Source organism: Neltuma alba, unplaced genomic scaffold (genome assembly GCF_004799145.2).
Source record: "Neltuma alba isolate B1F8T4 unplaced genomic scaffold, ASM479914v2 tig00004281_pilon, whole genome shotgun sequence".
NCBI lineage: Eukaryota > Viridiplantae > Streptophyta > Magnoliopsida > Fabales > Fabaceae > Neltuma > Neltuma alba.
In genome coordinates, this window is record NW_021633636.1 from 1 (window position 1) to 51,798 (window position 51,798).

Sequence of the window (51,798 nt, forward strand, 5' to 3'; positions counted from 1 at the left end):
CATTAGTTGTGATTCAATATGACCAACAATCTTCCAAGTCACCTATATTGGCATACAACTCTGCACATTTTAACTGAGTTGAGAATCGACGGTTCACCTTGCCACATTTGTTGTACATCCGAATCATCTTCTAGACTGCATGCTTGGTATTGTGGTGGATTTATGCACGTAGGATATCTGTACACTAGATTTGTCACAATTCCATTGGAGGAGAAGTTGTAGTTTTCGTCCAATAACTTCATTCAATCTATCCAATATATATTTTGGATCAACTTTCACTACTTTCGCTCTATCACACTCAAATGTTGCCACCGACCGGGCCATTAAAATTCATCCATTTGCAATATACACACAAACTCTTTGCCTGATGATCCATTCTGCTTCCTAAATAATACATTATAATTAGTAATTAAACAAAAATGAATTGTAAAACTAATTAACTCCATAATATCATTATTTTTTAATTCAATTATGTATTATATTTTTAAAAAAATAGTAGAATAATCATTTATTTACAATTACAAAATTAGGCTATTTATTAAGAAACTTATTTACATTTTTAAGTAAGATAGTAACCTGTAATATCTTTTAATGAACAACGACTGTGGAACATCAATCATAAAAAATATTTAGAATAATTAAAAAATAATTTCAAATAAAAATAAACGTTACATATTAAAATTTTATTATAAATTCTAAGATATCAATATAAAATTAATAATATAAATTACATATTTCAAATATATTAAATAAATAATTTCTATTCATTCCATTTTATTCAAAAATATATTATAATTAAATATATTAAAAAATTAGCTAAAATCATTACTTCTGTTTATTATCAAAAAGGATCTTAAAAACTATAAGTATTTAGAAGGATTAAATATATTTAAAAACATTAAATTCTCCCACAACTACATTCCTAAATTTTTCTAACTTATGTTCCATTATTGGATAATTTTTAATGACTAAATTAGATAAATATGATTAAATAAATTAATTTGAAAATATTCTTATTCAAAAAAATTGCCTCTGCTTCATTTTTCTCCTGGTCCCAACTTCATACTTCAAATGTTCAATTTTAATTTATCTATATTATTAAAGAATAATCATATTCCTTGCAGCCTCTAATTCTATATTGCGAATAATGCTTTTGATGAGATATATACTTTAGTTAACACATAAGGTAAATTACATTAAATAATAATAGAGCTTATAATAAATGTACGGTGTATTTTATATTAGGTACCGTTTAAGTGACCCCAAAAAAATCCTTATGATTGAAAACAAAAATAAATGTTAATAACTATTTCACACTAGTTATTAAAAATTATAATTACTTAATATGACGAAACAATTAGCTATACTGTTAAGTGATTTTTTTAAATTTATAATTTATTATTTGGTTTGTCTAAATAATTATAATTTTTAAGATCCTCTTTAATAAATATTGCTTTCTCTAGGGTCCTCCTCTCTAATTTTTCCAACAAAAAAAAAACTCCTTTCTTTCATTATTATTAACCCCACAATCAGTACTCTTTTTATTAGGGAAATTTTGACACCATTTAGCTAGCTTTCATTGGCTAGATACAAGACTAGACTAAGTTCACACCCGGGGTTGTCAAACTCACGAGTTTAAGTAAACTCGTGACAGGTATGTAAACTCGAATTTATGAAATTCATACATGAAGTCACTATGCATAATCAAATAATAAAATAATTATAAATTTAATAAAATTATAACTTGGACTACTGATTTGGATTTTCAATATTTAAAGGTTTTTATAGTTAAATAATTAACTGTCTTCTACGCATGCTTTGATATGAATTTTACGTAATTTTAACAAAAATAATTTTATCGTTGTATATTAAAATTTTATGAGTGGGGAATATTATTCCATCAATTTTTCTTTAAATATTTAAGTATTTTTCATGACGTATTGACTGGCATAGGAGAAGTTTGATTACCATGCTCACAACCAAATATTATCTAACTAAATACATATTTAATTTGACTACATATTTACTCAAACACTATCTACTAAAAAAAGATATATATTTAATCAGATTATAAAAAAAAACTGTAATTTATTTTATATGACAATTAATTATATGTCTACATTTTTTTAATTAAAACAAACTCAACATGTAAAATAAGACTAAATAAAATTCTTATCCATCATTAGCAAAATACATATCAAAATTTAAAAAAAAAATAATCAAGAGAATGTACTTTAATCAGAAGAAAATTAAGCCTCAAGTTGAGATAAAACGTATACAATATTTGCAAAGGCCACACACCACCAACTTCACGTGAAATTGTGGAAAGAGAAAGAAGAACTGAAGGACCTGCAGATAAAATTCAATTCTTCACGCGAATGCCCTTATATATAGAGAAAGAAGAATTGAATTGTATGAAGAATTGAAGTTGAGATAAAACGTATTTACCTACTTCACGGGAATGCCTTACACATAGAGAAAGAAGAATGTGAGAAGTGAAGAGAAGCCTTCTGATGATGTGGGAATGGCGAATATCTTATATAAATAGAATTCATACTATACACTCACATGCAAAAACAAAGTACTCACGTGTGAGAGACATTGAATGACTACCTCATTGATGGGATATTTGGGGAAGGAGGAACACTTTGGTGTGTGGCTGGAAAAGGCAGAAATAATCTGGTCAAAAAATAAAAAAGCTGAAAAACGCATGGAACCCATATGGAGTGTAAGACAAATGTCTATATAGGGGGTCCCACTGAAGTTGTTCAGACCAAGAACAACTTTTATTTGTGATGTGGGTCCACTTGTTGACCAAGAACAACTTTCATATTTGGATGTGGGTCCACTGAAGTCGTTTTTGGCTTGAACAACTTCTGTACATTTAAACTCGTTATTGTCTGAACGATTTCAAGTGTAGTATCTGAGTAAATATTTTTACTGTTTGTTGTGTCTGGATAAAAAAGCCCCTAATAAGCTAATGAAGGCAGATGGAGGAAACGCCCATTTCTCGACTTTTGTTCCGTAGCTCTGTATCTTATTATTCTCTGATGAAATTTTATTTTTCAGCATTGATTTATTGGATATCCTTCGTGGGAATTTTTATAATTAATAAAAATTTTGAAAAAATATTACTCCTCCGAATCCTTAATATAAGATCCATTTAACTAATTTGATTAGATTAAAGAAGTTAGGTAAGTTAGTTAATTATAAGAAAAGTGACACATTTTTCCTAAAACACATAATCATTTTTCTTAATACCCCTCTCTCTCTTCTACTTGATTATTGTTGAGAGAGTATCCATGGGGGTAACTTAAAAAAATTGATAAATATGAGAAATGGGCCTTATATTTAGGACCAAAACCAACTCAAGAATTAGATCTTATATTAAAGACCGAAGGAGTAAAAAAATAAGTTGAGATTTTATATTAGGATAAAATCCAAATTCCAAACCCACAATTGTCTCTTACAAGAGTACTATATAAAAAACCATAATATTGATATAAAGGCACTCTTCGATAATTATTCATTACTTGTTTAATTGCTGAAAACGAGCAGTACAAGCATCACGTGCAATGTGGGGAAAAAATGGTGAAAAAATGACAATGATCGATTGATCATGATTAGATCAATGGGAGTTCCCTTAAACTCGGAGGCACGAGAATAAAGAATTTGAACCAAGCAGCTTTCAATTTATCCAATTCCTGGGAGTTGAGCATGCCACTGGGAGAGAGAAGACGCCATAGAGCAAGGAAGAAACGAGCCTGAAAAGACCTACATATTTAGATAGGGTTCGGCCTAATTGTAAACCAAAAATAAAGTGTAAATATTGCAATCTTTACCATTGAAACCCCACAAGAACGCACACCAGCAGCCAGGCAAACCATATCCTTTAGTACTCACAGCCTGAAATATAAAAAAGAAAGGGCCATTTAAGTCTAGATACATCAGAATTGAACTCGGGACACGCTTTAAGACTTAAATATACACATACCAATAGTAAGAGGGCACCGAGACCGAAGCATCCACTCATTGTTAAGCTGATAATTGAAGGTCCCTCCCAGCCTGCGGATCCAAAAGAAAACATTATCCTAGAACAAAAACTTTCTGAACATGGTATATTTACACTTCTCTGTCTCAACTGCTTATCACGAAGATCAAGGAATATGGACAACTGAACAAAGCACAAATTGGTCTTGGGTCTGGAAATGGCCAGGATCACAACGAATCAGAACGTTCTTATGACTGGCCATGAAAAACCGTCTCCTTACCAATGAAGAACGAATCAGACGGAGTATAGCCACTGAAGGAACTTGCGCACTACGCCATGCAGAACTGGAAAACCTAGATCACATCTTTCGACGCTGTCCCACTGCCTACACCTGCTGGAGGAAATCCATTCCACAGTCGCGCGTTCAAGAATTTTTCAAAAGCCCATCCAAGACTGGTCTTTGGAACCTCAACCCAAGGTGCATGGGCACTCACTGGCGCCTCTTTTTTGGCACCCCTTGCTGGAAATTATGGGATAATAGAAACAATGTATTTTCATGAATGAATCCTCTAACCCTGAGGAAATTATTATCTCTGTTTGTACTCTTGTCAATCACACAACTAATGCTAGTGAACTCCCCAGTTTTATAGGGTCCGTAGCTTAGATGTTGTACCGTTGTAAGCTATTTGTACATTTTGTTAATATATTCATTTCGATTCCAAAAAAAAAAAAAAAAAACTTTCTGAAGGTTCGTTTACTTCTGAGCGTGGGATTTTTTTTTGCCATACACGAACGTGGAATTTAATTATGCATCATTTACTAAGAAAAATAGGCTAGATACGCATTAAGCACGACACTTGTGGCACATCGGGGAGGGATGAAATAGGAATGGCAGCAATAAGTAGACATTGTGCATAAAATTCCGTTTTGTCACATCTGTTATTTGACATTTTGATGTGGACGTGCATCATGACGTATGGATTGAACCCAAAAAAGAAAGGCTAGAGCCTACGGAAAAAAAATTCATTTTTTTCCCCTTAAACTCACAGAAGAGATGAAAAAAACATTCTTAGGATAAGATTATATCATTAGCAAAGGACATTCAAAAGGAAATAAGAAAATAGGTCTAACATACCAATATAGGGTACCTCAAGGCTGTGAGCACAGGGTGTCACCAATAATGCAACAAAGAACATCAACAACACACTGTGCATCTGCATTAATAGAAATTCAGTTTCAATTAAGACCAAATAAAGAAAATGGTCCTTTGATCTCATATTGAACTTAATTCTTTGCAGATATCAAATTTCATCACATCAATATTATCGCTACATTGCCTTATAAAATAATATCCTCATATCAGTCCTCTCTATGGAGTCTATAAAAAGAAATATCGAATATACCTCACTTCAGGACTGTGTATACCGTAAAGTTTTCAATCATTTATTGAAGTAACAAAAGTTGACTGATTATATCTAATTAAGTTGATTATAACAAAAGTTGATGGTGGGCTGAAATTTGAAATTAATTAACCTTGGAGGAACCTTATTTCAAAAATTGGTCTATCCATGTATATTTTAGCCATACTGTTAATATGAGAAATGCCATATTACTGTAAATGTGAAAAGCAGATGACAATAATTGTTCCACAAGTTCAGAATATCCTAACCTCTTCTATGACGTTAAGATCAGGTGTAAAAATATTCGGCAAAACAAGGAACAGACGTTCCAATTGTTCCTATTACCAATCCAAGTAAAGCTCCAATAATCAGCAGTGACTTCAGCAGATTTTGAGCCTGTTTGATGTTGCAAAACCTTTAGAGGACATAGACAAACAGAGCCCATTTAAGAGCCAGATGCTGCACACAAATCAAGTCATGGTTTTCATGGACAAAGACAACTACTTTCAGGAAAAAAATGTTCGATATGACAAGTGTCACTCACTAAGACATGCAGTGAGATATTATACATACATTTGAAGTTTCAAACCTCACTAACCTTTACCAAACTTCGGCTGAAACCATATAGTAACTCGGGCATAAAAGACTGTGCAGTTTGAGAGAGTGGCTCCCCCCATACCACACACATGCTGTACATTTGAATCATAACCTAATTGTTGGTAGATTGAGAGTTAATATTAATTGGATAGACCTGCACCAGAGAAAGTTATGGCAAAAAACGAAGTAGAGTAACCATAAGCACTTTTGTGAGTAAAGCTAACCTGATTAGCTGCAACCGTATTAGTACCCATTGCTGTAGCAAAATATGTTATGAGAGAGTAAAACGCCACCTAAAAACACTAAAAAGTTTTCAGATGCGTATATCTTCAACATGGAAACCAATAGAGACACAGATTCAAGCAGGATCAGGCTAACCTTTGAGAACATGGTCACAAATACAGGTGCAGCAATCCCAAATATTTGCACACATTCAGAGGGTGATGGTATTGAGATGGCAAAAGAATTATATCCTTTCTTGTTTAGCGCTGCAACCATCATATAGGCTGCTACAATCTGTAAGGAGTCCGACAAATGAGGTTATTGTAAGAATGAGAAAGTGAATAAAAATAAAGAAAACGTCAGGCCAGATCTTGTTAAAAATGTTTATTTGACGTACTTGGGAAGCCAGCGTTGCCCATGCTGCACCTGCAAGACCATAGTTAAAAAAACTGCATAGGCCTATATGACCAATGCCGTTAACAACACTGGCAATGACCAAAGCCTTCAGAGGTCCCCATGAATTTTCATGCCAAGGCTAATGATCAGAGACAAAATTTTCTCAGAATGCAGCATAACAATATAAGTTACAGCTTAAGGTTAAACTAAAACTTCATCTACTAAAGAACATCTTTGTAGATACCAGCAATTTACATTGAGGATTTTCACTACTAAAAAACTACAGTAAAATGCATTCTACCAAATGTCTATGCCGTTTATAGAACAGGATGGCTAGTCTCGTGGTTGCCTTTACCTTTCATTAGTAGATGTAACAATAATAAAGTCAAATTTCTTGAAGGCTACTTCATAACAAAAAGTTTCTCCTTTCAAGTGCATGGGAAAACTTGTTTTCAACGCTTGTCAGACTGCGGTTGAGAAGGGATTAGACATGAAAGAACACATTTTCAAAATCATATTCTAGTGATGAAGCGAAATTCTGCTAAAAAACATGCAATTCACTGGATAAACATTGATGCTAAAGAGAAAGATGCACCATGCAAAGGTAATGCTTCTCTGCCACTGCATATAAAAGAGCACCGAGATACATTATCTTACAAATAGTTGAAAATAATGTTCAAAGATCATTATAACACAACAATCTTTACATGTTTTCAGGGTTCCATGCGATGAATAAAATACATGAGAAGAGGCGCACCTTGCACTCTGAGCAACCAGTCCATAGAGAACAGCAGGCCATGCTAAACCTCGAATCTATCAACAGAAATGCTCTTTTTTAGTCAAATATCTGAAAATCAACCTCAGAATTAGGTGTGAATGCACTGTCAGGCCGTAAGTTTAGAGACATGAATAGGAAGTATATGTAGACAGGGAAGGGAATCAACAGTGAAGAAATAAACAGGATTTATGAAAAAGAAGAAATAAACCTGAACATATTTGCTTGCCGCAGGTACAATTTGAATATTTTTTGGCCCAATAAAAACTGTAAATAAAAAATTATTGACCTCCCCACCAGAAAACATTATTAACTTCTGAAAATAACTAATGTTCATAATATATCTGTGCGCATTTGGATAATACAACATCTGGATTACTTACCAGTTAATGCCCATCCACCAAGAAATTGAGTAAACAAAAGCATCAAGGTTCCACATATCAGGCCAACAAAAAGTAAAACCGATATTTGGTGCTGCACTTCGTCTTTGTCCTGCATATTTTAGTTCAACCATCTCAGGTGAAAGTACAGTACAGAATTTAACAGAAAATGTCCACGTCATGTAATTTCCACATATTTTAACTCTTGGAGTTTATTCACCACAGCAAAATATTGACAGGGTGGCAACGGCATAAGATAAGACATTATTGAAGATTATGACGCAGAATCATCTTGCATTGTATATTTAGGACCAAGACCCAAAAATGATCACCCTAGCCCCCGACGACCGATGCATAGTACAGGAAAAGGCACATGAATAGGAGTGAGAATGAGTTTTTGTTATTAGGACATTGGCTATAGCTTAATATCATCACATGGATTATCACGTATTGCATTATATCCATCGGAGGTCCAAGAACTAACCCCTTTGGCAAGTGAAGTAGCAACCATGTTTGAAGTTGCAATGGAAAGGAACATGAACAGTAGATTCATGTTATCGCAAAACACCGTTCCCGGCCCTGCTCACCATTAGTGAAAATATAGGATTTAAATTCCGATCTTTGCCTATACCATTGAGCATTTCGAATCACTAAAAAAATATAGAAAAGAAAAGGGAGTAAGTTCCAGGGGTTGCCATTTTGAAATGCTACCTAAAGCAGCAAGCTCAGTTGAGCTTCCTCGACCAACCACAGCGGTTGAGATGAGACTCATCAACGGCGCACAGATCCAGAGCCCAGTGGCTGGTCCAGAAAACATGATAATCTCCTTTACTTGCGACAATATGCTCTGATTAGTCGATGCCTGTCTCTTGCTTACATCAACCTCCACTGCCACCTCTTCATCTTCGGACCACGAAACTGACTCGGAACTACAATTACACTTACTCCGAGCTTCTGGATTGCTTCCAGAAACTCCATCTCCGTTTTTAATGAAAGACCTTGCTAACTTACAATTACGAGTTTCCAACGGCGCACTGCGAAAACTGAGAGGAAAACCGGAGGTTGGAGAGGGAGAGTCGGAGAAGTTGAAGTGGAGAGAGGATTGAGATAATTGTCGGAAATTAGGATTTGAATGGGGATTGGGGAAGGGAGTGAAAGGGATTTGAGCTGCATTATGTTATGGTTTAGTTGTAACGTGAGAGTGTGGAGGAGTGGGGTGGGTGGAGAAGAAAAAGAAAGAAAATGGAGTTCGGTGAAGGAAAGCAACTAAATGATGCGTTGGTTGGGGAACGATGTCGTTAACCAAGTTGCCGTTGAAGTTTCCATTGTCGTCCAACTAACCTGCGTTCTTCCCTCGCGCGGCCATCAAATTTAAAGCCACTTCGCAGGTATCACGCGCGTGGCTTACCGAACTCAGGCTTGTGATCTTAGGGGATGTTTTATGGTTTTAAAAATGATTTTAAGCCCCTTAGAGGAATTCATGGAAGTGTTTTAAAGCAAATACACTATTAATCTATATCCAGAGTGTGTTTGGGATCACGATGAAGGTCTTCAAACTAACTTCTCCACTGGTAAAAACTGAAAAAAGTAACTTCTTATTTAAAAGAGATGTTTAGATTCACGGTGAAAATAAATGGACTTATACGGGAAATGGACTTTTTTTTCATAAGCTGCTGCCTTCAGCTTTTCCGTCTTCCCGCTCGCAACTTCTCCACTACACCCTTCGTGGGGCCCATGAGTGAGGGAGGAGAGAGAATACATTATGTGAGTTCTTTTTTTTTTTTTTAATCCAGCCAATTAGTTTTCAATATTTAAACAATTATTTTTTGAATAATAAAATCATTTTTTAAAAATAAATTATTTATTCTTTAAAAAATAACTATTTTATTTTTATAATTAATTTTAATTTTTCTCTACAATTATCACATTATAAGTATATAAAATAAATATATATTGTTTAATAAAGTATATGTCCTTTTCAGTCATTTTATATTCAAATTTATTTTTACATTTATCATCCAAACAAGTTTCAGCTTCTCAGACTGACATTTTTTCAAAACTCAATCTAAACATAAATCACATTACTCTATCTGACTTTTATTCAATCTGACTTCTGTAAAAGTCAAATTGAAAAAAAAAACTACTTCTGCCACTGCTATCCCAAACACACCTCATATTTCTCACTTCTCAGACGTAACCTAACATTTCCGAATCAACATTTGGAATCAAACAAATGCAGGTACATTGGGATTTGGTGAGAATAAAAGTATTTCAATGCCATAATCATTGTATAATAATAAATTAATGAATTAATACTTTTTTAATTTTTTAATAATGCCTCCATTCGTGCCATATCATTGCCATCTTGGACTTTTAACTTTGTCCCAAAGCTTTTTTTTCCTCCATTCGTGCCAATCATTGCCATCTTGGACTTTTAACTTTGTCCCAAAGCTTTTTTTTCCCCAGTGAGAATAGGAGGTACTAATTGCCCGAATCCATATCATTTATAAAAAGCTTTCATGTCTTTTTTTTTTTTAACATAAAAAGCTTTCATATCACTGTCTTACAAAACTATTCATTAAGTTATTATTGTCATGAAAGTAAGGAAAAAAAAAACGTTTATTATTCTAAAAATGAAAAGCTTCGTTAATTTATCTTTTTCAGTTATACCATCAACTATGCACCCATTATTATTTGCAAAGTGTCAATCGTGTCCTCACATTTAAAATTGCTGGGACATATGATTCATGTGGAATCATCTGTGTGCATTTAATCACATAGGGTGGAAAATAAGTTCTGTTCTGTTACGTGAATGATGAACTTGGAAGCAGTTTTGGTCAAAAAAAACTTGGAAGCAGTATAATTATATGTTTATAAATATAATGGGTTATGATTTTGACACAGCATTGGATTGTGGGGCTCCATATTTCCGTCTTTGCCTCTTTAATTGAAAGGCCCATCTCTTCAAAGCGGTTCCCTTCCCCAAAAGAAACTAGGAATAACGCAAACACGTTGTTGGATTATTTAGGGGGAAAAAACCCATGACGTGTCTGGACGATTTTTTTTTTAAATAACGGTTTCTTTGAAAACGTACCAAAGTATTTGTTGTTCGGCCCAGAGGGAAAAAAAAAGGAGGAAAATTGATTCTAAGTTCCTCTTTGACAAATTAATCGGGGAATGAGAACCGCAACAAATAAAAAGGTATAGGCTCCTCAAATACTAATAAGTGTGGTAAGGAAAATATCATACTGCTCTAACATATATTAATTACATATAACAGATCCTCACTTGCATATCATAGATCCTGATTACAAATAGTGAATACCTAGCTGTATATAGGATCTTGTTGCATGTTATGGATTCTAACTGCATGTCATTGATCCAAACTTACATTTTGTTGATTTTAATTGCATGTTGTGAATACATAGTTACATATGGTCTGTTATTGCATATCACAGATCTTAAGTGCATATAAATGATCTGAAGATGCATATTGATGATCCTAACTGCATATCTATATGCCTAGTTGTATATGAGACTTGATTACATATCACAGATCATAATTGCATGTTGCCGATTAATAATTGCATATGCTTGACTCTAATTGTATATTGCAAATGCCTAGTTGCATATGAGACCCTATTGCATGCCATGAATCCTAATTGCATATCATTAATCCAAATTTACATATTGCTAATTCTAATTGCATATATATATATATATATATTGCTACTTACATGAACAAAAAAAATTTGTGCAGAGCTTATAAACAAATTCTTATCTACAAGTACTGATTGCATATGACGGATTCTGCCTCCGTCATGTTAGTTTGTACATAAGAATTTATTCATAAATATTGTATAAAGAAATTTGATGTGAACAAAGTAGCATATATGCAATCAAAATCAGCAATATGCAATTTTGAATATATGATATACAATAAGAATTAGTAATATGCAATAAGATCTCATATGTAACTACGTATCTGCGATATGCAATTAGAAGTAAGCATATGCAACTTTAGATCAGTAATATCACATATGCAATTAGGATTCATGATATGCAATAAGGTCTCATATATAACTAGACATCCATATATACAGTTAAAATAACCAATACGCAACTTGGGATCAATCGTATGCAATTAGAATCTATGATATGCAACAAGACACTATATGCAATTAGATATTTACAATATGTAATTAAAATCAGTAATATGCAAGTTTAGGTCAACTATATGTAATTAAGATATGTAATATGCAATAAGACCCCATATGCAACTAAGTATTCACCATATACAGTTAGGACCTGTGATATGCAAGTGAGGATCCATCATATGCAATTAGTATCTGTTAGGGCAATATAGTCTTTTCTTACCATACTTACTGACATTTGAGAGGCTCACACTTTTAAATTCATTGCAAATCACATTCCCTACTTAATTTGTAAAGGAGGAACTTTTAACCAATTTCCCCAAAAAAAAAAAAAAAGAGGTCTCGCTTCACTTTATTCATAAAAAATATATGATTATATACTCGAGTAAGACATTGGCAAAGATGTTATATCATTATTTCAATTTATCCATTAATAAGATGTTAAACCATTATTTCAATTTATCAATTAATACTTGGAAAAATTAGAAAAAAAAGCCTTCATAAGAAATTTTATTAATGAGATGAATCTAAATCAAAATACCGGTACTTTGCGTTAAACAGGATAAATTTTATTTTCTTTCATTTCATGTTATAAAAAGAATTATATTTGTTGTCCGAACTTTGTAATTCAAGAGGTTCTTGGGAACAATCAAAAACACTTGTATGCAAGTTAAAATAAAACTTCTCTGATATATTTATTTTATATATTTTAAAAACATGGTTTGATTTTTATTTAAATACTGACACCAAGTCTCTTCTTTTAATGTTTCTTAAACGTAAATTTAAAATAATGAGCGTGTAGATTATGATAAAACAATAAATAAATTATATCACCTACAGTCTTAATTATAAGAACTAGTTGACTAATTTGAGGAGATTAAAGAAATAAATTAAGTTAGTTATTTGTAATAAATATGTGTTGTCTTTCCTAAAATACCCTTGTTAATCAAGTGTGTTAGCTAGAACTATAATTATTAAACATACTATCTTGGAATAAAATCTATAAATATTAGAGACAAAGTAGATTAAGATCTTATATTTAAGATCAAAATAAAAATTAAATAAAATCTTTTATTAAAGACAGGTGCAGTATCTGTTATGGAGTTCTTGTGAGATTACCGGTCTTTTTATTGGAAAGATTTTTATTTTTTTATTTTTTCTGGCTTGAGAAAATGTATCACAGGCCCTTTTTGCCCCCTTTTGTTTTTTTGTTGTCCGTCCTTGCTGGAATTATAGAATATCCCTCTCACGCATACATAACACAGTCAAATCGAGAACCGAATCGTTACCAGAGAAATATGTGGTCCAATTGTTTTGGAACCACACGATTCACGCGGACATTTTATAACATTATTTCCCACTCAGCTATGCGAGAATCCCTCCTACGTTCAAGGTTCAGAAAATATGTGGGCGATTTTTTTTCCCGGAAAAAAAAAAAATCCATTTCGGTGTACCCACTCAATGACAGAATTTCGATCCTTCGCCCGTGAAAATAAAAACAATTTTCAAATGTACGTATTTCTTCCTAATTAAAAATAAGAATTAGACTTTTTTTATGGTCCTTTAATATAATTTTTATTTTGATTTTTATACTTCTTCATAAGTTAGTTATTTGAGAAAATTTGAGAAAATTAAAAAAATTAATTAATTTAGTTATTTGCTATAAATAGTTGTTGTCTTTCTTATAATAACTTTGTTAATCATACATATTAGTTAGAATTACCATTTGATAAAATATTTAACATGTGTAACTATTATAAAGACTACTTTAGAAAAAATATATAAATATAAAAAACAAATGGGATTAAGGTTTTATATTTAGAATCAGATTAAAAATTAAATAAACTCTTATAATAAGAAACGGAGGTATTAGTTTGTGTGCAGGTTTTTTACAATAATTTTTCCCGAAATTAACGTTTTTGAAAAAAAATTGCGAGGGCATTATGCCTTTGAATCTTTGATGCCCTTCCACGCGTTATCACTCTACCTCTGATCAGCGGGGGTACCACCAGATGTATAAGATGGTTTAGTTGTTTTTTTGGTCAACAACAATATTGCTTTATTCTACTTTCACATTACTTTTTATTCAAATACTACCTCCGGTCTTAATTATAAGAGCTAATTAACTAATTTGAAGAAATTAAGAAAAGAAGTTAAGTTAGTTATTTGTCATAAATAGGTGTTGTCTTTCCTGAAATATCCTTGTTAATTAAGTGTATTGGCTAAAACTATTATTATTGGAAGGACTATCTTGGAAAAAATGTATAAATATTAGAAACAAAGTGGATTGGGATTTTATATTTAGGACCAAAATAAAAGTCAAACAAGGTTATATATTATGTAAAAATATGAAAATTTTGTGTAAGACACAGTTAAAAACATGAACAAGATAATTAGAATGGGTATGTTGTGTAAAAATATACTACCTCTAGTCCTTAATATAAGACCCTATTTGGTTTTTATTTTAGTCCTAAATATAAGAACCCAATTCACTTTGTCTCTCATATTTATACATTTTTTTTAAAGTAGCCCTTCTAACAATGATAATTCTAGTCAATACATTTAATTAGCAAGGATATTTTAGGAAAGACAACACCCATTTAAGACAAATAACTGATTAAACTTACTTCCTTAATCTTCTTAAATTAGTCAATTGACTCTTATAATTAAGACCGAAGGTAGTAAGTTTTATAAAAATCATGAGAATAACACACATATATATGAACAAAATAAAGCTGAACATGTAATTTTGCTCTTGTTAAAGCATGCATGATAAATATACGTGCACGCGCGCGTGCGGACCTTGTGATCCAATAATGCTAAACTCTTCCCACAGTCTTGTAAGTGCCATTCTTTGCCATGTGGAATGGGTATGTGAGTTATCCCCCCCCCCCCCCCCCCAAAAAAAAAACACGTTATTTTTATCTTTCCAGTAATAGCTCTCCTTTGAAATATCGTGACATGAATACACACTAAAATGCATATATTTTGTCATTTTTCGTATAACTATGAAGGTTAATGACATTTTGAATAATAAAATTTTTAACAAAAATTTAAATAGTCTATAAATATTGATTAAGCAGTAAATTAATTAAGTTGATTCAGGCGGTAAGGATAAGGTAGATCATGTGCGTAGATCAAAATACATACGTATATATATATTCTTTCATGTCACATGAGAAGATTGGCAAAATATTCATGGGACTTTATGTCGCATTAGAGCCATAACTGATTAATCAAGGCTTTTTTATAGCCCATAGGGAGACATTATAAAGTAAGATTTTGCTGATCTCATCTAATCAATTATTAAACAGTACAGCTAATAAGTCGGTGTGTGCACAGACTTGTATATATTAACAACTTTAATGAACAGATCAAGATTCTATAGTTTCATATGACCAAGCATTACCTGTGATCTTGATATAAGACCCAGTTGATTTATTTGAGAAAATTAAAAAAAGTTAACAAATTATCTTAAAATACTTATATTTATCTTCTTTTTCAAACTAATACACGATCGCTTTTATAAGTTGATGTATATAATCTAATAATAAACGTAAATATTTTATAGAAATCATGTAGTATATATTATAATTAAATAATTTAGCAACTTTCTTAATATTTTTAAATTAATCAACTGAGTCTTATATCAGTTTAAGAAATAGTAGTGCTGCCGTTTATACAGAAATGATCGAACAAAAAGAAACACGGGCTTGAGTTGAAAAGACAGCACCGTGATCAACATATATAATACGACATTGGAATATACGATTGAAACTTATCTCCAGTTGTAGAATAAAGGGGAAATTAAAGAATGAAAGAAAACAGATCAACATAAATTAATGAACTTGGAAATGTATACATATATATCAAGGATATTAAGAAAATATGAAACCCTCTCAGAGAATATAGTTGACTCTCAAGTGTTGGAGAAATATTCAAGTGAACACGCGCATAACGCTTTGTCAGCTGGCAGCCATGCAAACAGCTAACTATAATGAAGTCATTTTTACCAATAAGACTCAGAGACCTGTTAGCAAGTTCTATATAATGCTCCCCCACTTTCTCTCCAAAACTCACGAATCAGCCAGGCGCATTAATTAATTTACATGTGGCATCATTACTACTTTTGAGTGTTGTGTTTGGCATTCACATAGATATCTCTTTTGATTAGGCTATATACGGTAGGTCTAAATTAAAGCAGAAGAGGAATTAGAAGTAATGGCGAGCTTATTGGGAACGATTCTGAAGCACCCAGAAGAAATATACCCAATGTTGAAGATGAAGATGGTGATAAGGAAAGCAGAGAAGGTCATTCCTGATCAGAAACCACATTGGGTTTTCTGCTACACCATTCTTCACAAGGTCGCTCGAAATTTTGCCCTCACCATTCAGCACCTTGATTCCCAGCTTCGTGATTCTGTGAGTTTCTTCTTATTTCTTCATGTTTTCTACTGCGCTAGCTTTTCATTATTCTCCTCTTTTCTGGGATATGGCTGTTCCAGATCCTTCAGCATAAAGCCATCAGGCACGTTCATACTCCTGTCTTTGAATTGGTGCTTGTGAGAAAGTCATCTATCTATCTTTAAGAACCAGAATATCTGTTGGTTCCATGGTTTCTAGCATTGCAAATTACAATTAATTAGGTCAAGCAAGCAGCTAAAACTACTAACTCTGGTCCTTAATATAAGACCTTATTTGACTTTTATTTTAGTCCTAAATATAATACTCCAATTCACTTTGTCTCTTATATTTATGTATTTTTTTTCCAAGATAATCCTTCTAATAATGGTGGTTTTAGCCAATACACTTAATTAGTAAAGATATTTGAGGAAAAATAATATTTATTTATGACAAATAATCAACTTAACTTATTTCCTTAATCTCCTCAAATTAGTCAACTAGCTTTTATATTAAGAACAGGAGCTAGTATTTTGTTTTCATTTATAAATGTTTTTTTTTTTGATGTGGCAGATACTCGTATTTTATTTGGTTCTAAGAGCCTTGGATACCGTCGGTACGTTGCTTTCATCATTTAATCCTTGTGATTGTAACCCTTTATGTATATCTTAAATATATAATTGGATGACTTTAAATGGAAATACTGCCCGCGCGCGCGCACACACACACATATATAAAATTAAGTACTACGTAAATAACCTCATGCAATGATATTATAATTTGGCATGCATGCAGAGGACGATACAAGTTTGCCTTCAAAAGTGAGAATACCTATTTTGGAAACATTCCATCTCCGCATAGCTGATCCCCGCTGGAGTTTTTCATGTAAGAGTTCTAAGACTCCTGTCTAGCTAGTAAATTACTGAAATCTAATATCTAATGCTCATTAATTATAAATTTCAAGATTTCGTACGTATTATAAAATATATTGTTTTTGCTAATGGAAAGGTGGAACCGGAGATTGTAAGATTCTTATGGAGCAATTTCATCATGTTAGAACGGCCTTCCTTGAGCTTAAAAGAAGGTACATTCATTATTCATTAATAATTATCCATGAAATATAATAGAGTCAAATGTTTTTTCCTCTGAAATATTTATTAATTATGTATTTATATATTCCTGTTGGAATAATGAGTAATTATTAATAAGCATGCAGTCATCAGGATGTGATTAGGGAAGTTACCAGACAGATGGGAGCTGGAATGGCAAAATTTATTTGCAAGGAGGTAATTACAGAACCTATCTCGCTCACTTTTGCATATTTATTTATATAGTAAATAATCTGGGAAAAATTGTTGCAGATAGAGACAATAGAAGATCTGAATGAGTACGCTCATTACGTAGCAGGGTTGGTAGGGTTAGGACTTTCTAAGCTCTTTTATGCTTCTGGGACAGAGGATTTAGCTCCTGAATCTCTTTCCAATTCAATGGGTTTACTCCTTCAGGTGTGTGTATATATATATGTATGTATATATAAATTATTAATTAATTATATTCCACATTTTGTAACCTCTCTTCCTTTGTTTATGTTTCCGCGAGAGAAGATTAATTCAAATTTCCTATTTCAATACTAAATTAATTCAATTGCAATGGAATTATTGTAGAATGCAAATATCATTCGTGATTATTTGGAAGATATTAATGAGATACCAATGCCACGCACGTTTTGGCCTCGTCAAGTTTGGAGTAAATATGTGCACAAACTCGAGGTATATGTATATATAATAATGGCTCTCCTAAAAATTAATTTATTTTTCCTGTATTTTTAAAAATGGATAAAATATATGAGTGTGTGTGTGTGTGTACGTAGGACCTGAAAGAGGAGAACAACTCGAAGAAGGCGTTGCAGTGTTTGAACGAAATGGTCACAAATGCTTTGGTTCACGTACCACATTGTCTCAAATACCTGTCTGCTTTGAGAGATCCTGCTATTTTCAGATTCTGTGCTGTTCCTCAGGTTTCATAAAATCTCTTCTTAATTTTCTCGAATATTCTTATAATTTTCTTACACATTTTTTGCTTTGTCTCTAATCATCTGGGAGCTTAATTGATCCACAAAATTATTCATTACTGTTTCGTGACGTTCTGATATATGTATATGCATCTCGTGAATGTTTCTTAGTAATTGTGTGAGTGAGAGAGATCAGCGTTGACTTTGACTTTGGCCCTCACTTGTGACAATATATGGACAGGTCGTGGCCATTGGAACCCTCGCTTTGTGCTACAACAACATTGATGTTTTCAGAGTTGCTTTGAAATTGAGACGCGGTGCGTACACACACAGATAATGCGAATTTCCCTATATTTTAATTTATTCTACCTTCTGTATTTAGTATAAGAGTTCGATAATTAATTTAAAATTATTAAAAAATTAGTTTGATTGGTTATTTATAACAATATATGTTTACTTTTTAAAATTATCTTATCATGTATATTGAAATTACTTGTTGTACTCATCAAAAAAAAGAAATTACTTGTTGGTGAGAATCCTTTACATATAATAGAAATATTTTGGAGAAAAAATATAAATATGAGAGATAGAGTTTATTGAGGTCTTGTATTTATAATTAGATTCAACCCCAACTAACTCTTATATTAAGAACAGGAGGTATGAAGTACTACCTTTGATCTTTAATATAAGAGTTAGTTGACTAATTTGAGTATATTAAAAAAATTGGTTACATTAGTTATTTGTAATAAATAAATGTTATTTTTTTTAAAATATCCTTGTTAATCAAGTGTATTAGCTAGAACTACTATTATTATAAGGATTATGTTAAAAAAATGAATAAGTATGAGAGATAAAAATGATTGAGGTCATATATCTAGGATCAAAATAAAAATCAAATGAACTCTTATATTAGGAAACAGAGCTAGTATTAAATATACGGATGTATAATGTACACACAATATGCTGGCTTTTTTTGTGTTTGGGGTATGAATAGATTATTCTGTGTGCGGTTAGGTCTGACGGCTAAACTCATCCACCAAACAAGAACAATGTCGGATGTCTATGATGCTTTTTCACAATTCACTTCCATTATGAAAGCTAAGGTATAATTCATCTTTATTTATTTAATTCAAGTTGATAGAATTGAATTGTTCAGTTCTGTCTTTTATGTTATATTGAACTCTTTACTGAAGTGTAAATGAATATAGGTTGAGCCGGACGATCCTAGTGCCTCAACTACGCTGAGCAGGATAGAAGCAATTCAGCAAATTTGCAAGCAACAGAATTCTAAAACTCCAAAACAACAAAGGTCTTAACTTAAATCCCTTTACTAGTTACTTACACTTTCATTATTATTAGCTAACTACTCCTCCGATCCTTAATATAAGACCCATTTAACTAATTTAATTAGATTAAGGAAGTTAGGTAAGTTAGTTAATTATAAGAAAAGTGACACATTTTTCCTAAAATACCATAATCATCTTTTTTAATACCCCCTCTCCCTCTTCTATTTGATTATGGTTGAGGGAGTATCTATAGGGGTAATTTAGAGAAAATTGATAAATATGAGAAATAGGTCTTATATTTAAGACCAAAACCAACTCAAGAATTGGGTCCTATATTAAGGACCGGAGGAGTATATACGTTTCTCTTACCTTCTCTATCTTTTTCATTTTAGGGAACATTGCAAGGTCAACAAAGAGTTAGGATATCATTCACCGCAGGCGAGAAGTTCATCATTATTTTTGGATTGGATTTCAAATTTTATATTATTTTATGAATTATGGTTATTAAAATTTAAGCAAACATTTGGTAACAAAATTGCATCCAAATCTGCAGGGGGTTGCAATATATGTTGCCATATGCTTGGCATTTGCATATTTATACTCCAGCGTGCTCAATATATACTGTAAGTTCATTCATTCTCATTGGAGTCTGATTTTAATATTCCTTTTTATATTATTAAAATTGATAATGACGTTGATATTCTGGTGATCCATCCTGATTGTACGTTATGATTAAATTGATATATTTTTTCCTGGTGGAATTTATAAATTGATTTAAACAATTGGATTTTGAATGCAGGACTTGTTGTCTTCTTAGGCCCATTTACAAAGCCCTGAAGAATCCTATCCATCATGGAGTTGTTGTCTTCTTAGGCATAGTTGTCAGAAGCCTATGTTATCCATTTTTTAAAAAAAAATCAATACTAAGTTATCTTACATGCAATTATGTTTTTGTATTTTTATATTGTTTCGGAAGATTAAATCCATGAATCTTTGTGTAATTTCATGAGCTAGATTCATAAATTATTATGTTGCAAAATCTATAAATTTATTGGCCCCTTCACCTTCTGTGACCAAACATTTGTATATTAAGTGTTCAATATCAAAATAAATAAATAAATAAAACCCTCATACTGTAAATTAAAAACCAATGAACTGTCAGTCTAGAAACAAACTATTAAATATAAATAATACAAAAGCTGCGACTTCATCTATAGAATGAGTGGATGACAAATCAATGCTCCATCGTAATAGCAAAGCAATGAAATTGCGTCTTTTTATGGAAAATTAACAAGTGCATTGTCATTAAAAAGTTAGGAAAATCGCAAAAAAAAAATCCTAAAAATTATATACAGGAACCAATTTATAAAATTTGTTATCATTTGTTTATATTATTTTCAAAACCAATACTGATGTTATAATAGGTTTTATTTGTAATATTTTTATTTCTAAGATTGTTTTTTTTTTTTGCAATTTTTTCTTGAAATTTTCTTGATATCTTAAAAAATTTGGCAAACAAACAAATATGATGATTAATTTGTACAATCAATGTTAAAAGACTAACAATTAAGGCCTTGTTTAGAATCATGATTATAAGAAGATTTTATGTATATTGAGATAAAATTTTTCTCACATAGTTATTTCAGACCTATTTGGCAGTGTTCAAAAACATTTATAAATATATTTCATATAAGTTGAAATAAGACATTTTTATATATTTATTTTGTATTCTGTATATTAACTGAAAAGCTATTTATGAATTATTTCAAAAAATCCTAAATTGGGGAGGAGATAGAAGGATCAGATAGTCAACTCTGATAATAAATTACGAGTAGTTTACTAGAATGCGTCTACTCGGCCACCTACTTAATTAAGATTTAACTTTCAAAGTGGGGGAGATGTCCTTATCCAAGCACTGATTATTGACGATGACATCATACATACTTACTCTAGTTGTCTATACTGGGCATCTATCGCAAGGGGTAAAGGAAAATCGTGGCCCTCAGTATACGCCAGTTCTCGTGGACGATCGTTTTGTGTAGTATTTAATGAGTTATTCCAAAACTACCCTTTCAACCATATTCTCCCGTAATATTATTTTCAGTTATAATTATAAGATTTTGTTTTTAAACTATAAGTGAGATCTTATAATTAGGATCAAAGGTAGTATGAAAATATTTGATCAATGGGGAAGTGATTCAATTTTAATATTATCTCTAATCCTAATTATAAAATATCATTTATAATTTACAAATGAGATCTTATAATTAAAATAAGAAATAGTGTATAACTTTAACTACCTTGTGTTAGTTATGATAAATTAGTTAAACGTGATTTATGTACAACTATAAATGAAAGGCGATTCACATGCATCCCTAATCACACACCCACTTCACTTTACTACCTTCTTCTTCTTTTTTTTTCACTAGCACTTCACTTTACTCCCTTCGACCATAGTATCCAAAGCTTTCTTTATAAGAATCATTTCTACACATGTTAATCTAAATAAATAAGCCTTCAGGTAACTGAAACGCAGCTTCATACATAAGACCTGTTTAGAATACTTTATAAGAAGTTTATAAACTGTTTTTTAATAGTAACTTATAGGATACGAGACAAATATATAAGAAAAATTTTATTTCAATTTATATAAAATATATTTATAGAAAATTTTCACCATTTTACCGAATAGGGCTATAATGGACCCCATCGTCTCCCTGCGAAGGAGTAGTGGCAGTTTAAACAATAATAATCAGTCACATCTCTCCAGCTGTCAGCATGTGAACACTTGCGCGACACACACGCACACACATATTCAACTTTACTTGCATTTTTCCCTAAATCACATCTATATTTATTTATGTACTAACTCCGGTATAGGGCCTTGTTCTTAGGACCGGAGGTAATAGTGATCCATAACAAATGACATGGTTCACACTTCACAGGCCACAACTTTATATATGTAAAACACAGATATATACGTAAAAATATAGAAATTAATTTTACTACAGTGGTTTAGGTTACCTGATCCTTGCTCGTGCTTCTACTGGACAAAATGATACTATATAATACTGTTCCGGTCTTATATATAAAACCCATTTTGTAGTGTAAATTGCACAACAAAACGAGTCTTGATTGGAGGGAGTATTATATAATGCGTACTCGTTTAATGAGGTACCTATATTTAATACTTAACAGTATCTTGAATATGATTGTTTTTATTTGGAAGATGTTTATATGTAATAAAAAAACAAAAAAAAATGATATTTGAGAAATAAAGCTGACATGAATAAAATAAATATATAAAGAAATACCATAATTTTTTTGGTTACATGAAGAGCGGGATCGAACCCGCATATTACCATAATTAGCATAACTTTCCGAGGACAAGGTCATTAGTGAGGGTGGGCCATGATCCATACAAAAGTCCAAAGTGGACCAAGCGGGTTGGTTAGGGATGATGTGAACTCGTGACAAGCGAGAGGGACCATTAATTACTGAACTGACTGTCATTTCTTGACAATGTGCAGGCCCGACCCACGACGTGATTGCGATATCACATAATATTCCCCTTCCGTTTGGGGAAAAAAAAAAAATCCACTTCCTCGTGCATCCTTCTATGCGTATTCCTCATCTCATCTAATTTATATTTTAAAAAAATATCAGAAAGAGGTTATATTCTTCATAATAGTGTAATTTCTGATAGATTTTATCATATTAATATTGATATTTAAATGTTTTTTATGTAACCATCTGATTAAGTCAGATTCAAATATTATTGAGCCAAACTGATGATATTTAAATATATTAATCAGCAGTGATGATTACTACTTCAAATAAATCAAAATCACTCTGGCAAAAAAAAAAATCAAAATTAACCTGGTACTCTTGCAATTTTAAATTCCCATTCAATTGTGTTGTTACGTTTGTTTTCTTCGCCAACAAAATATGTTCTTATGTACCAACAAATTATACCGCTTAAAGTCAATTTAATCAAGTAATTTCTCTATAAAAGGTGCTCCTTCTGAATTTCTTTTATAAGAAATAAATGAAAGCATATTTTTAGCTCTGAATATAAGAAAAAAGTAAAAAAAAAAAAAGACTGGACTCTTGTGAAAAAATATAAGAAACAAATTTATATGTATTCTTGAGGAATGTAAAAACATTTGTTATTTGATTGCCAACTCCTGTTCCTATACACTAATCCAATTTAGTTGGGAGAGGCGCGGGCCTTCATATTCTAAGGAAGACTGGCCGTTGCTGTTGGTGTACGATATTCTTTGCCATTAAAGAAACGAGAGTCTGATCAATTTTCATGATTTTTAAAAAATTATCAAAAGAATTTATAAATAATAGATGTTTCACTTAAAAATACTCTCTTCAGTCCTATATATAAGCTTCAAATAATCTAATCACGTTTAACATACTAATAGTTAAAATTAGTTTAAAATAATAAATAGATTGAATTTTTTTTTTTAAATTTGTTCTTATTTATTCAGAGAGTAAATGAGAGACAATAAATAAAAGGGAAAACCATATTGGAGGTACCTATACTTTCTCTCAATTTTTAATTTGGTACCTATGTGTTTTTTCCCTTTAATTAAACATTTAATTTTATTTTTTTAGCAACATTAGCTCTTATAATTTTGTTCTATTGATATTTGTAGTCTTTACATAAGGATTAATGATGTTAATAGAGGAAAAATAAAGATTTAGTTAAGAACAAAAAACACATAGGTACCAAATTGAAAATTGAAAAAAAGTATAGGTACCTCCAATATGGTTTTCCCTAAATAAAAAATGATGAAAGAAAATATATGTGTATAACATTAAGAAGAGAGAGTACTAAATACAATCAACTAAAGGCAAACTAGAAAAAAGAAAAAGTAATAAATACTTAGATAAACTCAAAAATAAAACTTATATTTTAAATCAGACTTATCTTTAAAAATGAAACTTATATATAAAACTGAAGGGAGTAATTTATTATAAATATATTTTTTTGAAAAAAGAAGGCATACGAAGTTTGTTTGGCTCTGCCCCTCTGGGTCCTTAGCGTGGCTTACACAAAACGATGCTGATTGGTTGGAACAGATTTGGGTGGCATTAATATTATCAATATATCAATATATCAATATAATTAATAATAAGAGTTCCATTTATTTTTAGGAAGATAAAGAAAAATAATAATAATAATTCAAAGCGCACGCGGACTGCATGCCCCTCGCATCTCGCGCTGCCCTCATAAACAAATCCGTTGCAGTTGAAAATAACCAGAAAATATTCCGAATTTCCAATTTCCAATCCTTCTTGTTGTGCTGCCAAATAGTACTGTACCCACTCGATCCCCTTCCAGGACATTACAACTCATGGTAAATTATTAACTAAGCATTTGGCTATTCGCAACATCGAATCAAATTTGTCCCTCGATTCTGTGCTTCAAGGTATTTCGTGCTTTAATTTCTCCGTTTCTCTATCACCAAGCTCACACGCCAAACTTCACTGTACTCCGTATCGGCCGATCATTGTCACCCACGAAGCTCCAGCAATAAGAAATCAAGATATTTCTCAGTCCCCTGTATTTTAAGTCAAATCCTGGGATTTGGATTTTGGATACTCTGCGAAAATGGGGAGTTTGGGCGCGATTTTGAGGCATCCCGATGACTTCTACCCGCTTGTGAAGCTCAAAATGGCGGCCAGGCACGCAGAGAAGCAGATCCCTCCCGAGCCACACTGGGCTTTCTGCTATAGCATGCTTCACAAGGTGTCTCGTAGTTTTGGTCTCGTCATTCAGCAGCTCGGAACCGACCTTCGCGACGCTGTAAGTTCCGTATCGCCTTTTATGGTGTGTTTTGAATTGTCTGAATGATTTTTTTTGTTTCTATGGTTCTGGCAAATCGTCAGTGAATGAAAAACAGAATGAGGATGGACTACTTCTTCTGTGAATCTTAATAGGTGAAGTTGAATTTGTTTTTTGGCTGCATATGTAGGCGCTGGATCCTTTTTCGGTCTCAGCGCATATGGTTAAGGCAGATTTGCAGCCTTTGGCATTGGCATTTATTAATACAAGTTTAGGTTGACTTGATGCTTGACCTAGAAAGGAATTCCTTGGATACTCCTCGAGTTCTTATTTTATATCATCAATTAACTCTACAATATTTCTTCTCTCTATATCACTAACGAATGGTTCTGAGTCTTGGTAGAAAACCTTCAACTGAAAACTACCAAATTCAGAAAGACCTGGCTAAGATTTGGGACTATTTGAAAAATGATCAACGACGGGACTGGATGAAAGTATTCTTGCTAGAGTTGACCCTTTTATAGCGTTTTTCATTTTACAAGTTGCTGATATTAGTGCTTTCCTTTGTTGAGAGGATTACTTTTGTTTTCTACCGAGCCCTTTCTCCTATTGATATTTTCCTGAAATGAATTGTTTATAACTCCAAAATCTCTGGCTTTGCAGGTTTGCATATTTTATTTGGTCCTTCGAGCCCTTGATACCGTTGGTTTGTTTCTACAGTCTTCAACCTTGAACTGTTCGTTATTGCTTCAACTTCTAATTTTGTCCTATATAATAAACTCGCATTATAGAAGCCAAAATTTGTTTATTGCTTGTCAAATATCCAGGTTTGTGGTTTCTAATGGTTCTACTAGATATCAGGATATGTTTACTTGACAAACTGGTTGGTCTACGATCTATTATTCCTTTTTTTGTCAACTATATTTTGGTTAATTAACTGAGGTAAATAGAGACTATCGTTAGATGCTTTGAAACTTTCTGGCTTATGGCATCACAAATTATCTTTTCGAGGGCAATAAAGAACTCAAATCATAAATATGCAAACAATTTTCAAATTACTCATGCACATTTTGATAAGATACCATATGAAATTATTATTATTTTTATTTTGCCTTGCATATAAGGAAAGTATGTCTATCCGAACATCTGAGGAAGTATAAATCTGCTACTAATTAGTGTTAGTCTATTTAGCATTTTGCTTATGGATGAATATACATGTGAATCACAATTTCTTTTTTTCCAATTTTGTTTGCCTAAGTAGAAAGCAGATGATTTGTTTGCCTAAGTAGGAATTAGATGAAGAAAATAAATGGTTTTCATTGCAAAAATAAAGTAAAGAGAAAACAAATGATGTCAAGTGTCTAATTTGAACCACACCTACCTAATATGGGAAACTTGTACTGAGACTGTTAGAAGAATTCAGATTGGCAATTTCTTTCCTCTTCCTTCTTACCTATCAACATTGCACCGTTCAATGTTTAAAACTGTGTTTTCACTAATCATATTTTTGCAACCCTTTTCTCTTGGCAGAGGACGATACTAGCATATCTACAGATGTTAAGGTGCCAATATTAATAGCTTTTCATCATCACATATATGATCGTGATTGGCATTTTTCTTGTAAGTGTCTTGCTTTCACCTTTACTATTTCTTTTCATGTTGAGTTAGATGTCATCTGGCATGCCGTTTGTGCCCCCTTGCTGGAATTTTCCTATACTATACTTGTTCAACTTGACCACGCCAAACTTGTCCTGTTGAAATCTGGTTGAGAAGTTTAAATGGATTTTTTGACTCTTTCAATAGCACACATACCTCAAACCTTGTCTGGTGGTTTTCATGCTGACTCTAGTCTGTCTTTATGTAACTAGGTGGGACAAAGGAGTACAAAATCTTAATGGACCAGTTTCATCATGTTTCAACTGCATTTCTGGAACTTGGAAAGAAGTCAGTTTTTATCCTTGCATATTTCCTTCTATAGTAATTTTGTTAAGAAATTATTATAAAAGTTATTTATGGCCCTTTGCTTGTTCATAGTTCTACTTTTTAAGCTGAACCGGCCCTTGACAAGATACCAAAGCACCTCTAAGATCAAATAGTCAAAAGCTGAATCCCATCTTTCTCCAATTCTCTTAATTAAGATTCACTTGCAACCCCAAGGCATGGTTGGTTTGTGTTCTGTCCACATTTCAAGCTTTAAATGCTTGTGCGTGAGGGGGTGTGCTAGATATTATAACAAAATTTGTTCATGGCCCTTGGTAATTTCCATCCTTGATTTAATCAATATCATGCCCGCAGGCCTTATTTCCTATTTAATGCCTACTATTGTTTTATTGCCATGAGCATGCATTCAAATGCATGTTGCCTATTTCATGGATGAGTGAACTCATGAATCAACAACATATTTGATATTCTGTTCTTACCTTTCTGTTAATTTTTTCCCCTTGAGCACTAAGTTTACTTTAATTCTTTTTCCCCTCAGACATTGAGTTTACACTATACAGCAGAGCAGTCAGATTTTAAGTTTGGCCCTTTGAGTCGTTTGTCCATGTGAACTATCATTATTTACCAACCATATTATAGATATTTTTCATTTGTTTTCTTCTACCTAAGAATTCTCCGCTTTTCCAATGAGTTTGTCTCTGAATTGGCCAGGTGGTCAACAACAAAATTGTTGGTTTTGACTCTATGTTTGCAAAATTCTCTCATTTGTTATCCTGTTCTGTTTCTTAAAAAATATTTCATGAGTCAGCTGGGGTTCCTGAGAATTTACTGTCAATGCAGTGCCTGCATTAACTGCGCTTATGCATATGTGTGTCATGAGATAGAATTGTCGGTGTGCATTCTTTTGATAAATGACTAAACAATGAGAAATTACCTCTGCAGCTATCAGGAAGCAATTGAGGATATTACCAAAAGGATGGGAGCTGGAATGGCCAAATTCATTTGCAAAGAGGTTCACTATGCATCTCTTCTGTTCATCTTAGATTCTAGATATTTCATAAATATGCTAGATTAGTTCCACTTGATTAAGTCATCTCTTTGACTGGTATGATATTATATTCATTTTGCATTTTTGCTATCTCCTTAAACCTGGCTGGAAGTATAAATATTAGTTAGTTTTAAATTTAGAGGAGATAACTTTTTTCCAAAATTTTTTGAGTTATCCCATCCCTCAACTCCCGTTCATAATTATAAGGAACTTTAAGTAATTACAACCTAATTCCAACATTTTGATTAATTAATACATTATTAAATTTAGTGTTTAGCTCTTCATACCCATGAACAAAGACCATATGGCCAAATTATGAGTGTTGATCCCCCTTCTGATTATTTTATACTTTTTCAAAATATTTGTTTCTAAGGTGACGGACGTATGGCTATCTAGTAGTTTCTACGTTTTGCTGCTAGTTTTTTTTGACCTTCAAACTTTCATATCAGGATTCAAGAGTTAGACCTCAATGAATGTCTAATAAAGAGAGTAAGGTAGCACCACATTTTGATATTTTCATGATAATTGCGTTATACTACTATTAGTGCATCTGTCATGTCTCTCGTGAGTTCAAACCCAGAAGCATTATTCGAAACAAAATTTCCCTTCAGTCTAGATAGATGGTCTTGATTTACACCATGGGATTTCTCTCTACTTACAGGTGGAAACAGTCGACGACTATGATGAATATTGTCATTATGTAGCAGGACTTGTTGGGATGGGTTTATCCAAGCTTTTCCATGCCTCCGGTTTGGAAGATTTGGCTCCAGAATACCTCTCTAATTCAATGGGTTTGTTCCTTCAGGTAGCATAAAGTGGAATGCAGACAAGCAATATTTTTACTGTTCTTTGCATGCTTTTCAATTGAGAACCTTCTGAAATTGCAGAAAACAAACATTATCCGAGATTACCTAGAAGATATCAATGAGATCCCAAAGTCACGCATGTTTTGGCCTCGGCAGATCTGGAGTAAATATGTTTTCAAACTTGAGGTTTGCATCTTTAAGAATTTTTTCTTACTCACCTTTCATTATCTATCTTTCACTCCATGATTCTTGGCTGAATTTGTATGAGTTGATGGATGTTATGATGGCAGAAACAACTCCGCTGTCTCATTTTACTTGTATGCATATCATGTTTTTTTCCCCCTTCTAAGTTGCACGTGTATAACTTTGTCTTTATCCAATTTAATTTTGTGGTCCAGGACTTGAAAGAAGAAGACAATTCTGTCAAGGCATTGCAATGCCTCAACGACATGGTCACCAATGCATTGACGCATGTTGAAGATTGCTTACTGTACATGTCTAACTTAAGAGACTTAGCTATATTTCGTTTTTGTGCTATTCCGCAGGTACTGTTCTTTTCCTCAACGGCCTCTAGTTTAATTCTTAATTTTCACTGTCATCATTGATACAATGGTCATTTATTAATCATAAGCTAGGTTTTTGCTTCAATAGATGTTATGCTTATATGTCATCCTGTTCTGTTGCCAAGTCCTGTGAGTAATGGCCTCATACTCAATGTCAAGTAAAATAATTTAAATTTTTGCAACAGTCGATGAGTTTCTTTAAAGTTTTGATTTTGCCGAAAAGATCTGATGATTCTAATACATACTTTACATGCTTTGGGTGTTTTTGCTACATGTCGTGATCAATGATATTTTGGTAAAAAAATCTCTATATGGCTCGATTAACTTGGTAAAATGGCAGATATTGAATGCCCATTGGTGAATTAAAAAATTTAATAGTATCCAAAATAAGATTTGATGTTCTTCCTGGTTGCTGTGATATAGAAACTAAAGACGCTAAGCTTCTCAGGTTCAGGTCTTGGATCCTGGACTCCTGTTTTCAATTAAATGAAGTCTTAGGTCTTAATCTCTTCAGGCTTTGCTAAGTTTCAGTTCATTTCCCTGTTGGCTTCTACTTCTATAATCTCCCCTGTTGTTTTTATTCACTATATCTTCCAAAATCCATGTCTGTAGCTGTAGTTATTTTTAAACTAATATTTGATTGGTGTAACTTGGCTGCTTGACATGTTCTGCAACAGATCATGGCCATTGGGACTCTTGCATTATGCTACAACAACATTGAAGTCTTCAGAGGTGTAGTTAAAATGAGGCGTGGTAAGATGATGTATCTTGAGATACTAAGTGCAAAGCATCTAAGCTTTAAGGAATGTTAGGCACAGAACTACTTTTAATGGAAATGTGTGTGGAAGTCACATGAATTTTGAATTGCTGCGTGCAGCATTCAATACTAGCTCATTTGGCAAAAAGTAACTTGGCAAAAATTTTCTAACGGGAAATTAGATATATTGTGCTAAACAATAGGATCATATATTGAGCAAACTCAATGTCGTTAAACATGCTGCATTGGTGCTATTGGATTTTCTGGTTACAACTAATAGCGCACACATGTTGCTTCGTCCTCTAGTAGAAGTTGTTATGGTAATTAACGAGTGGTTTGGATGTGGCTTGTGATGGTTTCTAATTTGTCACTTCGTAAACACTGCTATAATCAAGATTTTTATTGGTTTCCACCTGTTTCTTGAGAGAAGATGTATAAGGCTACATATATAATGTGATAATGGTGTACTAAGTTGATAAAGCACTGTAGTGCCAGACAATCTATTTAGCTGACCTCACTTAATGGGATGTGGCTTGTTATTGTTTGTTTTCTTGTTTGTTGGATGTACTAAGTTGTTCTCATTATTATGTTTGTGATTTATAGGTCTAACTGCCAAGGTGATTGATCGGACAAAGACAATGTCAGATGTCTATGGTGCTTTCTTTGACTTTTCTTGTATGTTAGAGTCCAAGGTATGCTGTATTTTAAAGTATGGTTACTCTTGCAAGTTTTACATAATTTGCTTATATTACTATTGTTTCACAGTTGGTAATGCTATCATTTATGTTAATAAAACACACATGAATATTGCGAAAATAAGATTTTGGGAATAAGAGTTGCTGATGCTGAGAAAGCCTTCTATACCCAGTGTCATTGAAATAATACACGTGTTAGTCCTCATTAGCCATGACAACCAATAAGCCATGGCTATTTTGAAAGGTAAAACGGAAAAAAATGAGAAATTGATCTTTAAATTTTAGTCTTTGATACTACCTCTGGTCCTAAATATAAGAGCTAATTGGCGATCCTAAAATATAAGACCTCAATTCATTTTATCTTTCAAATTTATAATGTGTTCTAAAAAATATCCCTATTGATTATAAGGTATTTTCACTTAGGTGTAGTTTCAATGTAAATGATTGAATAACGGTAATTTAAGAAAGTCAACACACATTTGTTACAAATAACTAACTTTCTTAATCTCTCCAAATTAGTTATCTAGCTTTTATATTAAAGACTAGAGCTAGTATTTTAGAAGACGAGTGAAAACTTAAATGCTGTGAATAGGCTTTGGTTTGATTGTAGAGTCTTTCTGGTAGGATCCAATATAGGTAAGAAAGGAAGAAAGAAAGAAGAAAACTTTTTTATTAAAAAAAGGAAATCAGAATGTAACTTCTCAAATTAATTAAGATGGAGGAAAATCTTTAGTTGAAGACGAGCAAAGATCTTAAACTCATACAACTAATAAAACCTAATGAGAATCTCCACTAATAAAAACAAAACATTGATTTCTACATGCCCCTTCTTTCCATAGCCACTTACAGAAAGGAAGAGTTGAGTACCGGAAAGTTTGAAATGCAGATATTAGATAGTATTGTGGTCGTCTTTATTCTGTAGCACAATCCTCCATGGCACTAAATCTATTTTTTAAGTTATTAAAGCTTTTCTTTCCAACTTAAAAAATCTATTATTTTTCTCTCATAGGTTGACAAGAATGATCCCAATGCAAGAAAAACATTGAGCAGGGTAGAAGCTATACAAAAGGCTTGCAGAGAATCTGGTCTCCTAAGTAAAAGGCATGCAGATCATATCCATGTAGCTTCTGAGGTATGTTTCAGTTTCGCCAGTGATATTCTGACAGGTTTTGCATTTATTTCACCAGGAAATCTTATATTGTGAAGAACGAGCCTGGATATAACTCAGCCACGGTAAATTTGTCTGCTTGTTTTTTTTTTTTTGGGTAGAACTTGATGCTACATATGTAAATTATGTACTGATTTTTGAGTTTTTCTGCAGTTTCTGATACTCATTCTCGCACTGGCTCTCATTTTCGCATATCTCTCCGCCAACCGTGATAACTGATGTAAGTTAGGGTAAATTATATCTAAGGCCCAAGATTTGGCTCCGCATAAGTTGTCACTCTGGTTTCAAATGTTCCATTCAACCCCTTAATTAGTTTCTTCGGTTATTAGTATGTTATTTTCATTCCCAGTGGTAGTATGGAATAAATGATTTCATAAATATTAAAATGTTTTATTAATGAAAGTGTATTTTACTTGTATCTCAAATGGTCGTTTTTTGATAATGCAAATGAAAAATTGTTCTAATATTTTTCGTAACTAATTAAAATTTAAACGTAAAAACGAAACATCGTGGGGGATTAAGTGATTTGGCAATAAACTGCAGGTACGGAATAAAACCAGGGGAGAACAGTAATTTGTCTTGTCCAATTCCTCTAATTTTTGTGTTTTTGCCCCTTCCAGCTAGCGTGAGATAGCAATGTTACAGTGCTGGGTTGATTTATTATCCATAATGTGGATGTTCAAGATCATAAGGAGGATGGCTGGTGTTGGTTGTGCTATATTTTGTGCGGAAGAGGTGACGTGTCCAGGAAGTCAGATGTGGTTACTGTGTCAGGGTGTAGCTTCCTGCGTTGTATTTTTGCTTTACCCTACTGCCACCCATAGAATTGTCGTTTACATGGCGCACTGTTATTGGCTGTTACACACAATAACAGTAATCAAGTTGCCACCGGTGAACCTTTATTGTGGAAATGACTGTTAATTTGTGGTTGGGTACTTGGCCATAAAGCCATCAAAAGATTTGGGATTATAAGAAGCCATGATGTTAAGAAGTAGAAAGGATTTTCTTTCTGCTTATATGAAAATATGTTGGTGTTCATTATATCTTTATTATCATTATATCTCCATGAAAATATGTTGATATTCATTATATCTATTATTTTTTAGTAACTTTACAGAGTTTATGGAATAGCAGTAGAAAAAACTCCGCAATTTTTGTACCTGCTCTGGAATCTGATTGTTAAAAGAAAAACTTTCAATTTGCATGAATTTCTTGGCTTGCTGTAAAGGCAAGCCTCTGGAAAATTCTCTTGGATACACGATTCGAAGAGGGAAAAATTCTATACAACGGAATAACTACAAATAAAAGAGCAAATGAATTCCATAGAAACTGCTGATGAGAAAAAAGTCGGCATCTACATAACAAATCAATGCGTTCTACGCTAAAATGACCCTTTTACCCACGGCCCGAAAAACACACTCAAAATTTACGGGGCAAGAAGCCAACCCAATAACAGAAGTTAGAATAGTACAGCCACCTTGCTTGCAAGAACCCTTTCCCTTCTCTCAATGTAACCAAAAGGAAACCAACCTGCTTTACCTTTGCACTCACCCTCAGCCCACCCATTGCTTGTTACCTGCTGATACCAAAATAAGCATATTACGACCAATTTGAAATGCAGAAGGATTGTCAGGTAAAGTGATCTGTTTCTACCCGAGAAAAGGTTCATTAATGTTTTAGAGGGTCTGATCAATTTTTTCACCCAGACTCAGCAACTCCCAGATTTTATCCAAATCTACAATCTCTCCATATTAGTGTGAGGGCCCTCTTCCCAGCACATTTAGAATTGTAGCCCCCGAGTCCTCCCCAGAAAACTACACCAAGCAGTTATTTAATAAGAGATACCAACCCTTAAGAGAACCCTGACGGATCCCCAAAATTCTAAGGTTGGGTAACACCAAAACATTTCAGGACAGATACACTCTTGCTCTTTTTGGAATAAAAAAAAAAAAAAGCTACAAAAAGATACTAACCTTCCGAACAACAACATAATCACCAACTGACAGATTTAACTCCACATCAGACACAGCATTGTATGGAAACATAGCCTGCAAGAGGAAAAAAACACACAACAGAAAGAAAAACCAGTCACCTTTGCGAATCAGTAATATACGCACCAGATGTAATCTCCTACTAACCTCTCCTAAGAAGTAACCCATGCTATCTGTTGATCCATCGGGTGTTTGAGGAGCATAGACACCATTTGCTTCTTCATATGATGAGGGTGGAGGCATGCTGTCTTCCGTGCTAGGAGCAGAAGGGGCTTCAATACGCTGCCGTTCTGATATCATCTATCATTAAATATACATATAACAGATAATCATGTGTTGATACCAAAAGAAATTGTGGCCCAACTGTTTGATTGCAAGTTTAACTTTGCTAGGGAGAACAGAATGATAAAAAAGCCAAGAGTTGTGATTACTTACCTCTCCCTCAAGCTGATCAAGTATTTGGAGGACTCTGTGGTGATAGGCACGCTCTGCTTCAACCTTGATGATAAGAAATAAAATGCTGGATTTAGTTGTGATTTATTCTTTTACTTCGGATGAAAAATTCATTAACAATGAATACATCTCCATCAGATGGTACCACTATAATACCATAGCTATAAGCGCTGAAGGGTCAGTCTCTGTTGCTGTGCTTCAACAGCAGCCATTGCGGCAGCTGCTTCCTTCCCCAGTATGGCCACGTTTGACTTCAGATCTTGAAGTTTTGCTTCAGCTGCTTCCAATTTCATGGTATTCTCAGCATTGCCTGGAGTTTCTCTCACTTTAGCCTGACGTTTGGAAACTTCAATTGCCTGCCAAGATTCAAAGGATAGTGTAATTACATGTCCAAAGAGAAGAAGAAAAAAACTAAATGAACAATTATTTTTGACCTAACCAGTATATAAAACCGTGAATTCTACATGTCCTTAAGCACCGGAGAAGTTAAAAGATATTTTTTCAATGCAAATTCAAATTCCTGGATACCTGGGCTTCAGCTTCCTGTCGCATTCTGTCATAACGTTGAGCAAGATGCCGAGCATCCTCCAATGGAGCTCCCACCACCATTGCTCTAAGGGGCTCTGCAACCTAATCATGGAGCAAGATGTTGATCACTGAATTATTAGGCCTAACATATAAGATGACAAACTGCATATATTAACAACACAAGCGAGCACATGAATACCTAAGAAAGTCAAACTTCTCTGGGTATAAAGAAGAATTGGATCAAGGGTGCAAGTAGTCTCCATATTCTTTTCCATTTGATAATGTTTAAAAATCTTTAAAGCCACAATCGTATACTGCTTTTCTGGAGGTGGCATTATTTATGAAAGGTCAAATTTTAAACCCTATAACACCAATGACAGGGTCAAAGGAATATATAATAGTTCCTGGTTTGTAGTTTCTTAGCAGAATAGGAAAATACAATATTACATATACGACAAACCACGAGTAAGACTGAGGTCTTCATTACAGACAGGATAAAGGGGGCCATGTAAACAAATGACCAGAAACTCCATTTCAAGGACTGACTATCACAGTGCTTCCAAAAGCATCAGTAGTTTACATGAAAAGAAAGACTCCGTTGTTCCAATCAAGACAATAGATTGTCAAACCTGAGTGCCAAGTGCTTTCAGTAGGTTCCTGTGCTCCTTTTCCATTTGAGCACGAGCACGTGCATAACTTAGTGCAGCTTTTGATAATGTGTTACCACTGGTACATGTATTTTCTGAGCCATATTTCCTGCTATCCTCTGACAACTTTGTTCCTGTGAAATAAGATGTGAATAAACTATATAAAACAATGCTAGGTAATGTAGATCCAATTGCATGAAAACTTCATAAAAAGCTTCACCAAGCAACAATATTTACCTATTTCAACTTGTTTAGATCCAGTAACAATATAACCTTCTACACCACGGACAATATCCCTTTGATAATGCTGAAGAATAAAAAGAAACTATCATTAGTCAAGGAAGTAAAAAGGAAACTGAGATGGAAAATGAAGAATATATAAAATCAGAATATGAGGACCATGTAACCTTTCTTGCACGTGTTGATATGTAAAGCTTTTCAAGTTTCTGATGTTGCTGAAGCTCCATCCCATCATTGACCACACTATCTGAACCTCCATATGCCCCAGCCCCAGCCCCAAACTGTTTCAGAACAGCCTATAAAATAATAATAGTGATTAACACCTTCATAAATAAAGCACACAAAAATGTTGAACATATTAAGAAGGAAAATAGAAAAGTTAAGAAAGGAACATGGTCATCATAACAACGATAGACGTATGCAAGGGTCCATAATTTTCCGACACATGGTTATGCCAATCAACATAATGAGAAAAAGGCAGCACATATGAAGAAGAAAATTGTCATAAAAATATATCAATGCCATCTGTTAAGTTAAATGTCTAGGTGTCTAATTCTAAAACAAGAGTGTAAACGTTTCCTTGTACTTCAAATTTAACACATGCTACCTAACCTAGTTTGTAGTGCAATTTGCACTATAAACTAGGTCTTGTATTTAGGACCAGAGGTAGTATTTCCTTACGTGGCCAATCAAAGAGCATATAAAGTCCAGCCAAACATAACATTAGGTTTGGTACTAAGGGGGTGTTTGGATGTAACCAAACTATAGTTTGGAGAATAGATTATGGATAAAATAGATTTTGTGAAAAAGTGATTCTGAGAAGTGAAAGTGTTTGGATAGTTGTTACCAGAAGCATTTTTTACATGTGTAAATTACTAAAAAGGGCATAAGTTAATATGATAATTATATAAAAGATAGATTTTATAATATATTTTAATTTGAAAGAATAAAATTGTTAACAAAATAATTTTTACTAACATAATTAATAATATATAAGATAATATAATTAATAAAATTAATAATATATAAAATATAATAATTAATAAATAATTAATATGTGTATATATTTATAAATTATGAGATTAAAAAAAATTTCTAAAAAATGAATAATTTTTACCAATAGAAAAATATTATTTTATTCTAAAAACAATAAGACACATATCCCATAAGTTCTTACATTCTTTCTTTTTCCTCCAAAAGCAGAAAATTTCTGCTTCTGCCAAAACCATGGTTTTGGTTTTTTCTATGGTGTTTGGGTAATTTTTTCCCAAACCATGGTTTGGGTAATCACCCAAACACCCCCCAAGCCGTGGTTCCCTTGAATATACAAAAAATGAGGAGTCAACTCATCAAACCTAGTGATGTTTGAATCACTTATTGATTCTAAAGATGACTTTACTCATGGTGGTTATCTTAATGCTTTCATGACAAAGTTTGAAAGTCAAGTTCCAGTACATCTCCTTAGCAGTACTCATGGATACGAACATTTTTCTAATATGATGTCTATCCAGGTGATATTAAGAAAGTATTTAATGTTTCTAACCTGTGTGTCCCTCCAAACTATGATAAGAAATTGATCACTGAAGATGAAGGGGATTGCTTGTTATTCCACAAGTTTGAGTTTGAAAACTAAGAAAGATGATGATAATACTGAGATAAAACGTTTTCCACATCCAGTTGACTTCTCATGGAAAAGTTTGTTAATATAATAATTGATGAGTGGAGAATCAGTTGCAACAAAAATTATGTAAGAAACTAACCTGCTTAGCAAGAGCAGTAGCAACCATATTAGAAGTAGCAATCGAGAGAAACATGAACACGTAACTCACGTAATCACAAACAACTGTAGCGGGGCCTGCTCATGGAAAATTAAGAGCAAGAATATTGTATATTTAGCTATCAAATGGTATATTAGCTAAATTAGTTATATCCCGTAATATAATTAGAACTAACATCACACAAATATGTCGAATTTATCATAAAGTGGCGGCACCAGGATTTAGTACCTAATGCAGCAAGTTCAATCGAGCTTCCTTGACCAATAACAGCTGTATCCATGAGACTCATTAGAGGTCCGCATATCCAAAGTCCCGTTGCCGGGCCAGTAAACTTGATTATTTCCTCCATCCGTGCCCATATACTCTGGTCGGCCAGTTCCTGCTTCTCAATCTTCTCCAGCATTTCATCTTCGCCTTCTTGCTCTCGAGAATTCTCTTCCACTTGATCTTCATTTTCAAGTGAAGTTTCGAGGCCATCATCAATGAGTTCTTGAGTCCTATTAACGCAAGAGGGCACGAACCAATAGCGATGCGTCCTCGAAGTTTTAATACACAAATTTGAAGGGAAAGCAGAAGCGTGAAAGGAAGGTGCAAATTTATAGAGAAGTCGGCGATTGGTTGACAAGGTAGTACAAGACTGAGGAGGTGATGATGTACACGGATTCTTTCGGCGAGGGTTTTGGAGAAGCTAGTTTGAGGTAGGAGGAGCTTGCATGCCATTTTTGTTTCTGTTTGGCGGTCAAGGAGCGAAACACAAACGAGGTGACGAAAAAACGGAGGGAGGGGAAACGGAAGACGAGAACCGGTCCGCGTCTTTTCTTGACGGTAAAATTTGATGCCCTTTTGATTGAGAAATCAAACGATCCATTTAGGAGTGGCACGGAAGCTGTAATATTTTACGCGCTGTAAAATATAAAATATAAAATGTAATTATCTTATAAAATTATTATTAAAATTTATATCAGAAAGAAGGGTTTTATCTTATACTAGCTCTAGTTTGTAATATAAGATCCTATTTAATTTTTATTTTGATTTTAAATATAAAGATCTAATCTATTTTATTTGTTATATTTATGTATTTTTTCTAAAATAATCTTTCTAATAATAGTAGTTTTGACCAATATATTTAATTTGTAAAGATATTTTGAGAAGGACAACACTTATTTATTATAAATAACTAACTAATTTAATTTATTCTTTTAATCTATTCAAATTAGTTAACTAATTCTTATATTTATAATAAAAGAAAATACAAAACATTTATCCTGGATATAAGAAATTATCGAGATCAATTTATGCCTTCACTTCGTACGAGAGGCAGAAGTGCTAACCATCAGATAAAAGTTAAGATGTAATAGTCCAAACTCCTGTGGAAAGGAAGATGTTGGTTTGGCTGCTTACTGTTACTGTGTCCTAATAACCGGCAGATGGAGGAAACGCCCATTTGTTCGGTAGCTCTGTATCTTATTATTCTCTGATGAAATTTTATTAGGAAAATTGTAATTAGGTCTCACCTAAGGGAATTAAATATAAAAGCTCCCTTAAAATCATAAAATATTCTGAAGTCTTAAGGGACCTTTTTGCAATAAATTTTATTTGTTTAATTACCAAATTATCTTTCTTTTTTTTAAGTTTGTATTGACAACTGAAAGAGCAGTAGTTGACAACTTAAGGTGCAAGGATTGACAACTTTCACGGCTGGTTTGACAACTTAGGGTGTGATATGCTGAGAAAATGTGTTGTCAAACCAGCCGCGATAGTTATCAATCTTTACACTCTAAGTTGTTAATCACTGTTCTTTCAGTTGTCAATGCAAACTAAAAAAATAGAAGGGTAATTTGATAATTAAAAAAATAAAATTTATTGCAAAAAGGTCTCTTGAGACTTCAAAATAATTTTATAATTTTAAGGGACCTTTTTGCATTTAATTTCCTTAGATAGGACCTAATTACAATTCTCCCAATTTTATTTTTCAGCATGTATTTATTGGATATCCTTCGTGGAATTTTTATAATCAATAGAAATATTTTAAAAAAATATAAAAAAAAAATAAGTCGAGATTTTATATTTAGGATAAAATCCAAATTCCAAACCCACAATTGTCTCTTGCAAGAGGTACTATATAAATACCACATATTGATATAAAGGCACTCTTCGATAATTATTCATTACCTGTTTAATTGCTGAAAACGAGCAGTACAAGCATCACGTGCAATGGGGGAAAAATGGTGAAAAAATGACAATGATCGATTGATCATGATTAGATCAATGGGAGTTCCCTTAAACTCGGAGGCACAAGAATAAAGAATGTGAACTAAGCAGCTTTCAATTTATCCAATTCCTGGAAGTTGAGCATGCCACTGGGAGAGAGAAGACGCCATAGAGCAAGGAAGAAACGAGCCTCAAAAGACCTACATATTTAGATGGGGTTCGGCCTAATTGTAAACCAAAAATAAAGTGTAGATATTGCAATCTTCACCCATTGAAACCCCACGAGAACGCACCAGCAGCCAGGCAAACCATATCCTTTAGTACTCACAGCTTGAAATATAAAGAAGAAAGGGCCATTTAAGTCTAGATACATCAGAATTGAACTCGGGACACGCTTTAAGACTTAAATATACACATACCAATAGTAAGAGGGCACCGAGACCGAAGCATCCACTCATTGTTAAGCTGATAAATTGAAGGTCCCTCCCAGCCTGCGGATCCAAAAGAGAACATTATCCTAGAACAAAAACTTTCTGAACATGGTATATTTACACTTCTCTGTCTCAACTGCTTATCACGAAGATCAAGGAATATGGACAACTGAACAAAGCACAAATTGGTCTTGGGTCTGGAAATGGCCAGGATCACAACGAATCAGAACGTTCTTATGACTGGCCATGAAAAACCGTCTCCTTACCAATGAAGAACGAATCAGAGGGAGTATAGCCACTGAAGGAACTTGCGCACTACGCCATGCAAAACTGGAAAACTTAGATCACATCTTTCGACGCTGTCCCACTGCCTACACCTGCTGGAGGAAATCCATTCCACAGTCGCGCGTTCAAGAATTTTTCCAAAAGCCCTTCCAAGACTGGTTTCTTTGGAACCTCAACCCAAGGTGCATGGGCACTCACTGGCGCCTCTTTTTTGGCACTCTTTGCTGGAAATTATGGGATCATAGAAACAAATGTATTTTCATGAATGAATCCTCCACCCCTGAGGAAATTATTATCTCTGTTTGTACTCTTGTCAATCACACAACTAATGCTAGTGAACTCCCCAGTTCTATAGAGTCCGTAGCTTAGTTGTTGTGCCGTTGTAAGTTATTTGTACATTTTGTTAATATATTCATTCCCATTCCAAAAAAAAAAACTTTCTGAAGGTTCGTTTACTTCTGAATGTGGATTTTTTTTTTGCCATACACGAACGTGGAATTTAATTTATGCATAATTTACTAAGAAAAATAGGCTAGATACGCATTAAGCAGGACACTTGTGGCACATCGGGGAGGGATGAAATAGGAATGGCAGCAATAAGTAGACATTGTGCATAAAATTCCCTTTTGTCACATCTGTTATTTGACAGACATTTATGTGGACGTGCATCATGACGCTTATGGATTGAACCCAAAAAAGAAAGGCTAGAACCTACGGAAAAAAATTCATTTTTTCCCCTTAAACTCACAGAAGAGATGAAAAAAACATTCTTAGGATAAGATCATATCACTAGCAAAGGACATTCAAAAAGGAAATAAGAAAATAGGTCCAACATACCAATAGGTACCCTCAAGGCTGTGAGTACAGGGTGTCACCAATAATGCAACAAAGAACATCAACAACACACTGTGCATCTGCATTAATAGAAATTCAGTTTCAATTAAGACCAAATAAAGAAAATGGTCCTTTGATCTCATATTGAACTTAATTCTTTGCAGATATCAAATTTCAGCACATCAATATTATCGCTACATTGCCTTATAAAATAATATCCTCATATCAGTCCTCTCTATTCAGAGTCTATAAAAAGAAATATCGAATATACCTCACTTTAGGACTGTATATCGTAAAGTTTTCAATCATTTATTGAAGTAACAAAAGTTGACTAATTATATTTAATTAAGTTGACTGTAACAAAAGTTGATGGTGGGCTGAAATTTGAAATTAATTAACCTTGGAGGAACCTTATTTCAAAAATTGGTTTATCCATGTATATTTTAGCCATACTGTTAATATGAGAAATGCCATATTACTGTAAATGTGAAAAGCAGATGACAATAATTGTTCCACAAGTTCAGAATATCTGACCTCTTCTATGACGTTAAGATTAGGCGTAAAAATATTCGGCAAAAACCAAGGACCAGACATTCCAATTGTTCCTATTACCAATCCAAGTAAAGTTCCAATAATCAGCAATGACTTCAGCAGATTTTGAGCCTGTTTGATTTTGCAAAACCTTTAGAGGACATAGACAAACAGAGCCCATTTAAGAGCCAGATGCTGCACACAAATCAAGTCATGGTTTTCATGGACAAAGACAACTACTTTCAGGACAAAAAATATTTGATATGACAAGTGTCACTCACTAAGACATGCAGTGAGATATTATACATACATTTGAAGTTTCAAACCTCACTAACCTTTACCAAACTTCGGCTGAAACCATATAGTAACTCGGGCATAAAAGACTGTGCAGTTTGAGAGAGTGGCTCCCCCTATAACACACACATGCTGTACATTTGAATCATAACCTAATTGTTGGTAGATTGAGAGTTAATATTAATTGGATAGACCTGCACCAGAGAAAGTTATGGCAATAAATGAAGTAACTATAAGCACTTTTGTGAGTAAAGCTAACCTGATTAGCTGCAACCGTATTAGTACCCATTGCTGTAGCAAAACATGTAATGAGAGAGTAAAACGCCACCTAAAAACACTAAAAAGTTTTCAGATGCGTATATCTTCAACATGGAAACCAATAGAGACACAGATTCAAGCAGGATCAGGCTAACCTTTGAGAACATGGTCACAAATACAGGTGCAACAATCCCAAATATTTGCACACATTCAGATGGTGATGGTACTGAGATGGCAAAAGAATTATATCCTTTCTTGTTTAGCGCTGCAACCATCATATAGGTTGCTACAATCTGTAAGGAGTCTGACAAATGAGGTTATTGTAAGAATGAGAAAGTGAATAAAAATAAAGAAAACGTCAAGCCAGATCTTGTTAAAAATGTTTATTTGACGTACTTGGGATGCCAGCGTTGCCCATGCTGCACCTGCAAGACCATAGTTAAAAAAACTGCATAGGCCTATATGACCAATGCCGTTAACAACACTGGCAATGACCAAAGCCTTCAGAGGTCCCCATGAATCTTTCATGCTAAGGCTAATGATCAGAGACAATTTTCTCAGAATGCAGCATAACAATATAAGTTACAACTTAAGGTTAAACTAAAACTTCATCTACTAAAGAACATCTTTATAGATACCAGCAATTTACATTGAGGATTTTCACTAATAAAAACTACAGTAAAATGCGTTCTACCACATGTCTATGCCGTTTATAGAACAGGATGGCTAGTCTCGTGGTTGCCTTTACCCTTCATTAGTAGATGTAACAATAATAAAGTCAAATTCTTCTTGAAGGCTACTTCATAACAAAAGTTTCTCCTTTCAAGTACATGGGAAAACTTGTTTTCAACGCTTGTCAGACTGCGGTTTAAGAAGGGATTAGACATGAGAGAACACATTTTCAAAATCATGTCCTAGTGATGAAGCGAAATTCTGCTAAAAAACATACAATTCACTGGATAAACATTAATGCTAAAGAGAAAGATGCACCATGCAAAGGTAATGCTGCTCTGCCACTGCATATAAAAGAGCACCGAGATACATTATCTTACAAATAGTTGAAAATAATATTCAAAGATCATTATAACACAACAATCTTTACATGTTTTCAGGGTTCCATGCGATGGATAATAATACATGAGAAGAGGAGCACCTTGCACTCTGAGCAACCAGTCCATAGAGAACAGCAGGCCATGCTAAACCTCGAATCTATCAACAGAAATGCTCTTTTTTAGTCAAATATCTGAAAATCAACCTCAAAATTAGGTGTGAAATGCACTGTCAGGCCGTAAGTTTATAGACATGAATAAGAAGTATATGTAGACAGGGAAGGGAATCAACAGTGAAGAAATAAATAGGATTTATGAAAAAGAAGAAATAAACCTGAACATATTTGCTTGCCGCAGGTACAATTTGAATATTTTTTGGCCCAGTAAAAACTGTAAATAAAAAATTATTGACCTCCCCACCAGAAAACATTATTAACTTCTGAAAAAACTAATGTTTATAATATATCTGTGCGCATTTGGATAATACAACATCTGGATTACTTACCAGTTAATGCCCATCCACCAAGAAATTGAGTAAACAAAAGCATCAAGGTTCCACATATCAGGCCAACAAAAAGTAAAACTGATATTTGTTGCTGCCCTTCATCTTTGTCCTGCATATTTTAGTCCAACCATCTAAGGTGAAAGTACAGTACAGAATTTAACAGAAAATGTTCACGTCATGTAATTCCCACATATTTTAACTCTTGAAGAGTTTATTCACCACAGCAAAATATTGACAGGGTGGCAATGGCATAAGATAAGATATTATTGAAGATTATGACGCAGAATCATCTTGCATTGTATATTTAGGACCAAGACCCAAAAATGATCACCCTAGCCCCCGACGACCGATGCATAGTACAGGAAAAGGCACATGAACAGCAGTGAGAATGAGTTTTTGTTATTAGGACATTGGCTATAGCTTAATATCATCACATGGATTATCACGTATTGCATTATATCCATCGGAGGTCCAAGAACTAACCCCTTTGGCAAGTGAAGTAGCAACCATGTTTGAAGTTGTAATGGAAAGGAACATGAATAGTAGATTCATGTTATCGCAAAACACTGTTCCCGGCCCTGCTCACCATTAGTGAAAATATAGGATTTAAATTCCGATCTTTGCCTATACCAGTGAGCATTTTGAATCACTAAAAAAATATAGAAAAGAAAAGGGAGTAAGTTCCAGGGGTTGCCATTTTGAAATGCTACCTAAAGCAGCAAGCTCAGTTGAGCTTCCTCGACCAACCACAGCGGTTGAGATGAGACTCATTAACGGCGCACAGATCCAGAGCCCAGTGGCTGGTCCAGAAAACATGATAATCTCCTTTATTTGCAACAATATGCTCTGATTGGGCAATGCCTGTCTCTCACTTACATCAACCTCCACTGCCACCTCTTCATCTTCAGACCACGAAACTGACTCGAAACTACAATTACACTTACTCCGAGCTTCTGGATTGCTTCCAGAAACTCCATCTCTGTTTTTAATGAAAGACCTTACTAACTTACAATTACGAGTTTCCAATGGCGCATTGCGAAAACTGAGAGGAAAACCGGAGGTTGGAGAGGGAGAGTCAGAGAAGTTGAAGCGGAGAGAGGATTGAGATGATCATCAGAAATTAGGATATCGAACAGGGATTGGGGAAGGGAGTGAAAGGGATTTGAGCTGCATTATGTTATGGTTTAGTTGTAACGTGAGAGTGTGGAGGAGTGGGGTGGGTAGAGAAGAAAAAGAAAGAAAATGGAGTTCAGTGAAGGAAAGCAACTAACTGATGCATTGGTTGGGGACTAAGGGCCTGTTTGGATGCTCTGAAACCGTAGTTTGGTTTTTATCCAAACACTTCCTAAAACGATGTCGTTAACCAAGTTGCCGTTGAAGTTTCCATTGTCGTCCAACTAACCTGCGTTCTTCCCTCGTGCGGCTATCAAATTTAAAGCCACTTCGCAGGTATCATGCGCGTGGCTTACCAAACTTAGGCTTGTGATCTTTGGGGGTGTTTTATGGTTTTAAAAATGATTTTAAGTCTGTTAAAAGAATTCATGGAAGTGTTTTAAAGCAAATACAATATTAATCTATATTCATATTTCTCACTTCTCAGACGTAACCTAACATTTCCGAATCAACATTTGGAATCAAACAAATGCAGGTACATTGGGATTTGGTGAGAATAAAAGTATTTCAATGCCATAATCATTGTGTAACAATAAAATAATGAATTGATACTTTTTTATTTTTTTAATAATGCCTCCATTCGTGTCATATCATTGCCATCATGGACTTTTAACTTTGTCCCAAAGCATTTTTTCCCCCAGTGAGAATAGGAGGTACTAATTGCCCGAATTTATAGCATTTATAAAAAGCTTTCATATCTTTTTTTTTATAACATAAAAGGATTTCATATCACTATCTTACAAAACTACTACCTCCGATTCTTAATAAAAGACTTTATTTGACTTTTATTTTGATCATAAATATAAGACCCCAATCCATTTTGTCTTTCATATTTATTCAATTTTTTTTCAAGATAGTCCTTCTAATAATTATAGTTCTAGTCAATATACTTAATTAGTAAGGATATTTTAGGAAAGACAACACCTATTTATGATAAATAACTAACTCAACTTACTTTTTTAATCTCCTCAAATTAGTCAACTGGCTCTTACAATTAGAACCGGAGGTAGTATTCATTAAGTTATTATTGTCATGAAAGTAAGGAAAAAAAAACGTTTATTATTCTAAAGATGAAACGCTTCGTTAATTTATCTTTTTCAGTTATACCATCAACTATGCACCCATTATTATTTGCAAAGTGTCAATCGTGTCCTCACATTTAAAATTGCGGGGACATATGATTCATGTGGAATCACTTAGGGTGGAAAATAACTTCTGTTCTGTTACGTGAATGATGAACTTGGAAGCAGTTTTGGTAAAAAAAAACTTGGAAGCAATATAATTATATGTTTATAAATATAATGGGTTATGATTTTGATCCAGCATTGGATTGTGGGGCTCCATATTTCCATCTTTGCCTCTTTAATTGAAAGGTCCATTTCTTCAAAGCGGTTCCCTTCCCCAAAAGAAACTAGGAATAACACAAACACGTTGTTGGATTATTTAGAAGAAAAAAAACCCATGACGTATCTGGACGATTTTTTTTTAATAACGGTTTCTTTGAAAACGTACCAAAGTATACTTTTTGTTGTTTGGCCCAGAGGAAAAAAAAAAGGAGGAGGAAATTGATTCAAAGTTCCTCTTTGACAAATTAATCAGGGAATGAGAACCACAACAAATATAAAGGTATGGGCTCCTCAAATACCAATAAGTGTGATAAGAAAAATATCATACTGCTCTAACATATGTTAATTACATATGATAGATCTTCACTTGCATATCATTGATCCTGATTACATATGGTTAATACCTAGTTGCATATAGGATCTTATTGCATGTTATGGATTCTAATTGCATGTCATTGATCCAAACTTACATTTTGTTGATTTTAATTGCATGTTATGAATACATAGTTACATATGGTCTGTTGTTGCATATCACAAATCTTAAGTGCATATAAATGATCTAAAGATGCATATTGATGATCCTAATTGCATATCTATATGCCTAGTTGTATATGAGACTTGATTACATATCACATATTATAATTGCATGTTGCTGATAAATAGTTGCATATGCTTGACTCTAATTGTATATTGCAAATGCCTGGTTGCATATGAGATCTTATTGCATGCCACGAATCGTAATTGCATATCATTAATCCAAATTTGCATATTGCTAATTCTAATTGCATATATATTACTACTTACACGAACAAAAAATTTTTGTGCAGAGCTTATAAACAAATTCTTATCTACAAATACTAATTGCATATAACAGATCCCACCTCTGTCGTGTTAGTTTGTAGATAAGAATTTATTTATAAGTACTGTATAAAGAAATTTGATGTGAACAAAGCAGCATATATGCAATCAAAATCAGCAATATGCAATTTTGAATATATGATATGCAATAAGAATTAGTGATATGCAATAAGGTCTCATATGTAACTACGTATCTACGATATGCAATTAGCACCAAGCATATGCAGCTTTAGATTAGTAATATCATATATGCAATTAGGATTCATGATATGTAATAAGATCTCATATGTAACTAGACATTTATATATACAATTAAAATAACCAATACGCAACTTGGGATCAATCGTATGCAATTAAGATCTGTGATGTGCAACAAGACACTATATGCAACTAGGTATCTATAATATGTAATTAGAATCAGCAATATGCAAGTTTGAGTCAACGATATGTAATTAAGATCCGTAATATGCAATAAGACCCCATACACAACTAAGTATTCACCATATACAATTAGGATTTGTGATATGCAAGTGAGGATCCATCATATGCAATTAGTATATGTTACAACAATATAGTCTTTTCTTACCATACTTATTGACATTTGAGGGGCTAACACCTTTAAATTTATTGCAGATCACGTTCCCTACTTAATTTGTAAAGGAGGAACTTTTAACCAATTTTTCAAAAAAAAAAAGGAGGTCTCGCTTCACTTTATTCATAAAAAGTATATGATTATATACTCGAGTAAGACATTGGCAAAGATGTTATATCATTATTTCAATTTATCCATTAATAAGATGTTAAACCATTATTTCAATTTATCAATTAATACTTGGAAAAATTAGAAAAAAAGCCTTCATAAGAAATTTTATTAATGAGATGAATCTAAATCAAAATACCGGTACTTTGTGTTAAACAAGATAAATTTTATTTTCTATCATTTCATGTTATAAAAAGAATTATATTTGCTGTCCGAACTTTGTAATTCAAGAAATTCTTGGGAACAATAAAAAACACTTGTATGTAGGTTAAAATAAAACTTCTCTCATATATTTATTTCATATATTTTAAAAATATGGTTTGATTTTTACTTAAATACTGACACCAAGTCCCTTCTTTTAATGTTTCTTAAACGTAAATTTAAAATAATGAGCTTGTAGATTATGATAAAAACAATAAATAAATTATACCACATCCACTCCTAATTATAAAAACTAGTTGACTAATTTGAGGAGATTAAAGAAATAAGTTAAGTTAGTTATTTGTAATAAATATGTGTTGTTTTTCCTAAAATATCCTTGCTAATTAAATGTGTTAGCTAGAACTACTATTATTAAAAAGACTACCTTGGAATAAAATCCATAAATATTAGAGACAAAGTAGATTGAGGTCTTATATTTAGGATTAAAATAAAAATCAAATAAGATCTTATATTAAGAACTGGAAGTAGTATCTGTCATAGAGTTCTTATGAGATTACCAGTCCTTTTATTGGAAAGATTTTTTTTTTTATTTTTTCTGGCTTGAGAAAATGCATCACAGGCCTTTTTTGCCCCTTTTTCTTTTTTTGTTGTCCGTCCTTGCTGGAATTATAGAACATCCCTCTCACGCGTACATAACACATAGTCAAATTGAGAACCGAATCGTTGCCAGAGAAATATGTGGTCCAATTGTTTTCGAACCACGCGATTCACGCGGAAGTTTTATAACATTATTTCCCACTCAGCTATGCGAGAATCCCTCCTACGTTCAAGGTTCAGAAAATATGTGGGCGATTTTTTTTTCCCGGAAAAAAAAAATCATTTCGGTGTACCAACTCAATGACAGAATTTCGATCCTTCGCCCGTGAAAATAAAAACAATTTTCATATGTACGTATTTCTTCCTAATTAAAAATAAGAATTAGATTTTTTTTTATGGTCCTTTAATATAATTTTGATTTTGATTTTTATACTTCTTCATAATATATACTACATTCACTCCTTAATATAAGACTTAGTTTATTAATTTGAAAAAATTAAAAAAATTAATTAAGTTAGTTATTTGCTATAAATAGTTGTTGTCTTTCTTATAATAACTTTGTTAGTCATGCATATTAGCTAGAATTACCATTTGATAAAACATTTAACATGTGTAACTATTATAAAGACTATTTTAAAAAAAAAATATAAATATAAAAGATAAATGGGATTGAGGTTTTATATTTAGAATCAAATTAAAAATTAAATAAGTTCTTATAATAAGAAACGGAGGTAGTATTAGTTTGTGTGCAGGTTTTTTACAATAATTTTTCCCGAAATTAACGTTTTTTTAAAAAAAATTGCGAAGGCATTATGCCTTTGAATCTTTGATGCCCTTCCGCGCGTTATCACTCTATCTCTGATCAGTGGGGTTACCACCAGCAGTATAAGATGGTTTTATTTGTTGTTTTGGTCAACAACAATATTGTTTTATTCTACTTTCACATTACTTTTTATTCAAATACTACCTCCGGTCCTAATTATAAGAGCTAATTGACTAATTTGAGAAGATTAAGAAAAGAAGTTAAGTTAGTTATTTGTCATAAATAGGTGTTGTATTTCCTAAAATATCTTTGTTAATTAAGTATATTGGCCAGAACTATCATTGTTGGAAGGACTATCTTGAAAAAAAATGCATAAATATTAGAAACAAAGTGGATTGGGGTCTTATATTTAGGATCAAAATAAAAGTCAAACAAGGTCCTATATTAAAAACCGGAGGTAGTATAAAACAAATGTCGAGGATAAGCAGAATTTTGTGTAAGACAGTTAAAAACATGAACAAGATAATGAAAATGGGTGTGTTGTGTAAAAATATACTACCCCCGGTCCTTAATATAATATCCTGTTTGACTTTTATTTTGGTCTTAAATATAAAACCTCAATCCACTTTGTCTCTCATATTTATATATATATTTCCAAAGTAGCCCTTCTAACAATTATAATTCTAGTCAATACACTTGATTAGCAAGGATATTTTAGGAAAGGCAACACCTATTTAAGACAAATAACTAATTCATTAAGACAAATAACTAATTCAACTTACTTTCTTAATCTCCTCAAATTAGTCAACTGGCTGTTATAATTAGGGTCGGAGGTAATAAGTTTTATAAAAATCATGAGAATAACACACATATATATATGCACAAAATAAAGCTCAACATGTAATTTTTCTCTTGTTAAAGTATGCATGATAAATATATATATATATATATGTGCGCGCGCGCGGGAGTGCGGACCTTGTGATCCAATAATGCTAAACTCTTCCCACAGTCTTGTAAGTTCCATTCTTTGCATATATTTTGTCATTTTTTGTATAATTTTGAAGGTTAATGATGTTTTGAATAATAAAATTTTAACAAAAATTTAAATAGTCTATAAATATTGATTAAGCAGTAAATTAATTAAGTTGATTCAGACGGTAAGGATACGGCAGATCATGTGCGTAGATCAAAATATATACGTGTGTATATATATATATTCTTTTATGTCAAATGAGAAGATTGGCAAAATATTCATGGGACTTTATGTCGCATTAGAGCCATAACTGATTAATCCAGGCTGTTTTGTAGCCCATAGGGAGACATTTTAAAGTAAGATTTTGCTGATCTCATCTAATCAACTATTAAACAGTACAGCTAATAAGTTGGTGTGTGCACAGACTTGTATATATTAACAACTTTAATGAACCGATCAAGATTCTATAGTTTCATATGACCAAGCATTATCTCTGATCCTGATGTAAGATCTAGTTGATTTATTTGAGAAAATTAAAAAAAAAAAGTTAACAAATTATCTTAAAATACTTATACTTATCTTCTTTTTTTTTAAAACTAATACACGATCGCTTTTATAAGTTGATGTATATAATCTAATAATAAATATAAATATTTTATAGAAATCATGTAGTATATATTATAATTAAATAATTTAGTAATTTTCTTAATATTTTTAAATTAATCAACTGAATCTTATAT

At 33.0% G+C, this 51,798-nt stretch overlaps 2 protein-coding genes and 3 pseudogenes across 2 annotated transcripts; 2 read left to right on the forward strand and 3 right to left on the reverse strand.

The window, feature by feature from the left end:
• Positions 1 to 3,584: 3,584 nt before the first annotated feature.
• LOC114744181 (protein DETOXIFICATION 46, chloroplastic-like) lies at positions 3,585 to 8,754 on the reverse strand (annotated as a pseudogene).
• Positions 8,755 to 16,136: 7,382 nt separating this feature from the next.
• On the forward strand, positions 16,137 to 21,655 carry LOC114744191 (squalene synthase 1-like). Its single transcript, XM_028932383.1, has 14 exons — positions 16,137 to 16,337; positions 16,890 to 16,932; positions 17,112 to 17,201; positions 17,325 to 17,400; positions 17,533 to 17,602; positions 17,678 to 17,821; positions 17,981 to 18,085; positions 18,187 to 18,333; positions 18,569 to 18,644; positions 19,342 to 19,430; positions 19,536 to 19,636; positions 20,006 to 20,051; positions 20,167 to 20,236; positions 21,567 to 21,655. Exons 1-14 carry the CDS (start codon positions 16,137 to 16,139, stop codon positions 21,653 to 21,655), a joined length of 1,347 nt encoding a protein of 448 aa, XP_028788216.1.
• A 3,307-nt stretch (positions 21,656 to 24,962) lies between these two features.
• LOC114744176 (squalene synthase-like) lies at positions 24,963 to 33,434 on the forward strand. Its single transcript, XM_028932366.1, has 15 exons — positions 24,963 to 24,985; positions 25,154 to 25,434; positions 26,077 to 26,119; positions 26,944 to 27,033; positions 27,282 to 27,357; positions 28,297 to 28,366; positions 29,064 to 29,207; positions 29,290 to 29,394; positions 29,607 to 29,753; positions 30,449 to 30,524; positions 31,132 to 31,220; positions 32,233 to 32,324; positions 32,411 to 32,456; positions 32,545 to 32,611; positions 33,012 to 33,434. Exons 2-14 carry the CDS (start codon positions 25,240 to 25,242, stop codon positions 32,608 to 32,610), a joined length of 1,239 nt encoding a protein of 412 aa, XP_028788199.1. The 5' UTR covers positions 24,963 to 24,985; positions 25,154 to 25,239; the 3' UTR covers position 32,611; positions 33,012 to 33,434.
• A 249-nt stretch (positions 33,435 to 33,683) lies between these two features.
• Positions 33,684 to 38,640, reverse strand: LOC114744182 (SH3 domain-containing protein 2-like; annotated as a pseudogene).
• A 1,599-nt stretch (positions 38,641 to 40,239) lies between these two features.
• Positions 40,240 to 45,380, reverse strand: LOC114744180 (protein DETOXIFICATION 46, chloroplastic-like; annotated as a pseudogene).
• Positions 45,381 to 51,798: the final 6,418 nt, after the last annotated feature.

Excerpts from the sequence above, each read along its gene's own strand:
- LOC114744191 (XM_028932383.1), top strand. The coding sequence starts at position 16,137 with ATGGCGAGCTTATTGGGAACGATTCTGAAGCACCCAGAAGAAATATAC. Across the intron at positions 18,086-18,186 it reads AATATGTGCACAAACTCGAG|GACCTGAAAGAGGAGAACAA; the intron begins GTATATGTATAT and ends GTGTGTACGTAG. Across the intron at positions 20,052-20,166 it reads TAGGATATCATTCACCGCAG|GGGGTTGCAATATATGTTGC; the intron begins GCGAGAAGTTCA and ends CCAAATCTGCAG.
- LOC114744176 (XM_028932366.1), top strand. The coding sequence starts at position 25,240 with ATGGGGAGTTTGGGCGCGATTTTGAGGCATCCCGATGACTTCTACCCG. Across the intron at positions 27,358-28,296 it reads TTTCTGGAACTTGGAAAGAA|CTATCAGGAAGCAATTGAGG; the intron begins GTCAGTTTTTAT and ends TTACCTCTGCAG. Across the intron at positions 29,754-30,448 it reads GTTTTTGTGCTATTCCGCAG|ATCATGGCCATTGGGACTCT; the intron begins GTACTGTTCTTT and ends GTTCTGCAACAG.